Raw genomic sequence first — 72,089 nt, 5'->3', positions numbered from 1 at the left:
GGGTTAGTTTCAGTTTACAAAAGTATATAATAGCATACATTATGAAGTATAATCAAGTAGGAGTTTTTGTTTGTTGATGAACCTAATAAATTTTTGATGATGTATTTACTATGTAATTTACGCGTAGAGTTAGAGACTGTATAAGTTGTCGTATTACCAAATGTGTTTATGCACTCAAAGAAACTGGATCTATATATGTCACACATGACAAAATAGAGTATGGTTGCCTCAATGACAATTTAAAGAATTTTATAATTTTATTTGTTAGTTGTCTAGTATTTTATCTTTAAAATATAATTTTATACTGCTAGTTTTGCCACCCCTTGTATTGTTCAAAAGCCAACTATGGTACATGTAAGTTTTGGGTCATATTTGATAGATTTCTGAATTGTGTATGATCTTGTAATAAGCATATTAAAGTATTTAAAGTGCACAGATTTTTAATTGAATAACTGAATAAGGCAGAAAGATAATGCAAGAACAAGAATGTATTCTATTGTTGAACACAAAAAGGTGTTCAAAATTTATATCACCTTTTACTATAATTATTTTACGCATTGCGACACAAGTACGTTGTATTACAATGCAACTATACGTGGTAATATATCACACCAACAATAATGCCGTTAGTAGAGTATGAGGAGAGCGAGTGTATAAAAATACACATGTCAATATACATCCTATGAGAATATAAGTATATGATGCCTTAGGTGCCTTATACCATATTATGTGCCATTTACTTCTCTTTTGCTTATGGCCTCTCATTATTTAAAAGGTCATTTTGGATTTGGACTCTTAAATTTGACATTAGCATCATGATTACTATTTTATCTAAGCCTCTTATATACAGTTTTAAATTTATATTTACAAAATTCTAATAAGGTTACAGTGATGAGTTTCTTTCTCGATAGTGTTCCTGGGTGAGTGAAGTATCAAAAAGTCGTATGGACTAGAGGTGCACATATCGGGTATTATGAAAAACCGGGTTCGGGTATGAAACCGGGTTCAGGTATGTTCGGGTATTGAAAAATCGGGTTGGGTTCGGGTCGGGTATTGGCTTGAAAAACCATACCTTGTGTACCGGGTTCGGGTAGGGTATTGAACCGGGTCTTCAATACCCGGGTATTTGAAGACCCTATTTTCGGGTATTGAAAAAACCCGTTTTGTGGGTTTTGAATACCCTATTTTCCGGGTATTAAAAAAAACCCATTTTATGCAGTTTTTTTCTATTAACGGGTCTGCTTCATTTTTTAATCATAACTCCATTTTTTTGCATACAAACTTCAAAGTCCATTCAAACATACATAAACAACTAAACAATAATACAAAAAACATATATTTTATGTGTTGTCAGTTGTTGTTTGATATATCAAAAGATGTTGCTATAAACAAGTATTTATATCATATACGTGCTCCAAAAAAGATCCATTGGAGAACGACTATAGATCTCTGGGCAGCCACACAAAAACATGTGCACAAACATTAATATCCTAGCATGCAAAAAATTCGGTTTGGGTATGCAAAAAACCCGAGTTTCGGGCATAACTAGAACCGGGTTTCAGGTATATTTTAAACCGGGTTTCGGGTATACCTAGAACCAGGTTTCGGGTATTATCGGGTTTAGATCGGGTACGGGTTCGGGTTCGGGTTTCAACATTGAAAGTCATACCCTATCCGTACCCTACGGGGTAGGGTCGGGTTCGGGTATTAAAAACCCGGGGTTTTTTTTTCAGGTCCGGTTCCGGGTTCGGGTTTTTTGTGCACCTCTAATATGGACGGTTAACATGTGGTCACAAGAAGGTTTACTTGGGTATTGAGGGTACTTCAAAATGTTGTTCAAAAAAAGAGTTAACACATTAACGCCTTGAATGCAAAATCCGGTGGGGCTCATATGCACCAATCAAAGTTTTTTTTTACCCACAACGTGATAACTAAAGGGCCGGGTTATAGTTAAAACTTATTGTCTAAGTGACAACAACGTAAGTGACGAACAGTCAAGTACTTTTTAGTTAGCTCAAAACACATAAACTAACCAAACAACACGAGATGATAACGTCCCCAACTTATTAGAAAAAAAAACTAAACTATTGATGGATACTGAAACTATAAAAAGAAAAGGATCGATACCAACCTCATCCTATACACTTATTTTCGTTTAATTTTGTCGTTCAAATAAAAAGTTTTAGAGGTATGCAAGCACTAAACATTATTAAATGTGCATAATACAAATAACTATGATAGCTAAAATTAGGGTTGTTCACGAGCCGAGCAAGGGCTTGCTCGCTTCAAATCGAACCAAGCCGAGCGGCTCAATGTTTTTTTTAATCTCTAGTTAGCCCATAACGTAATAGTTAAAGGGCATGTCAGTTAAATCACATTGTCTAAGTGGCAATGATGTGGTGTGACGAGCCATTATGTACTTTTTAATTAGCTCACAACACATAGACTAATCGACAACACGAGATGATAACGTCCACATATAAAAATTAAAAACAAAACTTAAAAAAGTATAATTTTTTAGAAGTTGACTAAAAGATGCCTGACATCATATTAACAGTTATTTAATTCTTTAAAACCCTACCACCCTTTATAAAATGCTCATATTCTCATAACATTTTGTTTACATATTTACATTACACCGCCGTTTGATCCCTATGGAATCCAATAACCACCACCATCCACCACAAACCACCTCCACCACCACCTTATCCGTCACAAAGTTAAAAGACAATTTGGTTTTTCGGTCTAAATGGGCGGAACTTAACGGTGCAATGGGTGACTTAGGCACGTACATACCAATAGTCTTAGCATTGACACTTGCTAGTGACTTAAATTTAGGTACCACATTAATATTCACAGGAATATATAACTTTGTAACCGGTGCAATATATGGTGTCCCCATGCCGGTCCAACCAATGAAATCCATCGCTGCGGTGGCAATATCTGATAAAGATTTCGGGATCCCAGAGGCCATGGCGGCCGGTATATGCACCGGTGTGATATTATTTGTATTGGGTGTCACGGGACTTATGCGGTTGGCTTATCGAATAATCCCGCTACCGGTTGTTAGGGGAATTCAACTAGCTCAAGGTCTATCGTTTGCGATGACCGCGGTTAAGTATATACGAAAAGTTCAAGACTTTTCGAAGTCGAAGTCTAAGGGGAATCGAGATTGGTTAGGTCTTGACGGATTGGTTTTGGCGATTATTTGCATTTGTTTTATTACAATTGTGAACGGTGCGGGTGAAAAAGATGAAAATGAAGATGTCAATGATGTTGAAACCGCAGTCGTAAATACCCAGTTTTCTAGTAGTGAAAATAATAATAATAATAATAATAATAATAATAAAGGAAGAAAATGGAGAAGAATTATGACGGGTTTACCCTCGGCGTTTATGGTGTTTTTATTAGGGGTAATATTGGCAATTACAAGAGAGCCCAAAGTGATTAAAGGGTTTAAATTTGGGCCATCTTCTATACAAGTTATTAAAATTTCCAAAAGTGCTTGGAAAAAAGGTTTTGTTAAGGGGACAATTCCACAACTACCCTTGTCGATTCTCAACTCGGTTATCGCGGTGTGCAAGTTGTCAACGGATTTGTTTCCTGACAAGAACGTAACCGTGACGTCGGTTTCCATGACGGTTGGGTTGATGAACCTAATTGGGTGTTGGTTCGGTGCAATGCCATGCTGTCATGGGGCCGGTGGGTTGGCGGGTCAGTACAAGTTTGGAGGGAGGAGTGGTGGGTGTGTGGCTCTACTCGGTGTGACGAAATTGGTACTAGGGTTGGTACTAGGTGGGTCTATAGTTAAGATATTGAGTGCATTTCCGGTTGGGGTTTTAGGGGTTTTGTTGTTGTTTGCGGGTATTGAGCTAGCCATGTGTGCTAGGGACATGAAGTCGAAAGAAGAGTCGTTTGTTGTGCTTGTGTGCACCGCGGTCTCACTTGTGGGCTCGAGCGCAGCCCTAGGGTTTGTGACGGGTATGGTGGCGCACCTAATTCTTAGGGTTCGGAAACTTGGTGGCCCGAAAAAGGTTCAATCCATTTCGTCATTTTGGATGCACAACCCATAAAAATTGTCATGTATTTCTTTTGGGATTAAATCGTACTTTGTGGTGTACCTAGTAATAATCTTGATGGTGTAAAATAATAGGATTCAATGTAAAAGTTGAATATTGAAATAAGAAATGTGTTATTGTTACCGGATTATTTACTCACATTTTAATTTACTTTTGGCTCTTAAGACTTTTGAATTAGTCAAAATCTAATTCAATACTTTCACATTTCAAAATATTTATTTTAAAAAAGTTTCATACTTTCAAGCATGTGTCATCTAGAAATTATTTACTTTGTGGTAGCTAGCTTACAATAATTCAAATACATACGCGATATCTTAAATTTTCTTCACATAATCACGTGCAACAGTTTCAAAAATGACAACACAATATTTTTAAGTAAAAAACTACACGACCCTTAAATATCGTGCATACCAGAAGTTGTACATTATAACATGCATGCCACATCATTGTTTATCTGGTTTTCATCTAAAACGTTTTATCACTTTATGTTAATCAAATTTCAAACTAGGTTACAATTGTAGCATTTTTTGCATTGCATTTTTTTCCCATTTATTTAACTTCCTTTTATATACACCGTATTTACTTTCATACAATAATATGTTGCCATAAAAAAAATAACCATATATGATTATACTATTTCAATGGTGTAAAAAGTAAAAGCAATCCTCCTCATAATTAGGCTCAAAATCTCACCCATACCATACCACCTCCCTATTGCCACCAGCCAACACACACTTGCAAATCCCAAAATAAACAAACAATCAATCATCAAAATTAAGGCCTCTAAATTAAACCCCCCCAATCACACCTCCCAATTATGCATCTTTATCTTGTTTCCATTCATTTTTTACTTCTTTACCTTTTTTTAAAAAAAAAAAGAAAAGAACAAATAGAATCTAGACACACAAAAACCTACAACAGTTTTCCTTTTTTACAGAGATTAATTAATTAATTAATCATATCTTTTTGACTTATTACCTTTTCTTGATTTTGTTCATCTGTATAATGAGTCCACCTTCACCTTCAATATCCATTATTATTATTATTATTATTATTAAGAAAAAATGCAATACAATAATCTTTAACGTACAAAAATACCTATATTTATGAATTGATCTGTAAAATCATATCTCAACATCTCGGAATCATCAATACATACCCAGTTAATCATCGATTCACAAAAAAAAAACAGATTTGAGTGGTTTATCGATCAATTTTTTACTTTTTTTTTCACGAAACCTGTTTTTTAGCGTTTTAGGTTTTCAGTTGAGCGTTTTGAGAGTTTTAGTATTTTTGTCGTTGAGCGTCTCGCGTACCTATCGTACGTTAAGACATTATTTTACAGTATCTCGACCCTGTTATTATTATTATTATTATTATTATTATTATTATTATAAAAACCTTCAAATCCATTCTTCTTCCCATCTTCATCTAGTACACCTCTTTTTCTCTCTCTCTCTAATCACACATTTATTTCTTTCTGCAATCAAGAAAACCCACAATTTCAAGAAACCCAAGATTCCATCTTTATCCCACAAAATTAAACAATACCAACAATACCCTTTTCAACCCTTTTGTTCTTCTTCATCATTCATCATTTTCTTCATAACATTTGGCCATTTGGGTCTTCCTTCAAACCCTAAAAATCTCATCTTTTTGTTCGTATTCATCAATCATCAACAATTTGGGCATTTGGGTTGTTCTTCAAACCCTAAAAAATCCAATCTTTTTTCATTTTCTTGAATTTTTTCTTGAATATTTTATTGAATACTTTATTAAAAATATGAAGTTATCTCATCTGGATAAACCCAATTACAATCACAGAATCAGATGGCATTATTCATACCTCGCAAAGCTCACATTTTGGAGCTTCGTTTTCCTTATATTAATCTTCATCTTCTTCTTCAAATCCTCACCGTCCATTAACCCATCATCAGATCTCTCTCGCAGATCCTTAAAAACCAGATCTTGGGGCGGACCCGACTGGGAAAAACGGGTCAAATCATCCTCCAAGATCCGATCAAAATCCGGGTTTTCCGTCTTAGTCACCGGCGCCGCCGGCTTCGTCGGAACCCACGTCAGCGCCGCCTTCAAACGCCGTGGCGACGGCGTTCTAGGGTTGGATAATTTTAACGATTATTACGATATTACCCTTAAACGTGCTAGGCAAAGTTTATTAGAACGTAGTGGTGTTTTTATTGTGGAAGGTGATCTAAACGACGCCGTTTTGTTAAAGAAATTATTTGAGGTTGTACACTTTACTCATGTTATGCATTTAGCAGCTCAAGCTGGTGTTAGATATGCAATGCAAAACCCTAGCTCTTATGTTCATAGTAATATTGCTGGCTTTGTTAATCTTTTAGAAGTTTGTAAGAATGCGAACCCGCAGCCCGCGATCGTTTGGGCGTCGTCTAGTTCGGTTTATGGGTTGAATACGAAAGTACCCTTTTCGGAAAAAGACCGAACGGACCAACCCGCGAGCTTATACGCCTCGACGAAGAAAGCGGGCGAGGAGATCGCGCATACATATAATCATATTTACGGGTTGTCGTTGACGGGTTTGAGGTTTTTTACGGTTTATGGCCCATGGGGGAGGCCGGACATGGCGTATTTTTTCTTTACAAAGGATATTTTGAAAGGGAAGGAGATTAGTATTTTCGAGTCGGCGAATCATGGGACGGTGGCGCGTGATTTTACGTATATTGATGATGTTGTGAAGGGTTGTTTGGGTGCTTTGGATACGGCGGAGAAGAGTACGGGGAGTGGCGGGAAGAAAAAGGGTGCGGCGCAGTTGAGGGTTTTTAATTTGGGGAATACTTCGCCGGTTGCGGTTTCGGATCTTGTTAGTATATTGGAGAAGTTGTTGAAGGTGAAGGCGAAGCGGCGTGTGATGAAGTTGCCGAGGAATGGGGATGTGCCGTTTACGCATGCGAATATAAGTTTTGCGCAACGGGAGTTTGGGTATAAGCCGACGACGGATTTGCATACGGGGTTGAAGAAGTTTGTGAGATGGTATGTTAGTTATTACGGTTCGGGGAAGAAGAGTGATCATTGATGGTAAAAACTTCTTGTTGAATTGTTATTTGTTTTGATATATGAACATGATTGTTTCCGGTTATGTTATCTTGTTTTCGAGTATATTGGTATAAAGGAAGGCAGAAGCGAGGGATGGTAACACGATGAACGAGTTTTTGTTTCGGTTTTTTTGTGTTTTTTGTGGTTCAAGAGGTTGTTAATGTGGTTATGGATGAACTCATGGGGATGTAATTTGTTGTAGCATTATTATTATTATTATTATGACTGGTAGAGCAAATTTGCTTTCAATAGTGAAGTTGTATGATCATTTGATGGAATTCAAATAAATAGTACACATTAGTTTGAATGTTATTATGTTTCTTGATTTGAGTTTGGCTTTCTATGTATATGAGTTTGATTTTTGAGATTTGTTTTGTTCTATTACCTTATTAGTATCAAAAATGTATGTTTTGTTCTAATACTTGACTGTAAAATCATGTCTCATAATATTGAGTGACTATTACTTATTATCGTCGGGTTCGCAAGGTTTCAAGTTTCTGCGCTAATAATTTCAAGTTTCGAACTTCAAAAATAGTGTTTGCTACGTTTTTAGAACTATACGATATATTAAATATATTTGGTTTGGACGCATGTAAAAATATGTGATTCGTTTCAAGTAATCAGACGCATATAATCTAATATCATATTAATGCTTTTGGTTTCAAGTTTTCCCATCAAGTTCGGATTTTCTATCGTCCCTGGCATCATAGTGAAGCCAATGCCAACAAAGATTTGAAAAGATGCATGTTTCCATATAGTTTAACAAATAGTTTGCTAAATTAAACACTAAAACAACTACACAGAAATGGATTTATTTGGGTAAAATGAAAGTTGGTTATGGTTTGATGACTTGATTCGGGTCTACTCTAACGATACCAAGGGCCAATTCGGGTTTAATTAATATTTTGCAACAGGTTAAAACGGGCCAATCTTATAAAACTTGTTACCTTTAAATGAGTACAAATGGTTGACCACCATTCCCGCCCCCAGGGCAGATGCCGCCGCTGCCTTTCTGCTGACATTGTCGTTTAAAGAATCTTTGACAGCCAATTTTAATATAGCATGATATTGCAGTATATATTTTAGACTCCAACTGGTTAAACATGCGATTATCTCAGTTAATAGTTTTGATCAAACTAAAAAGGTATTTAATACTAAATAATAATATGTTATATTGGTAACTGCAGCTAATAGGCATGGTATAACTTTGAAATTTACACAGAAGAAAACTATTACCAAAACAGGCCCGATGCTACTGACTGTCGCCACCACTAGCCGTTGTAAAAGCAAATAAAGCAGGTAAACTTTGGCCCGTTTTGACCCCCCACCCGTTTTACTTGTTACCTAACCCGAACCACCTGTTTTGACAGGATTAAAAACAACACAACTTCGAGCATACACATGCTTGAATAACTAAAGAGAATTCATGAGATTTCTACATAACTAAAGACTATAATTTCATGATTAATAGATTTATGCATAACCGAAAACTACAAGAATTGAACCACTAGATTTAAAGCTTTTGCAGCATTGATATAGAAAATAATAAAAACCAGTAAAATTCAAAATTTCAGTCAAAACCGCACCACATTAAAACTTTCGATACAGAGCACATCGCAGTAGCTACATTTACAAAAGCTTTTGCTGCAGTACCTTAAACCACTGGTGGGAAAATACGCGAACATGGAGAAACAACCGACTCTTGTATATACTTCCCCGAGTTATTCGGATCCGGGACCCACGAAATCTCACTCATATTTGGTGATTCCACAAAATTCATCGTAAACTCTCCTACCTTCTCTACCTTGCCTCTTTTCCCGGCCCTCAAAACCAAATGATTACTGCGGTTATAAGAAAATATTCCATTGCCAAACTTACAATATCTCCGGGCAGAAACGCGTCACACTCTTCATTCCAGAACTGAAAGTGAACCGACGCTGACTCGTCTGCAACGAGCCCCAAACATGTCTTGTTTTGACCTCTTTCTAATGTTACCCTCCCTTTTTCCAAAACTATGAACTGCGTGTTTATGTTGTTTCGTGCTGCGGGCATGATGTCTTTTAAAGATTGCATCTTTATTGCTACTTTGATCCTGTCATAAGTCAAGGTTATATTTTTGTAACACCATAAATATTTTGTTACTAAATTATATTAAATAAAAACTAAAGCAGTTATAAACTTATAACTTGTTTAGTTATTGAGCCCGAGCCCGAGTGTATTTTTAAGTTTGACCTGTTTTGGACGTCTATGTATTAATTTTACACTACACAGGTGAGTTTGAGCCGAGCTTTGGCTAGTGTAAGGTACTACCCGAGCTCGAGCAGAGCTGAAGCTCATTTAAGGGTTTTAATAAAATACATAAAAATAACTAAAAACTTATATAAACTAATGATTTATGCAACATAGAAATTTGCATAAAGTGGCTTTAAAAAATAACCTACTTGGAGCCTCATAAAAATTACCCAATTAGACCCATGCTAGAAAATAGGCCGCTTTGACCCGCTTTACTACGTTAGAGAAAAACTAGTCTTTGTCTGCATAATTTTACCCGTTTAGACCCATTCCTTATTGAAAAATAAACCACCCGCTTTTGGTCCATTTTAAAAAATAACCTGCATGAAGAAGCATACCAAAATGTTACCCGTTTAGACCCATGTTAGAAGACCCGTTTTTACCTGCGTTAGAAAAATAGCCCGGATTCAGGGAAATGTTATAAGGGGTCATGTTGATATGTTATTTAATTCAAAAATTAAAAATGATTAATATGCAAAAGATAATAACATAAAACTATGTAATCAGTTCAATCTACAAAAGTATAAGATGTGGAATAACCTAATCGACCCACCCGCGCAGAGGACTACCTAGTTTATAATTATTATCGGCTAAAGGGACCATTTTGGCTATTTAAAGGAGAATAAAATACGAAAAATATTCTTTTTAATCATACACATTAACTGTAATCGCTTAAAATCTTTAGCGGATACTACGGGCTGCAATTAAACCTACAAAAAGCAACACAATCATCAATCATGTTAAGATTAAAGTAATAAAGATTATTATAATTTTAGCTTTAAACCATAAATAATAATAATAAATCCATGTATAATTATTATTCAGGTAAGATGAAACTGTTTAATTAACATGTAGATGAAGATAAAACATCTGATAATTTCCAGATTCAACTCGAACAGAGGTAATTCAACGTACCTAAAATCAATGAAAACTGGAACTAACGAAGCTCGCAAGAGGAATTTCGATAATAATAAAATCACTCTAGGAGAGCCCGGAAGACAGAAGGATTCATCACTAGTCATTAACAAAACTAGTATTTGTGCCCGGTAATACCGGAATCGGTTTCTGAAGACCCGAAATTTTGTTTTTTAAATACCTGACTGAAATTACCCCCAAAAATATATGAAAATAACTAAAAAATACCTGACCCTTTAAATAGTTCAATCTATACCCAAATAATACTCGAAAATAGGGTATTCAAATACCCAGTTTTAAAATACCCGACCCGAACCTGGTACATAGGGTGTGGTTTTTAGAAACAATACTTGGACCAGACCCAAACCCGACCCGGATATTACCAATCTTGATTTTTCAGTACCCGGTCTTACACGAACCCGATTCCATACCTGAAACCGTTTATTTTAAAAACCGTATTTGTGCATCTCTAGTAAGAAGGATGAGGTTGTTGAGCAGGCCGTAGGACAGAAAGCCCGGTGGATCTCACTAATGGTGGTGGGCTTGGAGATAAGGTCCTAAAATATCATATCTATCTTTTCTAATAAAAGCCTACCATTTTTTCCATTTGTCAATTCTATAGCCCTTCTTACATTTTTTTCAACCAATTTTCATACATAGTCCTTATATCTTTTAAGTCATTTCAATATATGACATTAAAATTATATTTTTATTCCAACTAATTCATTACTACATATAATAAGTATTCTCAATATGGATTGACAAGAGACCATTATTGAATTTTGAAGTGTTAATTAAAGTGTTTATTTTGGTTTATATTTAAAATAATAAATAATAAACATTCGATTCATAATATGTGGAATGAGAAAAATCGACTTGGACTAAATCCGGATAACGTCAACGGCTAAGGCTTAGCCTTTAATACCTAAAAATACATATGATTTTAAAACTAAAAGTTTTAGGGTTGACCCGAAACCTAGAATTCGGACCCAAGAACCAACCCAAATTACTTCGGTTCAGGTTTGGGTTAGTATTTTCTTGGGTTCGAGTTTCTCGGGTTAGGTTAGTTTGGGTTCTGGTACGAGTTTTCTTGGGTGGGTTACATGTTACATGTAAAAGTGACAGCCCTACTTTCAACGATTATAAATAAGAATCACTACATTCACTTTATGCAACTTTAAATCTTCTAATATTCTTCTAACTCAGAATATTCACTATTATTTGAACATAGTTTTACCTTTTAATGTTAGTATGTATTTTTCATTTTCCTGACAATTACATTCATATGAAATAAACAAATCATTTTGTTATATTTAAATTTTCGGTTTTTATGTTGCTTGATTATACATTTATACAATTTTAAGTTGTAACATATAAAGTCAATTAAAATTTTGTCATACACGGAATATTAATGACAAAAATTATCATGATCAATCAAGTTCAAATTGTAAAGATTTATATCATCAAATTTCAGGCATATGGTTTTTGGGATAATCATGTTTTTTTTATAAACATGAGCAGATGTTCTCAAATGATATTATATTAATTGATTAAAAGCTATGATATTTTATGTGTGTGAATATTTATTTTATTAGTATCATAGATATATATTATCATTTATCTAGAGTTGGTATGTACTTGGAGAACCTTTTTTGTCACACGAACAACTATATGTGGCTATATAAAGAGTTATAAGCATGCCTATATGTTACTTTATTAAGAGTTACAAGCAGACATGGACTAAAGATTTTGAACTTTGATCAACAATGTATACCTACTACAATCACAAATGTAGTGTAAAATGAAGTTTTTATCTATTTGCAACATATTTGTGTAATCTTAGTTATGTAATTTTTGCAATTTTAATTTAATTGTAATTGTATTAACAATATATGATCAATTTGTTGATTGTATTTCACTTAATGGTCAAAGTTTAAAATTTTCAACAATTACTCGTATGATACACGGGCCTCAAACTAGTAAGTTAATATAACAGACATTTTGAAAGTTGATTCATAACATGCAACTAATTAATAATAAATGTTATTAGTTATTAATAGATGATATTAATTAGTAATAAGCGTTATTAATAGTTTATTTTAACTCTTAAAAACTTACTAACGAAAGATCAAATTGTCTTTTTCATTAATAAATATTTATTGTTTGTTGTTAGTTAATTACAATTTTGATATTGTTATTTTAGTCCATTGATTACATCACGAAAACTTAACTTAAAGAATTTTTTTTTCTTTCATCTCTACATATGTTGTTACCTTTTTACTAATATTTAGAATAAAAAATGTTGATCGCCACATTACATATTTTACATATATGCAACAGTCTTACTGTACATAAGTTTACAACAATATTACATATATATGTAATATTGTTGTAGTACATATATGTACCAATATCATGCCTCTATAATATCAATTTGACTCAATATTGACATAACAACATCTTTGTCGGTACTCGTATTAACTTTTTATGGTTTTCGGTTTTGTTAAATATATTAAAAATGTATATCAATACCGGTATATATACGAGTTTATAAAACGTATAATTAATCTCTAAAATAATATGGATATACATACGTATGACAAGTTTTGATTTGATTTTTCAAGGGGGGAGACGAGAGTTAACAAGCAGGCATGTTTATCCTTACCCTTACATACATATAAATGAGTATATGCACTTAGCCGATTTATAAGGTAACAAATGTTATTATACTTAATTTTTATCAAAGAACTACAACAACTGTTGTCAAATTAACATTTGTCTGCAAACGCGCAACAAATGCAGAGGGTGCCTCGGCAAACGCTTTCTATCATTGAGGATTTGATTGGTGTGATATTTCCACACGTCTCAACACAAAGGCTAGATGTGCATGCGGGTGACAAATCAAAAGAATAAGAACATACGCCATCACCTGCAAGACAACCAAAATAATAATAATAATTAATATTATGGCAAGTAAAGAAATACATTGATTTGTTTGCTTTTAGAAATTTATGGATTTATAGACAAGAAAAAATATGAAATATATGAAAATTATGATTGGGTAAGATGGGATTAAATGAAGTATTACCATATATTTTGCATTCTTCTGCAGGTGTAGCGATTCCATTATGAAGAATTGAAACTAAAATGTAAAAGCAGAGAAAATAGATGATATTTTTCTTCATTACAAAATCAATCTTTTTAAAGTATGAATAGTATTCGGAGCTATACCGGTACCTTAGAGCTTGACATAGTATTTATAGAGCTTGGTTAACACAATATTATTATATCACGGTACAATAATTTATAAAACTTCCATTTCAAACGTATATTTTTACAATCTTTTCAAACTTGGAATAAAATACACAAGAATAAAGGTCAAAGTAATATTTTGTTATTAAATGTTAGAGCATTCTCATCGCATCCATCATCTTCTCCCGCATCTTTAAATTAAAAAAAAAATATTCCAAAAACTAACTCCATCTCATCCACTATCTGTTTACCCCAATCCTAAATTATAAAAATAAGTAGCTATACCAACTTTTTATTTATAAAAATATACTATTCATTATTCTTTAAATTATTGTAAGTGTATAAAAATAAAAAAAATATAATAAAATTACTATTTGTGATTAAGATAAATATAAAATTGATGGACAAGTGTGGGAGATTTTTAAATATGAGTATTAAGTTTTGCAAAGTTTAAGTTTTAGTTAAATTACAGCGTAAAAAATGTTGGATGGAATGGGAATGCTCTTAAACATACCAATAAAAGTCACAAAAATTAGGGTATGTTTGGTTGTAAATAATGGAATAAAAGAGGAATAGAATGAGAGAATGAATGAAATGAACAAGTGAATGAAATGTATCATCACCATTCATTTGTATTGTTTGGTTAACCTATATGAATGAGAATGAAATAAATAATTACTTTATGTTGTTTGATATCCAAAAAAATTGTGTGAATGAAATGTAAATAATAAACCATTTCTATCTTAAAATATATTTTTTACAAATATATATAAATAAATAAAATCTGAAATGGCGACGGTGGTGGTAGCCCCGGCAACGAAAAAGGTGGCTTTTCTAATAAAAGCTTATCATTTTTGCCACTTGTCAATTCTATAGCCATCCTCACCTTTTTTTCAACCAATTTTCATATATAGTCCTTATATCTTTTAAGTCATTTCAATATATGACATTAAAATTATATGTTTATTCCAACTAATCCATTACTACATATAATAAGTATTCTCGATATGGATTGACAAGAGACCATTATTGAATTTTGAAGTGTTAATTAAAGTGTTTATTTTGGTTTATATTTAAAATAATAAATAATAAACATTCGATTCATAATATGTGGAATGAGAAAAATCGACTTGGACTAAATCCGGATAACGTCAACGGCTAAGGCTTAGCCTTTAATACCTAAAAATACATATGATTTTAAAACTAAAAGTTTTAGGGTTGACCCGAAACCTAGAATTCTGAACCAAGAACCAACCCAAATTACTTCGGTTCAGGTTTGGGTTAGTATTTTCTTGGGTTCGAGTTTCTCGGGTTAGGTTAGTTTGGGTTCTGGTACGAGTTTTCTTGGGTTGGGTTTCATGTTACATGTAAAAGTGACAACCCTACTTTCAACGATTATAAATAAGAATCACTACATTCACTTTATGCAACTTTAAATCTTCTAATATTCTTCTAACTCAGAATATTCACTATTATTTGAACATAGTATTAACTTTTAATGTTAGTATGTATTTTTTATTTTCCTGACAATTACATTCGTATGAAATAAACAAATCATTTTGTTATATTTAAATTTTCGGTTTTTATGTTGCTTGATTATACATTTATACAATTTTAAGTTGTAACATATAAAGTCAATTAAAATTTTGTCATACACGGAATATTTGACAAAAATTTATCATGATCAATCAAGTTCAAATTGTAAAGATTTATATAATCAAAGTTCAGGGATATGGTTTTTGGGATAATCATGTTTTTTTTATAAACATGAGCAGATGTTCTCAAATGACATTATATTAATTGATTAAAAGCTATGATATTTTATGTGTGTGAATATTTATTTTATTAGTATCATGGATATATATTATCATTTATATAGAGTTGGTATGTACTTGGAGAACTTTTTTTGTCACACGAACAACTATATGTGGCTATATAAAGAGTTATAAGCATGCCTATATGTTACTTTATTAAGAGTTACAAGCAGACATGGACTAAAGATTTTGAATTTTGATCAACAATTTATACCTACTAATACAATCACAAATGTAGTGTAAAATGAAGTTTTTATCTATTTGTAACATATTTGTGTAATCTTAGTTATGTAATTTCTGTAATTTTAATTTAATTGTAATTGTATTAACAATATATGATCAATTTGTTGATTGTATTTCACTTAATGGTCAAAGTTTAAAATTTTCAACAATTACCCGTGTAATACACGGGCCTCAAACTAGTTTTTACATGTTTAAATACTTCTGTATCTAAGTCCGTTAATAACTTATGTAACACGTCCCTTCCGGATCCTGAGAATTTGGCTCTGCCGATATCAAGGGTTCCAACTTCCCATGATGGTCGTTCAGGTGTGGGCGATGTCAATCCTGATGGCCGGGTGGGGCAATCCTAGGGGTCAACTTGAAAAATCGTAGAGAACCGGTGAATCTGGGTGTTGTCGGTGAGGGTGGTCATGTTAGTTCCCTAGTTATGTATGGTGGGGTTGTCTTGGGTTGTTCGGTGTAGTGTTTAGGGTGTAACTAGGTGGGCGGTTTTGTTTAGTAACTACGGTCTTGGATGTATCTTAGTGGTTAACTGTGCGTCTATTTATTGGTGGTTGTATTAATGTTTCTAGCTTATTGTTAGAGTGTTTTAATGAAATTTTGTTGGTCATTTAAAAGAAAAAAAAATTGATATTGGTATGTATTGAAGGAGTAATATGATATCAGTTAGACAATTATGATACTTTGTATAATTTTCTTTACTTCTCTTGTAATAATTTTAGGCTTTAGGAAACTTACATTGAGTGAATTATATATGTTTATTTAATTTAATTGCAATTTTATCATGACTGTTAAAAAGTACTGCATATTTTTTTCAAAAAAATACACGACTAAAAATATATATATTTGTATTTAACCAAACAACCTAGTGCTTTCTTATTCACACAACAGGTAACTGTTTGAATTTTTCAGAAACTTTACATGGTGCTTTTCAAGCTGTAAATACTAGAGCACAGTATTCCATTTTTAAAAGAGGTTTGAAACACAAAAGACAAAACAAAAAACCAAAAGAAATTCACTTGTATAGTTGTATGTATAAAGTAAAAACTTGATAAACTTAAAATAATATAAGCATGAAAGCATTGTATTTCACATTTGTCACACATTTAAAGTTAATATAATAAAAAGTTGATTTTACAAATCCAAATATGACCTATTGGTCGACAATGATCCATATTATCACTGTGACCACTCGCAGTCTTAGTTTTCACTTACTTCCGTTGCCATTAGCAATCCCAATAGTATAATCTTCATTTACTTACATTTATTTTAACTCGATTTCACTCACAATGATGATTATGCACTAAACGAGCAACGTGCAAGCGATAAATAGGGTGGGAATCAAATCTGATTTGATTGTAAATTTATGCCTATTATGCTACTATGATTGTACTTATTAGCAACAAAAGTGAAAGTTAGGACCATCAGTGATCACATTGATATTTTTAAATATTATCAACCAATAATCCATAGTTTAGATTATATACATCCAATTTTCCAAAAATTAAAAACAATACCATCAATATTCTAAACTTTTTAAGACCAACATTGGTAGACACAATATATCCGTGCTCCAAAAGGAAAACATAAGAGTAAAGAACAAACAATACATGTTGGCAGAAAAGTTTAAATAAACACTTGATTTTTCCACTAAAACATATGATTGTGACATTGGTGAATTCATTTGTCATTTGCTACCCCAATTCACATGTTGAATAATAGGTAATGGGTTGAAAGCAAAGCTGCCATCATCATGCTCAAAAAGTATTTAACATGTCTCTATCCACCGTTGTAAAGTGTTTTTCCCTGCATCTTAACAATTACTATGTCCAACAAATGATTAAAAACAAAAACTATAAATATATAATTTTTATGTTTACAAATTTGGTATATGTGAAGCCGTGAACAAATTTCATTCATATCATACATGCTCATACAAAATTTTCTAAATATCATATGACCCGTATAACATGTTAACGATGTGCGGAGTGTCAACGGAGTTCATAGGTGTAATCTTTTTAATACAATAATTAAAAAGATAGGAGACATAATTTATAACCTAAAAATCAATATATATATTCATACTAAAATTTGACATTATATTAGCATTTTATCTTTTCTCACATTTATCTTTAATTATAATATTTGTTTAAATCTCATCATAGATAGTTTTTTGTTCGATAGTTAAGTTTATAAAAGCTAAAATGTTGATAAAACGTTTAGATTTCTATTAAATCATAGCGTGTTTACTTGCTTATTTAAATTTCTGAATTTTGAAGTATTATATTCATACCAATCCGTGTGCATGCATATAATTTTGAAAAACTACATATTAAATTTCATCAAGTTAATTTTTAGTCCTATCTTATCGTCTCACTAGCGCCTAACTCTATTATATAATTATAAATTATATAGGATGCATATTTAACAAAACCATATTTAAATGCAGTTTAGAAGTAAATAAATAATTGGTTTTTATTTATTTATATACTAGGTTACTAACCCGTGTAGTACACGGGTGGAAAATAGGAAATTCGTCACGTAAAAAAATTTGATTATATATTTGAATATTATATTATTCGTCTAATTATAAAAACAAATAATTTTAACCAACAATATCGCCCGTTCTTGAAAGTAAGTTCATTGAACTTGTCTAAAATCGAAGGATACACAAAGTCTATTAAATCATATAATGAATATAATGAATTGTTAATTAGAAGATAATCGAAAATTTGTACATTCATTTGTCGTCATTTGGACCCCCACCCCCAACATTCCCTTCACCTATATCCAATAATCAATTCACAAATTATTTTATCTCTTCAACATGTAAGGATTGGCATCCAACTATGAGCCTCGTGTTTTTTTTTTGATAATTTAAGTACCTTTCACTTTGACAAGATATAGGAAGAACTTATTGAAGTATAATTTAAAATAAACATGAACAAAAATCTATACAATCTAACTATTTATTTAACAAAAGTATCATAAATTTAATATTTACAACTCCCTAAATACTTCCTTGTATACGAGTTTTATACTTTAATTTGTAGCATTTCATTGTTGTCAATGATTAATATAAAAAGGAACAAATTGATTTTTTTAATAGCTAATAGCTAAACACTTGGAAACATCAATCGGCTTATATGACTTGTTTAACGATTCATATAGCCATAACTTGTATACACTCTAATATTGACTTGAACTTGTTATGGCTTCAACTCAAGATGCTAATAACCCATCTGGTATTATAGTATTTTCCATAATACCTTACTGGAAAACCATAATAGTTCAACATCTCCATTGAATTTTTTATTTTGATATGGAACCTAAAGAGATTATAAAAAAATTATATAATAATTAAATTCATTATAAACAAAAAGGGAAAAGAAAAAAAATTGCTAATGAAATAATGAATAATATGAGAATCGACTATTAGAGTATCAAATTAAACCTTACCGGAAAATAATTAATCCCCCTTACCGGAATTGGCGATGATAGAGATAGTAATCCGAAACACACACACACACACACACACAGAGAGAGAGAGAGAGATTATAATTGTTAAGGTTTTCAATCTTAAGATTTATATAATGTAAATGAGATGATTTAATATGTTTTTGAATTTTAATAATAATTAGAATAATTAATATCATAATTACATTAATAGGTTAATTATGGATTGTTTGACCAGATTATAAAAATATTTAAGTTATTGTGTCACACCCCGCCAAGGCGGAAGCACGGGAGTGTGACGTCATGTATACCGTAAGCATATGATTATCGCCAACATAAATGTATTAGGATACCAATAGTTTAAAAGTGTTTAAAACCTATATTTTTTTTAACAAAAGAAGTTAAACATCAAATTGGTATCCTTATTATACAATGAGGTCCCGTCTTCATGATTCCTTATGTGCGTTGTTAATTCCCTGAAAAACATAGGTTTAAAAAGTCAACACAATGGTTGGTGAGTTCACAGGTTTTAACACTTGTATGAAAATATGTCATTCATAAATCATTGAATCAGTTCGTAAACAAGTATACGATAATCTGTTGAAACAAATACGATGATCCTCCATAGACTAGCTAATTCTACGAATTAATATGACGAACCCTGAGCCTATAACCAAACCACGACTTATAACCGTTTGCCCTGTTCAAATCTCACAGATGGAATATACGCACCCTGTTTCGATGCAATATCAGAGGTTAGCGCGACTAACCTAACAGTAGGGGGAAATGTCAACGTCAATAGTACTATTCGTATATTCATGTGGCTAACTCCGTTAGCTAATGGTTATAGTATGTAAGCAAGGGACTTATAGCACTACATAGTTCAACTCATGTTCGCATAAGGATTGTGTGTTTTGTTTCTAATTATCATATATAAAAGCAGTTGTGTATGTTTTCCACCCCCGAATAAATAAAGCATTAAAACAGTAAAAAGGGGGTAGTGAAACTCACCTCTTTAGTTTAGTGGTTGTTTGCTAGCAGTTGTAATTTAGACCCGGTTCCGTTGCCTTCACACGTCCTAAACGCGTAAGGACAGTTAGTTCATTATCGACTCGCAAGTCGGTTTATGCTAGTCGCTTTCACCCAACTAGTAGTTCAGTTAAATTGTTTGTGTCGGTCGCTTTCACCAACCGAACGTTTCGTTTGTTTGCGTCGGTTGCTTTCTCCAACCGAACGTTTCGTTTCTTTGTGTCAGTTGCTTTCACCAACCGAACGTTTCACTTATTTCGTAAGTAACTTTTCATACGATAGTTTTATACAAATCGTTGGTGATAAGCTTTTGTATTCTTTTTGAAAAATGAGTATCTTTATATCTATAAAAAAATATTAAGAATCTAATTTACTATATTCGTTTGTCATTCATTCGTATCGGTCGTTTAATATAATTGTCATTCTGTCTAACGATCCCACTCGGTCGAGTATTGAATAAATATATATAGTTATATAATTATTTCAAGAAAATAATACTTTTAAGTTACGACAGATGCTTTGATAAAATATTGTTTTATTGTATTTTTGTTTATATTTTTCCCAACCAACTTTACGTATCGTTTGAACCATTTAACTTGTAAAATTTATTACTTTTACATTCAATGCATATATGTTTTATGACATATATATTTATGTTGTTAGTATTACTTGGTCTCTAAATGTTATATTTATTTTCCTTCCTGAGTCATATCCACAAGTTTACTTCAGTTTCATTGCTAGTTTGAGAATAAGTATATATTATTAGAAATTTGTTTTTTTTAACACACAAACTATATTTTACCTAAAATTTGTATTTAAGCAATTATAAACGTATGTTTAGAACAATAACTCACAAAACCGATCACTGTCTTTAGAATGAATATATATTTACTTCTAAAACATTTATATACCACATTATTATTTTTCTTTTGTACCCATAATTTATATAGCTCTTCAAACGTCCATTTTCACTATAACAAGTAACCGAGTTACTAGAGTAGAATTGCGTTTTACTCGTTTGTTACCAAATCCTCCACCCACATTCATTTTTATATAGATATCACCTTATATATCTATGTTCCAATCTAAGAAAAATCTATCTTTTAACAAATCCCGTATCTAAACATTATAAGCATTTTAAAACCCAAATTCTATTCATAAAAAGTTACAAATTTCTAAATTTTATTTCTAGACATATTAAATATTTTCAAACCAACTTGTAACCATAAAACCAACTTTACAAAAATGTTATTTATTTTAAATTTTCTTGACGTGTAACTAAGCACACTTATTATTATCCTTTTGCTTGTTTGAACTTGCAAGATCTTTAGTATGAAAGTGTGTGTATGTTTCTTCCCCGTGAAAAGAGAGGGTGGAGAGATTATAGAGAGAGAAGATGACGGTTGATGATGCCGGTTCCAGGTTGGTGTTGGAGTTGGACCAGGGGCGTTTCGGGTAGCGGTGTGTGACGTGATGGTTCAATAGTGGGTGGAGGTGAACGATGATTGTTGGTGGTGACAGGTTGGCGGTCGTGTGTTGCGGTGACCACGAGGCTGTAGAATTGGCGGTTAGGCTGGAAACATCAACGGGGAAGAAGAGGGTGGTGGTTGATGGTGTTAATTTTGTGGTGAAGGAGCTGCAATCGTGAAGGTTGGGTGGGGTTTATGGGAAGAGGTTAAAGTTGGTTGTTGAATTGGTGTGTTATAACTTGTTTCTTACGTTTGTCTATATGGTGTAATAACATGCATGGCCTAAATCTTCAACAGTGATAAAATGATGGAGGTTGGTGATTGAGTGAAATGTTTGGGTTTGAAAATAATCAACAATGGAATGGAATGGAATGGAATGGAATGGATTAGATTGCTTGTGTCTGCTACCATAATAACAAGTAAAGAGGTGGCAATTGACTTTTGATATCTTATGATATATTTGTGAATATTTTGTTTCACCACCATGAATTATTTTAGATATTTGGGTGTTTAGATTAACTAGGTTAGTTTAGGACTAGTTGGATGCATTATAGATGAACTAGGTGGTTAAGTAATATTGTATGGAGATTAGACATTAACCATAACCTTAAACATTAATCGAACGTTCACGTTCGAGTAGTGTAATGCAACGTAGGATTATAAAAGAAACGCTCGTAAATATTTCCGTATTCATTGTTGATATTTATATAAAAAGTTATAAAAATAATTAGGTAACATAGAATCAAACCTCCCGGGTTGTTCAAATATATATCCAAGTAGTTTAAAGGTTTTCTATCACCAACGTTCGTTATCGACGAATAAATGAAGTTCGAGTAATTTAAAAAAAAATAAATTACTTATATGCAATATATCGTGCGTATGGATCCTATGCTAGACTCGTGTGATTAAACTTAACAAGTTTTAATGTAGAGGGAATTAACTTCTTGAAATCGTGTTTAGTGATTGTACGGAAAATGACTTATTTTATGGGGTGTCACATATTGTAAATTTTAAATTTTAAAATTGGATATCATTTTAGTAATAGTGCATTTCTAATTATGGTACATTTAGGCATTATGAGATGTTTGACCAATAAAATTCAAAAGTTTAAAATTTAAAATTTAAAATTTAAAATCCTTTTAAAAATAATAAGTTTCAATCGTATTAATGTTACATTATGAAATGTTTGACCATTGATTTACAAAATATACATTTGAGTTACACTTTAAAGTTTTAAAGTTTATAAAATATTAAAATGGCATAAAACTTTGAGAACTATGGTTATAAAATGGTGACACAAAATAAACATAACTAAATGTAATTATGATAATAAAACACACACACACACACACACACACACATATACTTATGAATGATAAAAATAGCACTAATGAAAACAATATGAACCTTATTTCAATATACATCGTTGGATAAATTAATCCTACAATATTCCAAGGCATGCCAAAATGTAATTCGAGTTAGATTTAGATTTAGTGACGATATAAATCATTAAATTCATAACAATATGTAAGGGAAATTTAATATCACAAAACATACTTGTATACATTTAATTAAATGGTGACCAAATTTTGATTTTTTTTGGTTGAAATGTTGACGAAATTTGAATACCTGTATTATAAAAAATTAACCTCTCCGGGCAATATGCAGTCATTTCGATGGTATAAATCCCTAAAAATTATACACTGACTTATATTATTGTTTGGGCTAATTATACACATAAATATCTCCGGGCTAATTTTTTAGGAATTTATATACATGTATTGATTATTGTCTGGGCTAACTACCATTTCATCTTGAACAATCATTTCGATGGACCAATCTTCTCCGTGCTTTGAATTTTCCTTCAGACGTCAAAGTTTGAGAATACGCACCTTGAGGATACAGTCACTGTTAAGGACATCCAATTGTTTCAACATAGTGACGTTTGTTGGCTCCATCTTCCTGGTGGTGGAAAAAAACATTAACTTATGAAAAATAACACTTTTAACCAAAAGACGAAAAATAATTGAATGATATAAACAACAAAAATATAAAACTTAGAAATCAAGAAAATCGTTTTAGCTCAATTTGGTGTGATAGTGTAAGAATTCTTGTGTGAAAGTGAAGTATTTATATATAGTTCATAGTAAAGGATTGAATTTTGGGATGAATGAATAAAGAAGGAATGTATATACAGAATTAATTAAAAATATAAAATTAGGGAACTTCAATTACATTAAATCATAGACGAAAATTAGGGAATGAGGACTAAGGGATTTTCAAAATTTGAATTACTAAAATGTAATGTTGTTAAATACAAAATAATTTAATTCAAATCTTTAATTATAGACTATATTTAAATTTACAGAATTAACTTTTAATATGAAAAATAAGTTACTACTTTTTTTATTTACATGAATATAATTAATCATCAATTCAATCAATTAAATAATTACCGTATATCTTGAATGATTATCAATTACCGTATACCTAATATCTAAAATTATAATCAATTATGATATATTTAAATTGTGAATCATATGGTTGAAATTTATAAAAATAGTCAACATAATATAATTAATAAGCATTTGAATAATTAAGTAACTGATATAAGCTGTGTAAAAATAACTAAGTAATTTTTTTTATGTATTAGCAATAACACAATTTTATTATAATAAACATCAATTTAAAAATTGAGTCATTGATATAACATATGGTAAGTAGTAATAATAATTATAAATTAACATATATTTCAAATTAGAATCAGCCTCATATATTAAAATCTTTGATTGACTAATTTTGAATTAGTCCATCGGTCAAAATCCGTATTTATAGTAACCCTTAAGAACGCTTAATCAAAACCTTAATCAAATGATCAAATGATATATCATAATTTATTAAAATATAGAAATTTCGTAATTAAAGAATTCCTTAATCAAATGAAAATTTTATCCCTAATTTACAGAAATTGATATTTCATAAATATTAAATTACACACAATTATAGTATAGTTAAATCCGTAATCTCTGTATATTAGGTTGTTTTATACTGAATCCAATGGATGAAATATCAATTAATTATCTCAAATAAGTTAAACTTCGAAGGAAGTCTGATGATTAAACTGACTTGAGGTAATGTTGATGGTGAGCACCTTCATCGATGGTGGACCGTGAATTTGACAGATAAATGAATTGAAAAAAGTGATAGGTGGAACATGATAGAACCATCAATGAGAATGGAGGCGTGAAAGAGGAAAATTGATTTGAGTTTCTAGGTTAATTAAGTTATATTAGTTAGATACATAATAATAAAAATAGCATAAATAATAAAAATAATAATTAATTAATTAATAATTTGGTTAATATTATTAAATTAAAGTTAAAGAGAATCATTAAAGAGGATTGATTGTATTTTATTTTAATTTAATTTTGATTTATTTTATTCAAATGAAAATTAGAGAGGTGGTAGATATATATGAAAAGTTTAGGAAACAACCAATAGGAAGAAGGGAAGTTGAGTTAAAGCCTATTGCTTTAATATATATATATAGATTTGTTTTAAACAAGCTGTGTGTTTTTCTTTTAATTTAAAAAATGTTTCACGTACTTAGACCATTCGTAGTGGCTTACCGTTGGGGCGTTGTGGTTCTAAAAAGCCGAGGGGTACACCGCCCCCTGGCTTTTTCCTTCGACGTTTTCAAAGCTGCATTTTGTACACAACGCTAGGTTGGCTCGAGTTTTAATAAAATTGTGTGTGAGGAGGGGAGAGAGGGGAATATATGTAATTATTGCAGAACAGTTGTGACATTTTGCTACGACACCACTTTTTGCAAAACTCTTCATTGGTGACAAGATGCCACATGGCACAAAATGTCCAAAGGTGGGGCATTTTGACTGCACATGGTCTTAGACGGTGTTTTTGGTTGGGGACACCATACCACAACACCTCCCCGATACTGTACTGATTTGATACCGGATCAGTACCAAGTTTTGAGTTTTTGGTACCGGTACCAGTACGATTCAGTATATTACCGTTATTTCCCGAATTTTACATGAAAAACCGGTACCGATACCAAATATTTTAAATATCGGATTTTAAAATGCCGGTACCGATCCCGAGCTCATCCCTATAATACATGTACTAGTTATCTTTGTTGGTTGTATTCGTTTTGCTTCCACTCTTTATATGTTTGGACGTCTTTCTTCTTGTAAGTCGTCATTTTCGGTTTTTCATATAAGTTGGCCTTTAAAAAAAATAATAACACAAGGACTAGTATTGCCACATTTGAAAATATACAAGCACCTAAATGCAACTAATTTGAACTCCCAACAACAAAACCATCCCAACAATGACAACATTACCATCACTACACTACATCATCACACACACTCTGCATCTTTCACATGTGACTTTTGTCACTTTCTACCATTTCAAATCCTCTCAAAACCCCAAATCCAAACACCCCAAAACACCACATTTCACTCCCAAAACAACCACCATGAACACCACTCTCTCCACCATTCTTATTCTTCTTCTTCTTTCCCAAACAACAACCCTAGCAACAGTTCAAGAAACACACCCAGAGCTTCAAACCCTCATAAAAATCAAATCTTTTTTAGACCCAGATGGCCAAACACTCAAATCTTGGTCTGCAAATGCCACCACTTGCTGTGATGGCTCTTTTGAAGGTGTGGCTTGTGATGATATGGGTCATGTTATGAACATATCTCTTCAGGGTAAAGGGCTTTCTGGTCAAATACCTCCTGAGATTGGTCAACTCAAAAGCTTGTCTGGGTTGTACCTGCATTTTAATAAGCTGCATGGTGAAATACCTAAAGAGGTTGCTGAGTTGACTCACCTTACTGATCTGTATTTGAATGTTAATAATCTTTCTGGGCAGATTCCACCTGAGCTTGAAAAAATGGCCAGTCTTCAAGGTTAGATTTTTATTTTATTATTTATTATTTTTTTTATTTTTTTTGTTTATAAAGTTTTGAACTTGATTAATGTAGGTATTGTTATTAAATGTAGTTATTTTTTTAGATTTTTATTTTATTATTTTTATTTTTATTTTTTTATTTTTTATATATATTTTTTGTGGGTTTGATGTTATACAGTTTTGGACTTGATTATTATAGATTTATAGTGTATTAATACATAAGAATCACAATGTAGGTATTTGTTATTAAATGTAGTTATAGACAATTAATTGCATTTAAAGGAGGCTAAATATTTTGTGTTGATAGACATAAATGTAGTGTGCATCTCTTAATGCCTAATGTACAAGTCATCACAGCAACATCACTATGGGTTTGAAAAATTTTTATTTTTATTTTTTTAATTTATATATATATTTTTTGTTGGTTTGGTATAAAGTTTTGTGCTTGATTATTATTATAATGCGTTAATACATATAAGACTAACAATGTAGGTACTTGTTATTAAATGTAGTTATAGACAATTAATTGCAATTAATGGAGGCTAAATATTTTGTGTTGATAGACATAAATGTAGTGTACATCTCTTAAAGCCTAATGCACAAGTCATCACAGCAACATCACTATGGGTTTGAAAAATTTTTATTTTTATTTTTTTTAAAATTTTTATATATATATTTTTTTTGGTTTGATGGTATAAAGTTTTGGGCTTGATTATAATGTATTAATACATATATATGATATAAGACTCACAATGTAATTTTTGTTATTAAATGTAAGTATTTGTTATTAAATGTAGTTATAGTCTTATAGACAGTTGTTATTAAAGGAGGCTTAATATTTTTGGTGTTGATAGATATAAATGCAGTGTACATTTATTAATGCCTAATGTACAAGTCATCACAGCAGCATTACTATAGGTTTGAAAGATTTGATATTGAAAAAGATTTTTATGTGGTTTATTGAGATTCCATCAGTTCTGTCATGTTACAAGATTCTTGATTTTTTTGTTTTTTTTTATTAAATTTAAAAAATGTTGTCAAGTAAAAATGGTGTGAAAGAAGTCAAAGAACTAAACTTTAATCTTATCAAATACTATGATGTTTTTGTTATTTAATGTTTTTTCTTGTTATTTTTGTAGTTTTGCAACTATGTTACAATCAGTTAACTGGAAGCTTGCCTACACAACTTGGTTCATTGAAGAAGCTTAATGTGCTTGCTCTTCAATACAACCAACTCACCGGTGCAATCCCGGCTTCACTCGGGAATGTTGAGACTTTACAGAGGTTGGATTTGAGTTATAATAATCTTTTTGGGTCCATCCCGACGAAATTAGCAGACGCCTCGATATTGCAGGTGTTAGATGTTCGAAACAATACCCTTTCGGGCAATGTCCCTTTAGGTAATTTCACATAATATTCGTAACTTTACCGGCTCGTTTTTATAGATTTTGAAACATTTTAATTTATGACTTTTTAAAAAAAGAAATTTTGGAAGTTTTGAAGAAACTTGATGAGGGATTTCAATATGCAAACAACAGTGACTTATGCGGGTCCGGTTTTGCTGATCTGAAAGCATGCAACTCGTCTTTCAATCCCGAAAACCCGAAAAAACCCGAGCCGTTTGGACCAGGGTCAAAAGGGGTCACACCCAAGGCCATTCCACAGTCAGCATACGTGACCGGTGATCAGTCAAGGTCAAAGTCAAAGTCAACAAATGCCGGACTTGCTGCTATACTTGGAACCATTTTGACGGTTATGTTACTAACCGCGGGAATCTTTAGTTTCATTTGGTATCGGCGGAGAAAACAGAGAATCGGGACCGCGTTTGAATCATCCGATAGTCGGATTAGTACCGATCAGTTTCAAGTCAAAGAAATGGTCAACCGAAGAAGCGCCTCCCCTCTCATAAGCCTCGAGTACTCAAACGGGTGGGACCCAATGTCGAAAAGTCATACAGGAAGCGGGTTGTTGCAAGAGATTCTTGAGAGTTATGTGTTCAATGTGGATGATGTTGAGTCAGCGACTCGGTTCTTTTCTGACTCGAATCTATTAGGGAAAAGTAGTTTTTCAGCTACTTATAGAGGGGCTTTACGTGACGGGTCGGTTGTTGCTATTAAACGGATAGCGAAAACGAGCTGCGTATCGGATGAAACCGACTTTTTGAAGGGGCTAAGGATATTAATCTCGTTGAAACACGAAAATATTTTAAGGTTACGAGGTTTTTGCTGTTCCAAAGGTCGGGGCGAGTGTTTTTTGATCTATGATTTTGTTGCTAAGGGAAACCTGTTGCGGTATCTTGATGTCAAGGGCAAAACCGGAAACGGGAATGTTCTTGATTGGTCAACTCGGGTCTCGATTATCAAAGGCATTGTTAAAGGTTAGTCATTTATAAACATGCGTCCAAATATTTAAAAAAATGTTATTTTTTCGATGGTTGATTATCGTCTTTGTATTTGTTTTTGTAGGTATCGAGTACCTACACGAGGCTAAAGGAAAGCGACCGGCTCTCGTTCATCAAAACATATCGGCCGAAAAGGTGCTCATCGACCAACACTATAAACCATTGCTATCGGGCTCGGGCCTCCACAAGCTACTAGCCGATGATATCATATTTTCAACCCTCAAAGCCAGTGCTGCAATGGGATACCTCGCTCCTGAGTACACCACAACGGGCCGGTTTACTGACAAGAGCGACATTTATGCATTCGGGATGCTCGTTTTCCAAATTGTCTCTGGGAAAACGAGAGTCGGTTCCTCTATTCGTCAAGGTGCTGAATTATGCAAGTTTGAGGACTTTGTGGATGCTAATCTTGATGGGAAGTTCACGGAGTCAGAGGCGGCTTTGGTTGGGAAAGTTGCGTTGGTCTGCACTCACGAGTGTCCAAGCTCGAGGCCCAAGATTGCATATGTGGTTCAAGAACTAAGTAATGTTGGTCTCGCCCCGTGACTTGGTAATCGGTAGTTATATGGCTTGAGTTTCTCACTCGAAGTAGTTTAGTTCTTGTTCTACTTCACCCTTGGATCGTGCGATCTGGGCTTGTCTAGGATTTGTACTTTGGTTTAGTTTCGAGTTTAACCGTAGTTGGATTATTTTGGACTGTAAAATTCTTATCTCAGAAGTAGATTTCTTGAATCCTAAGTACACAAGTTTTATTGCATGGTATTTGTCTATAGTTTGTGAATGTTGGCTCTATAATGTTATTGCTTATGTTGTGAGTAATGGTGTGTAAGCGACATGAGACCGAGCTTGCTCAAGTTTGAGTTAAGAAAGCTCGAGTTTTGCTCGAATGCTCAAGCGCAAATCATGACTAATTTTTCTTACTGTAGCTTGATTTGGGCTCGACTCGTTTGTTACGTGTTAATTATTTTATAATAAATATACATTTAGTATATGCTATCTAGTTATTTACACAATTTGTTATATGCTATCTAGCAATTCAGAAAGGGGTGGCAGCGCAGCTTCTTGTCCGCCTACCTGTTATATTGATGTAATATCTATGTTTCTATATATTATAAAATAGTTATATTTTATATAAAAAAAATATTTAATAAAAAAAATGTATATTTTTTATATAAAATTGATTTATTTTTTGTATTGTTGTTGTTAATGTACCAACTACCATGTGTAGTAGACTAGTAGCTTTATTGAGAGATGTAAAAGAGCCCTCTATTCAAAATATCTTGTCCTAATCTAAACTACCAAATTTGATATAATCAAACAAATTTTATTTTTATTCTTTGCCATTAACAAAAAGACAAATTACCTAAAAGGTACCCTTTTGGCCTTTAGACAATAGTGTTAAATGACAAATGGCATATGGACTATGGTGAATAGTAATTGTGAACCCTTGGTGTCCTTTTCAATAAACAAAAGAAGGAGATAAAATGACATTAATATAAAGTTGATGGGTGCTTTTTGTAACTTTTTCTACATAATATTATATTTGCATACAAGGGCAATAAGTTTATAAAACTATACTAAAGCAGTAAAGCCACCATATAATTAGCTATACATGTTTGCTTGAAGATATTAGATGATTCCATATGTAACATTTTAACTTAATTATGTAACAATTTCTTTTCATACATTACAAATATACAAAAAAAAAAATGAAAAACTAGCTACGAACCAACGATAAAACAGCCTCGGGTTTAGATTGAAATTTCAAAGATTGAACCCGAGAATCAAGAGGAAACCAGTTGTCCAAAACCGAATAAATCTCTGCAACTTGAGGGTGATTATCATCTCCTACAAAAAACTCATGAAAAGTTCCATCGAGCTCGATCCAACTAACACCGGGAACTTTCTTAATATTTTGTTCTTTCATCATTCCTCTCACTCGTCTAACACGGTCCCACATGCCAAACCGAGCATATATATTAGACAACAACACATAAGTACTCGAATCACAACTATCCATTGTGATTGCATGTTTCACCATGGTGTTTGTTTCTATGTTAACTTCAATATTATTACACGCGTTAAGCAAAGTACGCCACAACACATTGTTTGGCTCGACGGGCATTTGTTCTATGATGGCTGTGGCTTGTTTTATCTGCCCTGCACGAGCAAACATGTCGATCAGGCAACCGAAATGTTGGACTTCCGGCTCGACTTCATGAAGCCTTCTCATGATTTCAAAGCATATTATACCTTCCTTTACCATACCCGAATGTGCACACGCATTTAACACATTGATGAATGTGATCGCGTCTGGTTTTAAGTTAAGTCTTTGCATCTCAATGAACATATCAAAAGCTTGTTTTCCGAACCCGTGTATAGCTAAACCACCGATTATAGCATTCCAGTGATGAACAGTTTTTTCTGCTATCGTTTTGAATACACGTATAGCGGTTTCTATGCTGCCTGATTTAGCATACATGTCTATAAGTGAAACACCAAGTTTTCCGTCTAATTTAAGTCTGTTATCGGTTATGTATGCATGCACCGCAACACCTTCATCGTGTAATCCTAACTGCGCAATTGCAGAAAGTGCCATCGATAAAGTGGTATCATCGGGAACAATATCGCCATCACTCATCATGTTACGAAACACTTCTAATGCTTCCAAACAAACCCCATTTTGCATATATCCAGCCATCATCACATTACACGAAACCACATCTCGTTCAGTCATTTCATCGAACAATTGTCGCGCAACCTCAATGCTGCCCAATTTCGCATACCCGTCAATCAGTTTCGCCCACGTGATAACATCTCGTTTCGGCATCTTATCAAAAAGTTTTCGAGCCATGTCAATCTTCCCGCTCTTCACACAACACCGAATCATCAAATTCCACGAAACCAAGTCTCGTTCAGGCATTTCATCGAACAACTCCCACGCCATCCGAAACCCGTCTTCCATCCCACCGTACCCGCTAATCATACAATTCCAAGACCTCAAATTCTTCAATTCCATCATTTCCAACGAATCAAACAACTCACGCGCCAACACTACATTCCCGCTCTTCACATACCCGTCAATCATCGTATTAAAACTAACCGAATCCCGTTCAGGCATTTTATCAAACACTTGGCGCGCAAGCTCAGCGCGCCCGCATTTCACATACAAACAAATCAAACAATTTTGCAAATACACATCACTCCCAAGTCCAGTCTTTTTCAACAACCCATGAACCTGCATCCCTTCTTTAACTAACCCCAACCGCGAACACGCTTTCAACACCAACGAAAACGTAAACATATCGACTAAACACCGGTTTTCGAGCATCAATCCCAAAACAAAAACAGCTTGTTTCGGGCCATTCGGGTTATTCGGGTCATTCCCATGTGAAAAACTCTTGATTACTGCATTCCACACAAATGGGTCCTTTGTGTATACCTTTCTTGGGACCAAATGTGCGAAGAATAGGTATCGGGCGAATTCGATTAACGGGTTGTGTGGAGAATTGGCGAAATTGAGGATCAATTTGGTGGTTAAAGATGGGTTTTTGATGAAGCCAGTGGTGAGTAATCGAGTGTGGATTTGGTTGATATCGAATTGGGTTTTGCAATTTGGGATGTGGATTAGGGTTTGGTGTGTTGAGTTCCATGGTTGATGCTGGTTTGAATTGATGCAGCAGCTGGTTAGCATTTGAGGGTTTGGTTCACTGGAGAGTGTTGGAATGGATAATAATAATAATAATAATATTTATTATTATTGTTATATGGTAGTTGAAGTTAAGAGGTAGTTATTTGTTTGTGAGGTGTACTATTGTTAAAGCATGGGGTACATATCATCAACGTTGCAAAAATCCCGACTAAAAGCTGATTAATCCCTGATTAATTGTTAGTCTTTAGATCATTAATTAGTTTTTTAGGCTAATCGGCCAATTAATCTGTCAATGGTAAAATTCGGCCAAAATCATGATTAATTGGTTTTTCCTGATAAGGTTTTGGCCAAAATCGGCGGTGTTCGTTGACATACTGGCTAAAATCGATGGTTTTTGTCAAAACGCATAAGCGGGTGTCAAAACGCATAAACAGATGCCAAAACACATAAATGGACGTCAAAACGCATGCTAAGGTAGTTATTGTTTTTTTTTTTTTTTGGGGGGGGGGGGGGTGGTGGTGGGTGGGGTGTTGTTAAAACATGGAGTACATATCATATTATGTATGACATTGTTATGTGGTTATTTATTAGTTAGTTATTGATGGTCACTAGTTCGTTAAAGATGAAATAGTAGATAGTAGGTGGCTAATATGGTTAAGGTGACGTGGCATGTGGTCCATCAATTTGACCGACAACTGTTATGTGGTTATTCATAATTAGTTACTTTATTATTGGTGGTCCCTAAACCACTCCCCTGGCCTCTTGGTCTCGACTATTCAAAGTTCTGTCCATTTCACCGATACGCAGGCCGTACCATCGAAGAGTGTCATACTTTGCGTCCGTACCATCGAAGAGTGTCATACTTTGCGTGATGTCATCTAGATGTTAAGACACAATAATAGAGGTTAATGTATATACTGTAGAGGTGACGCAAATGGTTAGGGTGACGTGACATGTGGTCGATCTGAAGTGAATATTGTTATGTGGTTATTCATAGTTAGTCAGTTATTGGTGGCCACTAGTTTGTTAAAGACGCAAGAGTGATCGAGTAGAGGTGAATGTGACAAAAAACATAAGAATTACAAACAGAATCTTTGGCAACAGTCCAACATAAAACACCGAACCGTCACAAGAAAACTAATTCACGTTTACATACGATCAAGTAGCGATAACGTTATTAATATATATTTCATTTCGTGTGAACCCACATACTCATAGCTAGTTTAACCCCAACTAATCAAAATTACCGAATTCCACATCATCCGCTCCCATAAACACCTTCATATCGTCTCCAGAACTGCCACTGCTACCGCTACTGCTTATAACACCAATGACTCAAAATCAACTGTAACATGTTTGAGGCAGCATTCGTGTTATAAATAGAGAAAATTGTTAATTGCCGTGTTTATTGTTTAGGATTCTTCGGTCTCCAAATCTGGCTTTGAGGGATACTCGAGACCTTGAAGCGCTGGCATTCGACGAAGGTCTTCTTCACTGTAAGCTGGAATAAACCAGTATTTTTCTACGGTCCCGAATACCTGAAATTATTCACCAAATATATAAGCCTAAAGGACATAAAAAAATAAAACGAACATGCACATAAAAAGGCAACAAAAATGTCATTAGCTTAAACGAGCCTATTATTTATGTACTTTTTATTTGATACATTAAATACATAATTACATAATAAAAAATATTATATATAAAAATATGATTAAAAGATTGAAAAATAATTAAATTTAAGAGTATAAATTGACTACAAATAATTATATATGTATACAAACAAAAATTATTAAATACTTAATTAATAACAACCGAGCCAAGCCCTAGCTTGAAATACTACTCAGAAGCCGAGCTCAAGCTTTAAAAATAGGGCTCTAAACTGTATTATCTAAAAAAGATTTAGCTACAAACGCCTCGAAATATTATGTTTTATAATCAACAATCAAGGATGTAGGCAACTTGTTGGAAAAAGTTAAGACACGATGAAGATGACAACACGATACCTGTTCAAAGTTCCTCTTTCGACCAAGATCATACCGCCATTTTGGACTCGTTTTCTTCTCATATGCCTGAGTAAAAAAAGACAGCAATTTGGATCTAAAAACCAACTAAAAGTCTAAAACTAAATGCAGGTTTAAACTTTATAGAAACAAGAAAACGATACCTCAATTGTTGTAGTATTGCCTGACACTAGCGATGCGTGCATAATCAAAAACCCAAAAACACTTAACGCGAAAGCCAAATTCAAAACTACAAGAAAAGAACAAAAAAGTTAACATTTTTAAAATTTTTTTAACAAAATATGAACTGAAATATATTAAGTTGTAAATACGATGGTTCAAAATCTCGTACCAAAGGCTAGAAAAGTGGTTGCTAGAGTACTGGGGGACCCAGCAATCTCTCCGTCACTAAAGAATACTATGAAATACGGTAACAATGATAAAGTTACAAGACTTGTCTCCAGAAGTGTATAGAACTGCATCAAACAACAATGTCAAAAGTTATTATACGACCCGTACGTAATTAAATAGTCAGAAACAGAATATGTGAGAACATACCAGAAAAAGAAGGAAGTACTTATAATTAAGCGCACCGACACAATTAACAACCCACACACAATGATGGTCCATTTTTAGCACACACCTTCCACCTAAAAATTCACAAAAAAAAAAAAAAAAACATAAAAATATTACTAGTCTAGAATGAATAAATAATATTAAGAAAAACAAAGAATGAAGAACTGGACTTACAAACAGAGCAGTGGTGACACCGAGGAGGTTTTATATGGTTACACTTTCGACAATAACGGACTCGTGGTTCAGGTGTGGTCAACTGGCTGAATTCAGATCCGTTCAACCGGTCAACATCCCCTCTTTCCTCATCTACTATTGGTCTATAGTTAGGCGGCACACCACCCGGGTCCGTGAGAACCACAGAGAAATAACTCCATAACAACATCACCAACTGCATTTAACATAATTACCCAAAAATTAATAGGGATGTTAGCAGTACTGATCTTTTGGATATATCAAGTCTATCGAGTCATATTTTACTAAAACTAGACTCAAGAATACAAAAGCAACCCAAAGTTTGTATTTTTATGATTCGGGTAGCTAATATATTTCTAGTGTTTATTGATCTTTTGAACATATCCAGTCATATTTTACTAAAACTAGAATCAAGAATACAAAAAACAACCCTAAGTTTGTATTTTTATGATCCAGGTAGCTGAAATTTTTACTTCCTAATTGATCTTTTGCCCGTATCGAGTCATATTTTACTAAAACTAGAATCAAGAATACAAAAGCATGCCAAAGTTTGTATTTTTATGATCTGGATAGCTGATTTTTTTTATTGATCTTTTTGAACATATCGTCATATTTTACTAAAACTAAAATCAAGAATACAAAAAAAAAACCCAAAGTTTGTATTTTTATGATCCAGGTAGCTGAAATTTTTAACTTCCTAATTGATATTTTAACGCATCGAGTCATATTTAACTAAAACTAGAATCAAGAGTACAAAAAACAACCCAAAGTTTGTATTTTTATGACTCGGGTAGCTGAAATGCTTTATATTTTTTTTCACAAACAGGCGCATCCGTTGATATCGCTTTGAAACCACACACATTACACCTACAAACCAAAGCCCCAAATCATTAACTTAACATCCGTTGACATAAAATATATTTTGAGGGTCCTGATGCACGTTTTCAAAGCGATTATCATTGCAACATGAAGAATCATAATCGATTCCTCTACGGGCTCGGTCTCAATTCCACTTAAACCAAGTCTGCAACTCTATCTTTATTCACTAAAACTTTTATAAATCCTAATTCTTGGTATCAAATCAAATTTCACTAAAACTAAAATAAAAAGCACATCTTTATGATTTAAAAAAAAAAATTCTTGCAGAAGGGGTCAACCTGAATTTGATACACTAAGCTCTAAATTAACAAACTTTAATTAAAAAAATAATAAAATTTTTAATAATATTACCAGGGCATGGAACATGATCAAGACAGCAAGAGCAATGAAAGAATCAAGACCACCATAGGTAAAAGCAGGTCCATAAATGGACAAGACAACGGCATAATAAGAGACACCAACAACACCAAGAACCAACAAGATCATGATCGAACCTAACCCTCTTAAAGCCGTACAGAATCTGAACACATTCCAAGCCATCACAGCTCCAGATCTATACATATTATTATTATTACTCTTCAAGATAATCAAAACCCACAAAAAAGATTTGATTTTTATCTTGTTTTTGGGTAAAGATTGGTGAATCTTGAGATGGGTATGTATCAAGGGTTTATGATTTTGAGGTAACAAAGATACAAACAAACCGATGGCTAATTTTCTTGAACAAAGGTGATATAATAAATTATTTAAGGTAAAAAAAAATATATGTATGAAAAAAAGAAAAAAATATTATTTTTTAATTGATTAATAAAGGGTCAATTTCTTTGTTTCTAGATGGGTGAACAAGAATGATGAATTGATGACAAAAGCTAAGTAAACGAATTTTATTTTTATATTTTTATAATTAGATATTTATATAGGATAGGATTTTACGTCCTGTTTGCAGCGTGCATATATAATGTATGTATATGTGTGGGCTTTCGGGGGGGGGGGGGGTAAATATGAAATTGCACAAATTTTGACATTATTTTACTAATTTCGTGAAAATAACGTTAAAAGTGGCGAAAGGTTGATCAATCATCATGTGGTGGCGTTGAGCCGTTGATGGCCGAAAGACAGCGGTTCATGCACTATTTGGCTAATGGTTGAGTGTTATGTGTCTTATGTCCAAGGCTTGATGCAAAACTACTATCGAACTGGGGGCTCACCGGAAGCAGCATTTCTATTCATACGGGATAAAGGTAATGTTGTCTACATCTTACCCTCCTAAGACCCTATCATAGCTTTGATATTGGTAAGATTTACTAAGTACGATGATGATGATGAGGAGGAGGAGATAGGATAAGTTTTTTGTTGTATACATGTTTATAGTTTTGTAAATATGTTAGTTTATATACTAGTAGCCATTAGCCAAATTATATAAAATTTTAATTTTCATACTAAGTTAAATTGTCATAAACGAATCTTACTTTTCTAGGTTAAGAAAGGTTGCGCGCAGTGTTAACTATGCGCATAGGAGCGTTTTCTGACATGTGACGTTCCAATAAACAATGGTTAGTTTTCTGAAAAGCGACGTAGTGGTATAATGTCTTAAAATTCCCTTGCAATCATTACGTTTTCCTCATTCTCTCTCACAAATGCTCATTGTGTGCACATCTTAGCACACCAAAAGGAGGCTCACAACCGAAGGAGGGGGGGTGGGGGGGGTGTCGAGCTCGTTATTTTTACCTGTTATTTTTCAGACAATTTCATATTAGAGGTTAGTCGCAAGGAAAAATTTCTATCATCTAAAGATCTTTTTCTACAACAAGCATCTGTTTTTATAAGTGTTTGAATTTAATACCGATGGATCATTAGCTTGAAACGTGTATGTACCGGGCTCTTGCTTCAACACATATCAAACATATTACACAACTACGTAATATCAAATTGTATTAGATGTATCTTATCTTTTTGGATACATTCCTTAGTTATTTTATTAAAAAAAGGATTGCTTAATACAATAATACCCAAGGAATATTCATTTTCTCCTCTGTGTATCCAGATTTGAAAAAAGTATAATTTATAAAATTAAAGAAAAAAAAAAGTGATTATTGACTTTGTGGGAAACACGATTGCTATGCTATGTCATGTACTTGCTTCATGCATGGATTGTGGGCATCATTAATACCTAATACCTACCCATCCTCACATTTTTATTTTATATTTAAATTAAAATATCTTCATAAGACAACTTTTTATATTTTTATATTATTTTTTTAATAACCATATTGAGGAGCTAGACCAACATATTTTATAATTATTATGTCGATTCAAAATAACATAAAGGGTTAAAGTTAAAAAAGGATAGTTGATGAGAATGACCCCTAGATTTCAAAGACCGAAATAAATAATAATAATAATAATAATAATAATAATAATAATATAAAATTATTAAATACACACCGAGGCACGAACAAACAACCTCGTAGTTGGAGTGAACTACAAAGAAAGTTCTAGGACCGTAATTTTATCATGAATGGTTTCATCCCTTGAGAATCATCTTTTACATTTTTGGTTTTTTCATTCTAGGTTTTGTCTAAAACAACCTTTTTAAGCTTCAGATGTGTCACGTAAAACATAATATTAGAGCATCTACAACAACAAACCTTTACAAACTGCCACATCAGCGCCACATCAGATTCCAAACTTTTTAAAAAAACATTTATTTTCTTTCACAACAACAAACTGCCACATCATCACCTACCTATACAATTTATATTTAATTGAATTACTTTGGATTGATGGATATGGTTATTGATTTGTTTATTATTTACTTGCTTTTTTGTTTGATTGTATTCAGCTGGAGTCTGCAGGTTGTTTGATTCCAAGGACTCATCCATCAAAAACTTTTATCCACAACAAAGGAGATTGCTTTACCTCGAGTCTGTTGCAGCCATGTGTATCCAAACCTAGGGGGTTGGTCCCTGATGTAGATGCTCTTAGACTACTAGATTAACATCTACTTGGTTTAGTAAGGCATGTGTTTATAGACTTAAGGATTAAGGATGTAACAACATCGTTTTTTATGAAATCACATAGACGTAGGTGAAACGTGGATATATAGTGTGATCATCGTGTCTATGTTGTTATTACAAGGAAATGTTCATAGGGAATACCCACTTGCGTAAGACAAGAGTGCAGGCGTATCTAATAATACTTATGCTATCATGTGTGGAAACATCTCAAACACACATATATGCTTTGTCGGGGTTTGTACACTTGTTTTCAATGTTGCTCCATTGTTGGGATTAAGAACCTTTGGATTGAATTGCGCTTGTGGAGAGGGTTTCATATTTAGGGATGACAAAGGGTCAGGTACGAGTCACATTTTGATAATCTTGGCTCATACCCACTAGGTAGACACTCTTTCGTTGTTACATGTCAGTTTGTTATGTTCTTGTGTGGTTAAAAATTAATTTTGTGATTCTCATTACTTGAATCACTGATCACATAAATAAGTTTAAGATCAAATTTTTAGTCACCCTCCTGACAATATGTATTTTCAAATGCTATTTATTATATGTTATTATCATAAAATATTTTAACATTTAATTATGATGCTTGTTACCCGGTATGAGATCATGATCGAGAAATCGAACATTTATCACATAATATCATACTCGTCCCAAGCCTACTAAAAATTATATCCTAAATCCCATACACAAGTGCTTATTTTATTACACATCCCAAATATTGAGTTTCTATTGTTTAACTTCTTTTTTTTTTGTCAAATTCATTTTTCATGACTATTCATGTGGATTTTATGCATATAGAGGTTGTTTGGTAGCCTTTTAGTGATTCAATTAAAAGATCAAATTTGAATCGGCCAGATATAGAGTGTGTTTGGTTCACTAAATATACATATTTTAATAATGATTCAGAGGCAATCTATTAATCAATCAGACCTGCTAATGATTTAACATAAGATTGTCAAACAGCGCCCCTAGACTTTTATGTTATCAATCTAATAACTTTTCTGCGTATTTTAATATAAAATTGAAAAGTAGTGATTGCATCAAAACAAAAGGCGAGAGGACAACAAGCTGCGTCGATACCCCCTTTTAAATTGCAAAACCCAATCTTTTAAAACTATATTGACTAATCTTGAAGTCATAACATTACTATGCATGATCCGTTTAACTCGGCTAAGTAACTTCACAGCTTCAGGCGCGAGAAAACCAAAAAGTGTCAAAAGTTAAAAAGAAATAATTACACGTTGGTTGTCAAGACGTACCTTCTCATGTTTAGTCACCTTGCATGGAACAACTTGACCGACCGTGAAACCACTACCTCCTAAGCCACCAAAGAGTAAACGTTTGTTAGATCCACACACATGTTTTCCTCCTATCAACCCAAATAAAAACTAAACATTTAACATGAGAAAACTTGCAAAGTATGAGTTAGTTGAGGGGTGTGTTTGTAAGTACATAATATATATTATTATTATGATAATAATAATTTCGTGGGAAACAAAGAACGCTTAATGTCACCCTTAAATTATGACAATCAATCTTCATTCATTCATTCTCTCTCTTTATTATTATTATTATTATTATTATTATTATTATTATTATTATTATTATTATTATTATTATTATTATACATTCCCTCTATGATTCATTTCATTTTCTGTTCTTGAAGATCAACCACGGTTTCATTTCTCATATCATATTATATATCGTATCATATCATATATCAGAAGCTATAATAATAATAATAATAATAATAATAATAATAATAATAATAATAATAATAATAATAATAATAATAATCATACAATGTCATGCACCGATTCGGATTCGTCGTCTCACGGTGGAGATTACAAAAATTTCCGTCAAACCACCCGTGATAGTAAGTTTTCTTAGGTTAAATTCTTAGGTTAAATATATAAAAATTATAATGTATGATAACATAACTTTAATATTCATATAGAATGTGTATGAAATGTAACAATATTATTTATGTAACATGCTAAGAATTGATTTTGAAGCGGTTAGGTTTGTTGTTCCATCCAAAGCTTAGAAATTGTTTGGCCTCAAATTATAGCTGGCACGATTACCTGTAGTTCTAAACACGAACACGGCACAATAACTAATCTTGTCGTTTTTTTTCCAACACAAACCTGTTTAGAAAAGGTTACACGACACAACATGTTTAGGAATGTTCATGATAGTCTAAAATCAAACCATAACCTTTTTTTTTCGTTCATAGGAATGCTTATTGGTAGCATAGTTAACTTTTGTGATATTTCTTAATGGCTTCATCGATGTCAAAAAAACTTGTCGTTTTTACATTCTAGGGGACTTAACGAGTTCACTTATTCAGCTACTATGTATAATCTTTTACTAATTTGGATGAAAAATGTATTATTATTATTATTATTATTATTATTATCTTACAGGATTGCTGCATGAAATGCTGAAATCATCCTCATCAGGGGATCCTAGATCAAGTTGGAAGGCATGTACCGAAATATTACCTATATTTATTACATCTATATAGTTAGATTTTACTATTACCATATCATATATTTTTAAGATCAATGTTTTATCCATTTGTTTAAACTAAGCTAAGAATTTACTGGCCCTTTTTCAGGTGCTTATTATGGATAAAGTTACCGTGAAAGTTATGTCTGCTTCGTGCAAGATGACTGATATCACTGATCAAGGAGTTTCTTGTAAGCATATAGAATGTCATATCCTTGTGTTAAGCAAAATGACATATATCGACTGTTTATTCCAGGCGGTTCGACTGTTTATTTTGAAAAAAAAAAATCTTGACGACTCGACTAGATACTGACATGGTTGGTTGAAAAACTAGTCGGGTTAGATTATTATCTAGGCGGGTCAAGTGGATTTGGGGAGACCGGATTTCAATGGATAAAACGGTAACTTTGACCAGTCAAATGGGCATTTTGGTCATTTTCCCAAAAAGAAATGATAAGATATAGAAAAACAGAAATTTGTTCTCAATGGCATTTGTTTGCTGAAAATTTATTTTGTATGCATGTTCGATATTAAGTGGCAGTTTTTCTTGATCTGCAGTGGTGGAAGATCTTTTCAGGAGAAGGCAACCTATGCCTACAATGGATGTTATATATTTCATTCAACCGATTAAAGAGAAGTATGCATTCTATGATTCTACCTGTTTTGTGGCTTGTAACACTAACTATGCTCTTTGTTTGGTTTGCAGCCTTATCATGTTTATATCCGACATGTCGGGAAGAGAACCGTTATATAAGAAGTATGCAAAAATTGTCAACTCCTTCCATTTGTTAACTTATATCTTAAGTTTTGTTTGTTTTTTTTTTTGGATTGTTTCTTCGGTTGCAGAGCTTTTGTTTTCTTTAGTTCTCCTACACCGAAGGATTTGTCGATAAAATAAAAAGTGACATGAGTGTTTTACCACGCATCGGTGCTCTACGAGAGGTCGTTTCTCCAACGGTTGATATTCGCTGCAGATGAATCTTGAATACTTTCCTTTAGAAAGTCAGGTACGTGTTACATATTATTTTTACATACAAAAGATATAATTTATTTAACTTATATTTAACTGTGTTTCTTATGGAGGCATTTACAACTGATCATGACAGAGCTCTAGAAGATATGTACAGTCAACTTGCTGAAAACTCGCGCCAATTCGAAGCTACCTTGAACACGATGTCAACTCGGATTGCTACTGTTTTTGCTTCAATGAAGGTAATCAATAGTAAATAATAATTATGATTTTTTTTAAACAATAAATATTTCATATAGAACATGTTTGCATATTTAGGAGTTTCCATATGTATGGTACCGTGCAAAGGGAATGGACGGATCAACTGCAGCAACGTTTCGTGATTTGGTGCCTGTGAAACTTGCTTCTGCTGTTTGGAACTCGATTACAATGTATAAAACCTCAATTCCTAATTTCCCACAAACCGAAACATGTGACCTTATCATTGTGGATAGATCTCTTGATCTGGTAATGTAAAATATTATAATAATATTGTTTTTAATATTTTGTTTATTTGTTTTCGTTCTTTAGTTTTGTGACATGTTACTTTGCATATGACTTCAGATTGCACCTATTATACACGAATGGACTTATGATGCAATGTGTCATGATCTGCTAGACTTAGACGGGAATAAATACGTACAAGAGGTATAATTTGTGGGGAAATTGGTTTTCTCAGTTGAGTTAAATAACATGAGGTGAATAAATAAAGCATGTTGTATGTAGGTCCCGGATAAATCGGGAAACGGTACTCAGAAAAAAGAGTTCCTTTTGGAAGATCATGATCCAGTTTGGCTTGAAATGCGCCATTTGCACATAGCCGAAGTACGTTATTATTATTTTTTTCTGTTAACATGTAAACATTATAAGTTTTAATGTTTTTTTTATCGGGCTGCCATATCAGGCTAGTGAAAAATTGAGCGACAAGATGCAAAATTTCTTGTCAAAAAACAAAGCTGCACAATTACAACAAAGGTTGGTTCTAATAAGCAACTGCACCTTTGCGAGATCATATTATACATTTTATATTTGAAAATTGAAATATTTATACATTCGCATTATGCTTTACGAGACAGTCGAGACTCTTAACCTGTGACTTGAACTAATGCAGAGATGGCAGTGAATTATCTACAAGAGAGATACAGAAGATGGTTCAAGCGTTGCCTGCATATAATGAACAAATGGAGAAACTGTCACTTCATGTGGAGGTCTGCAGTTATTATGATTTGGCCCGTTTAGGATAAAACAAGCACAAATCGGGCCCGTTTATATGCAAATGTGTCAAAATTACCGCCTATATCGATGCTTAACTCCATGTTTAAACAGATAGCTGGAAAAATCAACAATGTTATCAGAGATGAAGATCTCAGAGATCTTGGTCAAGTTGAGCAGGATCTTGTGTTCGGTGACGCTGGGACGAAGGAAGTTATTAATTTTTTAAGGACACATCAGGTGACTTAATAGAATATAAATATAAATATAAATATAAACAAAATTTATAAAGCTTTTCTATAATGTTAATAATAATATGTAGCATATTATATATCTCTCGGAATGATATTATCTTACAGGACGCAAGAACCGAATACAAGTTGAGGTTACTAATGATTTTTGCTATGGTTTATCCCGAAAAGTTTGAGGGTGACAAAGCAACAAAGCTTATGCAGGTAATAAATACTCTAGCCTTCAAGTAAAAAAGATGTAAATATATTAAACTGCTTATGTTGTTTCTGTTTTATCTGTTACTAGTTGGCAAAATTGCCTCCCGAGAATATGAAGACGATACAAAATATTAAATTGCTAGAAGGATCAAGCAAAAAAAAGAAACAACATGGAGCCTTTTCCCTTAAGTTTGATGCTCAAAAGGTAATTATATTATTATATATATACATTTTTTTTCACATGGTTATATATGAGATTCTGATTATTGTTGTATTTTTGTTATGTATTATTATTAGAGGAATAATGCATTAAGAAAGGATAAAACAGGAGAAGAGGAAACATGGCAACTGTCAAGATTTTATCCCGTGTTGGAGGTAATATAATCATAGCCTTTTCAACCGGCATAATTATCTATAACTAATTGTAGCGTAAAAAAATAACTCATTGTATTATGCATATTTTGTTTATGTGATATTGTCTCAAGATTTGCTCGAAAAAGTAGGCAAGCATGAATTGGAAAAAGACGAGTACCAATGCATGAACAGTTCAAGTAATCAAGGTTCTTCTAGTAGCAGCACGAATGACACATCAGCAAGGAGCGGGCCGTCTAGTCATCCAAATTCAAGGAGATCAAGAAGGAGTACAGCCACATGGGCAAAGCCTCGTCCGGCTGGTGATGGTCCTTCAAGGTAATCTTTATATATTTTTCATCACATATCATGCGACTGCTACTAAGTACTAACTTACCTCTGTGAAACTGTTTTGGTAGCGATACAGCAGGTACGAACAGATCTACGGGTAAGAAACACATGGGCCGGCGTATATTTGTTTTTATCATCGGTGGGGCCACCAGATCCGAGGTTGGTTAACATTCGGAATTTTCGACAGGTGAAAATGCGTTGCCTATAAATATAACATGATTACTGATCCTTAACGTGTTGTTTGCAGTTGCGTGTGTGTCACAAACTTACTGATAAACTAAAGAGGGAGGTCATACTAGGTTCAACCAGTATGGATGATCCACCACAATACCTATCAGTAATATCTCTTTTTAATCATAATAATATTATTATTATTCTGTTTGGATGCATAATTTTCATATCATTTTTGTTGCAGAAACTTAAGGCGCTTTAACCTTGGAGTTGGAGACTGCGTATGGTTAAGTCAGCCCCTACGACACGCTTGCATAAATCTTGTTATACAGTGCGAGAATATGCTTTATCCGTGTAGGAAACTCGAATTTGAGATGTATTACTTCGTTAGTATGAAGGATTTTACGTTCACAGTATATCTATTCATTGACACTATTAAATCAAATTATGTATTGGGTAAAAAACCAATGAAAATTTTGAACAAATGATTTGAATGCATATTCTGTATCTCAGGCTCTAAATAGTCTTCTTAGCAAGATTAATTATATCAAAAACCCGAACTATAACGAATTAAAGGCGTTTAAATTACTACAATGGCTTGTTTTCTTGCACAACATATATAGTTCAAACAAACTAGTTTTCTTATAAAAAGAACATTTAAACAAGTCACTCAATGGAAATAAACTCATAAACATAAATACTTCAAATATCTTGAACAGTTAAAAAGAGTGCAACCGTCTTTATCTAAACAAGTTTTGATTCATGAAAACTGAAAACGGACTGACTGAGACAATCTTCAGTTTGGTGACTAATCTTTGCGCAGTTGTTCGGTTTCACGGAGAACGCCATTTGCATTTAGGATGATAATTTCGACACTATCTCCCTGCAGAATTAATTAACGTCAACATAACTTTCACTAGTTTGTTAATAGCTTCTTTTAGACCTTGTTAGTACGAACTTACAGTGTATATATCTCTTTCTGTTGCTGATGAAAAACAAGTCTTCACCAAGTCAACAGCTTCAGCTTCTGATAGTGGCGTAACAGCATCCTAAGCGCCAATAAAAAAAGTAAAATTAGTGTTTTCACCAATGTAGACTTTTAATGATTGTTGCTGATAAACTTTAGAAATTTAGTCATTGGGAACCAGTTCCCTTAAGAACTGTATTTAACAAATGATTACATAATTACCCACTTTGGCCCGTCCAGTTTTCCACCTCAAGTGTGTGCAACGTGTGTAACATGTGCTATCGTGTGTGGCTACTGGTTACGTGTGTATGCATATATGTCAGCCAAGTTTAATGTATGCGTGTGTCGAATATACAAATATAATATATATGTTGAGTGTTAATTAATTCTTTTAAATGATTAATTGGCATTGTGGACAATTAAAGTTTATAGATAATTCAAATTCGAATATTTGAATGAGATTAGTGTAACTTTCCCACTCTCAAAGTCTCAATGATCTTTATCCGATCATCCAAGTATTCAAATGTCAGTAATCTCTAATCCTTGATATCCACTACACTGATTAAGCACTTATTAGTAACAACTAACACACAATACATGTGTGTTAGTTGTTACTAATCATCATCATCATCGTACTTAGTATATCCCACCAATAGCAAAGCTATGGTAGGGTCTGAGGAGGGTAAGATGTAGACAGCCTTACCTCTACCCCATGGGGATAGAGAGGCTGCTTCCGGTGAGACCCCCGGCTCTATACTAGTTTTGCATCAAGCCTTGGACATAAGGCGCATAGCACTCAATCATCGGGACGCTGGCTGATTGGTGCATGTACCCTTGTCTTTCGGCTATCAACGCCACCACATGATGCATGATTAACCTTCTATCACTTTTAACGTTATTTTCACGAGATTAGTAAAATAACGTCAAAATTAGTGCAATTTTACTTTTGCTCACCCGAGGGTTCACACATATATACATTATATGCGCGCACCGCAAGCAGGGCACTAGTTGTTACTAATAATACATATATATAATATATGTATGATCAACACACACGTATGTTATGATCGACCCAAATATATGCACACATACATGTTGCCACACACAAGATAACATGTTATGTCAAAATTAACCACCCCTAAAACCATGTGTTACTCTGTGTGTGCGTGTGTGTCTGAGAGAGAGAGAGATTAAAAAATTTAAACCAGACCCTTGCAGGTAACAGAAGAGGGCTCGGAGACTTTAGCTGGTTGTCCAAGAATGGAGTGATGAGTGTGGCACCGGAACCTTGAGCACTATATCCAACTCTCTCATAGGAGCCAACAGCATCATATGTGAAGACACATCCCTTACCTTAAAGTTCACAAAATGAGTTTATGTCACTACATGTTTTGAGCATATTACATCACAACTAAAACCATAAATCCACATATACCTTGACTATCAAGGCCACCTAAAACATTAAAGGCGTAATAAGGAAAGAAACGCTTGTAGTAAAGAGTGTTAGATAGAAGCTGAGCCATAGCAGGGCAGCTCATTTGTTTGTTATGCTGGTGTTGATAAATCTGTAATGAATATACAAAACATCAACATTCTTATAGATATCATAATATATATACATGCATGAATGAAAACTAAGAATATGTTTTGAGAATCTTACCAGGTGTCTAGAAGACAGAACCTTCTGAAGTGCTTTCACGTCCGCCTGGAATCCTGAAGAAGCCATGAAGCTTTTGTCCGCTCTGAAAATAAAAAATTTAACAGCTTTAATATCAAAGAAAGGTTCAACTTGTACTTTTCAACCAAACCAAATGATAATTAAGCTAAAGCACAAGTCTTTCTAATGAACAAAGTTATAGCATATCATGAAAACAAGACTTCAATGCAACATATAGTCAGTCATACACTATATAGGTTGTGTGTTGGGAAAAAATCTATCAAAAAAAGTTGGTGCAGAATTGCAGATAATATATAACTAATCAAGTCTTAAACTTCAGCTATCCACAAAAAAATAGCACCAGAACCATAAAGCTGAAAGCATCTAAATAGTGTTATCAAACACGATAATAAAAGAAACCACCATCTCTAATTCGCTATGAACAAATTATGTATACAACTCTAAACATCTACAAACCCAAAGCATAAACCAAATTACCATCTAATGGCTCGTAATTTGAAGGTTGAGCTCGTCTAGGGCTCATTATACATTTTAGATAATGATATATTTTGAGAAAAAAAAAACGTTAAGCACGCCTTAACTCAGCTAGAGCTCATGTGCAGTACCTTAAACGAGCCAAAGCTCAACTATGCAGTGTGAAACTAATACATAAATGTCCAAAATAGTTCAAACTTAAAATCACACCAGGCTCGTTAAAGATCAACAAGCCTAAACGATCTTCCCAGATAAGACCCGAGCTTGAGCTAGCGCTCAATATCTAAACGAGCTTTATTTGAAGCTCAGGCTCAATAAGGTTTAGCTCGTTTCAAGTTTCTTTTTTTTATTAAGCAGATCCATCAGCAAGCCCTATAATGAAGACGGCAATACAACTACAAACTCTATAATGAAGCTAACAAATACACATAAAATTAAACCTAAAGCAAAATTAATGAATGAATATCATACAATTTAGAGATTTTGGAGTATTCTCTGGTGAGAATACTGTAACCGGTGGACATTCGAGTATCCGCTGCAATCACACAGTAATCTGCACCAGCAATCGCCACACAAGTTCTGTATACATACATAAACAAACATTATTATTATTCAATCAAACATTGTAATAATAATAATAATAGACGGTAGTTACCCTCCATTGTTATCATATGGAGACCAGTTTGCGTGTTCTTTCGTCATTAGATGATGAATTTAGATCACAATTTGATTTGGCTTCAGTGTCTTTGAAGATGAATGAATAATAGCTCTCTTTTGTTGTTCGATTTCTTTTTTATCAAGACAACATGTTAATGTGAACAAGGAGAAACTAGTTTGCAATTTGGTCCCTCAAATTTAAGCCGGTTGTCGTTAGAGCTCGAGCTCATTATATTATACTAATTAATAATTATTAAATATATATTTTTAAAAAATTATATGAATGACAGGCTCGAGTTTTGGGTCGCGAGCAGTTTCGAGCTTGATGAGTGAAGTTCGGGTTCGTTTATTAAACGAGCTTACTATTAGTCTTAAGCTCAGGCTCGGGCTCGATTTGAGCTTTTTAACGAGTTGATCTCGAGTAACTCGGCTCGTTTGCACCCCTGCTTTCTATAGTAATCGAATGAAAAAATCAGCATTGAAATAGATTATAACTCGGAAATCTGGGAAGTCAAACCAAGCGAAACTTAGATAAACGTATTCGAATTTATGTTTTGAATTTTTGAAATTAGTACTCAACCAAACTTACAAATTTGTTTTGTTGGATGCAAATCTGAGAGCTTTGAACCAAACATTTTGGTAAAATTCGGTCAAAGATACTGCCATACAATATTTTATGACCCTAAGAAAGAATCGGATCAATAATTATGCCCTGGCGTCACCACGTGGCCCGTTCGAAACATTGCCAGTATTGCCAAAGGGGGTAGTACACGAGCCGGAGGAAAAACTGAGTATGGGTCGAAACACTGAATCGGATCATAAATTCGGTCATGGAGACTGCCATTCAATATTTTATAACCCCCAGAAAGAATCAGATCAATAATTATGCTCTGACGCCGCCCCGTGGCCCGTTCGAAATTTTGCCAGTATTGCCAAAGGGGTAGTAAACAAGCTGGAGGAAAAAACTGAGTTTGTGTTGAACCACTAAATCGGATCATAAATTCGGTCATGGAGACTGCCATACAATATTTTATGACCCTAATAAAGAATCGGATCAAGAATTATGCCCTGACGCCACCCCGTGGCCCGTTCGAAATTTTGCCAGTATTGCCAAAGGGGGTAGTACACGAGCCGGAGGAAAAACTGTTTATGGGTCGAACCACTAAATCAGATTATAAATTCGGTCATGGAGACTACCATACAATATTTTATGACCCTAAGAAAGAATCGGATCAATAATTATGCCCGGACGCCACCCCGTGGACCGTTCGAAATTTTGCCAGTATTGCCAAAGGGGGTAGTACACGAGCCGAAGGAAGAACTGTTAATGGGTCGAACCACTGAATCGGATTATAAATTCGGTCATGGAGACTGCCATACAATATTTTATGACCCTAAGAAAGAATCGGATCAATAATTATGCCCTGACGCCACTCCGTGGCCCGTTCGAAATTTTGCCAGTATTACCAAAGGGGGTAGTACACGAGCCGGAGGAAAAACTGTTTATGGGTTGAACCACTGAATCGGATTATAAATTCGGTCATGGAGACTGCCATACAATATTTTATGACCCTAAGAAAGAATCGGATCAATAATTATGCCTTGACGCCACCCCGTGGCCCGTTCGAAATTTTGCCAGTATTGCCAAAGGGGGTAGTACACGAGACGGAGGAAAAACTGTGTATGAGTCGAACCACTGAATCGGATTATAAATTCGGTCATGGAGACTGCCATACAATATTTTATGACCCTAAGAAAGAATCGGATCAATAATTATGCCCTGACACCACTCCGTGGCCCGTTCGAAATTTTGCCAGTATTGCCAAAGACGGTAGTACATGAGCCGGAGGAAAAACTGTGTATGGGTCGAACCACTGAATCGGATTATAAATGTCACACCCCAACCTACGGCGGAAATGTCGGGGCGTGAGCTGATTGCCACAGCTCACAAGGTACTATCATGCAATTGTAAAGCGACAATATCTAATTAATTTATTAATTATCAACGAACATTTAAGTACAACAAAAATATAGAAAATTACAATACAAAACCAATTATTCTTGTTTATGTTTAACATCCTAAGGTCATCTCTACGTGAGCTTCAGTTCGATAAGCAATCCAATCTATAACCTGCAAATGCGTACAAAATGTATATATTTGTCAACAACACATGTTGAGTGAGTAGATTCACTAGTTTTGACACAAAAAAAAATGATAATATATAATGATATAAATAATAGGGTAAAAATAAGCAAAACTGTTATATGTGAGTATAAACAATGAAAGTGTTAATCAAGTAATGAGTGTCGGTGAAACCATTGCCAATGCGATCGGGCTCCGGCCACTACGACGGTCGTATGATCATACTATAATGAGATTATGCTGGACCTCTCCGAATGCGATTCAAGTAAGCAAATAACAAGCAACAAACAGCCATTCAATTGATACACAACACAAAGATCACAGTTTGCGTTTGAGAAATAGTAAGATAAATAGTGTGATAAATGGTACGCAAGTGTCCCCAAAACATTTGAAAACAAGTAAAATAGGGGAGTGATTACTCGCCTGATCAAATGAACGAAGTAAAGTGAGGATGTGAGGATGAGAGCAGTTAAACCCCTTCGGGATTCACCGACAATGATTCCTAGTTAAACAATATAAATTAATTATAAATTATATAACTCGATTTAATGAATTAAGATTCGGATGTGATTTGAATTATGTTTGGAATTATAATATTATGGATTGATCGATTGTTTACTATTGCTATTGCGAAATCATTAGTCTAAATAAATAAATATGAGTTGAATAACTATATGCTTATTCAAATAATATTTAACTAAATATAACGCAATTATAAATGTGTACTCATACAAACATAACTTGTAATATATTAAATAATTTAAGACAAACGTTCAAATATATATTTATCCTACAATACATTTTGGACCATTGAACGAAAATCTAGTTTTATAAATATAAATATAAATATAAATCAATACATTTAAAATGCAATTTGTATAATTTTTAAAGGATGATACATATATATGTATTGTATTTAAAACAAATATAAATAATTTTATAAGGACGTTCCATGACGAGAAAACACCAATATGAGTGTTAGTTTTAAATAAAGTAATGTCAATTTAATATTATTAAAAAAAATAAATAAAATACATATACATACATATATATATATATATATATATATATATATATATATATATATATATATGTAAACGAAAGTTTTTACGAGTTTTGACAAGAAACACAAACTCCAAGATGTCGTTTAATAAACTAATATTTATTAAATCATTTTTATTAATTATAATTAATCAATTAATCCTTTAAACAATAAAAAAATTAAAATCAAAATAAAAACTGCCTCTGCCCAGATTCGAACCTGGGCAGACGGCCGATTCAGGCGAACAACATAAATACACCAGACCAATTGCTCTGGTATGAAAGTTGGAGATTAGATAGATACGATTTGTTATATACAGAAACCCCAGAAACCCCCAAATTCATTATAAACCCTAAACTTTCAATTCGTTAATCTATTGTATGTTTGATCCAGTTTTGTTAGTTTTGTTAGGGTTATGAATCTATGAGTAAATACGAACAGAAAGCATAAATTAACTACTTACAAGGATGATTAATACATGGTTAATCGATACATCATACGAACGGCATACCAAGCTCCAGATTTGCAATCACGAGTCCACGGAAATCTAATTAGCCAAGGGGTATTGTAGGCGCTGCTATGTAGATCGCACATGGAGAATTAATTGCATTACAATGGTCATTTGGTATGTTTTATTATTTACGAGTTACCCGGTTCATGTTATTAGCAATTCGTATCCTAATGATTGTTGTTTCCTAATTATCTACGTCGGTTAAGCCGATTTTATGTAAATAATAGGAATCACAGATCAATTCCAATAATAGATGAAGATTAGGGCTCAAGACACATGATTCGGGTCATGGGTTTGGTTACGGATCGGGTCTGGTTATGGATATGCTTTTGGGTTTAGATAATAATAATATTATTTGCATTATAGTCCATATGGTTTCAATGTGGATACAAAATGAGTTTAAAGTGTAGTGCAGGGTGTAAATTGCATATAAATGAAAGTTATTTATATATAATAAATATTTATAGTACACAATAAATAAATAAATAATTATTAATTCGATAAATGCGAAGTTTTGTTGATTAAAATACCCGAAAACGAAAACGGGTCGGGTATTGGATATAAAATATATTAGTTAGGAAACTCGAGTTGTTACAGTCTCCCTACTTTAGAGAATTCGTCCCGAAATTAAAGGATACTATGACAAATTATTAAATGTTGTGGAAAGTAAAAATTTTAGAAAAAAAAAATTATCATAACACGAAACTTTGAATAGTCAAAACAACGCTCCAAATGAAATTTTGAGAGTATTGCCAAAAGGGGTAGTACACGAGCTGGAGGAAAAACTGTTTATGGGTCGAACCACTGAATCGGATTATAAATTCGGTCATGGAGAGTGCTATACAATATTTTATGACCCTAAGAAAGAATCGGATCAATAATTATGCCCTGACGCCACCCCGTGGTCCGTTCGAAATTTTTCCAGTATTGCCAAAGGGGGTAGTACACGAGACGGAGGAAAAACAGTTTATGGGTCGAACCACTGAATATGATCATAAATTCGGTATTGAGACTGCCATTCAATATTTTATGACTCTAAGACAGAATCAGATCAATAATTATGCCCTAACGCCGCCCCGTGGACCGTTAGAAATTTTGCCAGTATTGCCAAAGGGGGTAGTACACGAGCCGGAGGAAAAACTGAGTATGGGTCGAAACACTGAATCGGATCATAAATTCGGTCATGGAGACTGTCATTCAATATTTTATGACCCTAAGAAAGAATCATATCAATAATTATTCTCTTACGCCGCCCCGTGGCCCGTTCGAAATTTTGCCAGTATTACCAGAGGGGTAGTACACGAGCCGGAGGAAAAACTGAGTATGTGTTGAACCACTAAATCGGATCATAAATTCGGTCATGAAGACTGCCATACAATATTTTATGACCCTAATAAAGAATCGGATCAAGAATTATGCCTTGACGCCACCCTGTGGCCCGTTCAAAATTTCGCCAGTATTGCCAAAGAGGGTAGTACACGAGCCGGAGGAAAAACTGTTTATGGGTCGAACCACTAAATCGGATTATAAATTCGGTCATGGAGACAGTCATACAATATTTTATTACCATAAGAAAGAATCGGATCAATAATTATGCCCTGACGCCACCGCGTGGCCCGTTCGAAATTTTGCCAGTATTGCCAAAGGGGGTAGTACACGAGCCGAAAGAAAAACTGTAAATGGGTCGAACCACTAAATCGGATTATAAATTCGGTCATGGAGACTGCCATACAATACTTTATGACCCTAAGAAAGAATCGGATCAATAATTATGCACTGAAGCCACCCCGTTGCCTGTTCAAAATTTTGCAAGTATTGCCAAAGGGGTTATTACACGAGCCGGAGGAAAAACTGTTTATGGGTCAAACCACTGAATGGGATTATAAATTCGGTCATGGAGACTTCCATACAATACTTTATGACCCCATGAAAGAATCGGATCAATAATTATGCCCTGACGCCACCCCGTGGCCCGTTCGAAATTTTGCCAGTATTGCCAAAGGGGTAGTACACGAGACGGATGAAAAACTGTTTATGGGTCGAACCACTAAATTAGATTATAAATTCGGTCATGGAGACTGCCATACAATATTTTATGACCCTAAGAAAGAATCGGATCAATAATTATGCCCTGACACCACCTCGTTGCCAGTTCGAAATTTGGTCAGTATTGCCAAAGGGGGTAGTACACGAGTTGGAGGAAAAACTGTGTATGGGTCGAACCATTGAATCGGATTATAAATTCGGTCATTTAGACTGCCATACAATATTTTATGACCCTAAGAAAGAATCGGATCAATAATTATGCCCTGACACCACCCCGTGGCCCGTTCGAAATTTTGCTAGTATTGCCAAAGGGAGTAGTACACGAGCCGGAGGAAAAACTGTGTATGGGTCGAACCACTGAATCAGATTATAAATTCGGTCATGGAGACTGCCATACAATATTTTATGGCCCTAATAAAGATTCGGATCAATAGTTATACCCCTGACGCCACCCCGTGGCCCGTTCAAAATTTTGAGAGTATTGCCAAAGGTGGTAGTACACGAGCCGGAGGAAAAACTGTTTATGTGTCGAACCACTGAATCAGATTTTAAATTCGGTCATGGAGACTGCTATACAATATTCTATGACCCTAAGAAAGAATCGGATCAAAATTATGCCCTGATCCACCCCGTGGTCCGTTCGAAATTTTTCTAGTATTGCCAAAAGTGGTAGTACACGAGCCGGCGGTAAAACTGTTTATGGGTCGAACCACTGAATCGGATCTTAAATTCGGTATAGATACTGCCATTCAATATTTTATGACCCTAAGACAGAATCAGATTAATAATTATGCCCTAACGCCGCCCTGTGGCCCGTTTGAAATTTTGCAAGTATTGCTAAAGGGGGGGTAGTACACGATCCGGAGGAAAGACTGTGTATGGGTCGAACCACTGAATCAGATTATAAATTCGGTCATGGAGACTGCCATAAAATATTTTATGGCCCTAATATAAAATCAGATCAATAATTATGCCCTGACGCCACCCCGTGGCCTGTTCGAAATTTTAAGAGTATTGCCAAACGGGGTAGTACACGAGCCGGAGGAAAAACTGTTTATGGGTCGAACCACTGCATCGGATTATAAATTCGGACATGGAGACTTCTATACAATATTTTATGACCCTAAGAAAGAATCGGATCAATAATTATGCCCTGACGCCATCCCGTGGTCCGTTCGAAATTTTTCTAGTATTGCAAAAAGGGGTAGTACACGAGCCGGCGGAAAAACTGTTTATGGGTCGAACCACTGAATCGGATCATAAATTCGGTATGGAGACTGCTATTCAATATTTTATGACCCTAAGACAGAATCAGATCAATAATTATGCCCTAACGCCGCCCCGTGTCCTGTTCAAAATTTTTCCAGTATTGCCAAAGAGGGTAGTACACGAGCCGGAGGAAAACTGAGTATGGGTCGAAACACTGAATCGGATCATAAATTCTGTCATGGAGACTGCCATTCAATATTTTATGACCCTAAGAAAGAATCAGATCAATAATTATGCTCTAACGCCGCCCCGTGGCCCGTTCGAAATTTTGCCAGTATTGCCAAAGGGGTAGTACACGAGCCGGAGGAAAAACTGTGTATGGGTCGAACCACTGAACCGGATTATTAATTCGGTCATGGAGACTGCCATACAATATTTTATGATCCTAAGAAAGAATTAGATCAATAGATATGCCCTGACGCATCCAGTGGCACATTCGAAATTTTTCCAGTATTGCCAAAAGGGGAAGTACACGAGCCGGATGAAAAACTATGTATGGATCGAACCACTGAATCGGATCAAAAATTCGGTCATGGAGACTGCCATACAATATTTTATGACCCTAATAAAGAATCGGATCAAGAATTATGCCCTGACGCCACCCTGTGGCCCGTTCAAAATTTTGCCAGTATTGCCAAATGGGGTAGTACACGAGCCGAAGGAAGAACTGTTAATGGGTCGAACCACTGAATCGGATTATAAATTCGGTCATGGAGACTGCCATACAATATTTTATGGCCCTAATAAATAATCGGATCAATAATTATGCCCTGACGCCACCCCGTGGCCCGTTCGAAATTTTGAGAGTATTGCAAAATGGGGTAGTACACGATCTGGAGGAAAAACTGAGTATGGGTCGAAAAACTGAATCGGATCATAAATTCGGTCATGGAGACTGCCATACAATATTTTATGACCCTAAGAAAGAATCGGATCAATAATTATGCCTTGACGCCACCGCGTGGCCCGTTCGAAATTTTGCCAGTATTGCCAAAGGGGGTAGTACACGAGCCGAAAGAAAAACTGTAAATGGGTCGAACCACTGAATCGGATTATAAATTCGGTCATGGAGACTGCCATACAATACTTTATGACCCTAAGAAAGAATCGGATCAATAATTATGCACTGAAGCCACCCCGTTGCCTGTTCGAAATTTTGCAAGTATTGCCAAAGGGGTTATTACACGAGCCGGAGGAAAAACTGTTTATGGGTTAAACCACTGAATGGGTTTATAAATTCGGTCATGGAGACTTCCATACAATACTTTATGACCCCAAGAAAGAATCGGATCAATAATTATGCCCTGACGCCACCCCGTGGCCCGTTCGAAATTTTGCCAGTATTGCCAAAGGGGTAGTACACGGGACGGATGAAAAACTGTTTATGGGTCGAACCACTAAATTAGATTATAAATTCGGTCATGGAGACTGCCATACAATATTTTATGACCCTAAGAAAGAATCGGATCAATAATTTTGCCCTGACGCCACCTCGTTGCCAGTTCGAAATTTTGTCAGTATTGCCAAAGGGGGTAGTACACGAGTTGGAGGAAAAACTGTGTATGGGTCGAACCATTGAATCGGATTATAAATTCGGTCATTTAGACTGCCATACAATATTTTATGACCCTAAGAAAGAATCTGATCAATAATTATGCCCTGACACCACCCCGTGGCCCGTTCGAAATTTTGCTAGTATTGCCAAAGGGAGTAGTACACGAGCCGGAGGAAAAACTGTGTATGGGTCGAACCACTGAATCAGATTATAAATTCGGTCATGGAGACTGCCATACAATATTTTATGGCCCTAATAAAGATTCGGATCAATTGTTATGCCCCTGACGCCACCCCGTGGCCCGTTCGAAATTTTGAGAGTATTGCCAAAAGGGGTAGTACACGAGCCGGAGAAAAAACTGTTTATGGGTCGAACCACTGAATCAGATTTTAAATTCGGTCATGGAGACTGCTATACAATATTCTATGACCCTAAGAAATAATCGGATCAAAATTATGCCCTGATCCACCCCGTGGTCCGTTCGAAATTTTTCTATTATTGCCAAAAGTGGTAGTACACGAGCCGGCGGTAAAACTGTTTATTGGTCGAACCACTGAATCGGATCTTAAATTCGGTATAGAGACTGCCATTCAATATTTTATGACCCTAAGACAGAATCAGATTAATAAATATGCCCTAACGCCGCCCTGTGGCCCGTTTGAAATTTTTCCAGTATTGCTATAGGGGGAAGTACACAAGCCGGAGGAAAAACTGAGTATGGGTCGAAACACTGAATCGGATCGTAAATTCGATCAAGGAGACTGCCATTCAATATTTTATGACCCTAAGAAAGAATCAGATCAATAATCATGCTCTAACGCCGCCCCGTGGCCCGTTCGAAGTTTTGCCAGTGTTGCCCAAGGGGTAGTACACGAGCCGGAGGAAAAACTGAGTATGTGTTGAACCACTGAATCGGATCATAAATTCGGCCATGGAGACTGCCATACAATATTTTATGACCCTAAAAAACAATCGGATCAATAATTATGCCCTGACGCCACCCCGTGGCCCGTTCGAAATTTTGCCAGTATTGCCAAAGGGGGTAGTACACGAGCCGGAGGAAAAACTGAGTATGGGTGGAATCACTGAATCGGATCATAAATTCGGTCATAGAGATTGCCATGCAATATTTTATGACCCTAAGAAAGAATCGGATCAATAATTATGCCCTGTAGCCACCCCGTTGCTTGTTCGAAATTTTGCCAGTATTGCCAAAGGGGTTATTACACGAGCCGGAGGAAAAACTGTTTATGGGTCGAACCACTGAATCAGATTATAAATTCGGTCATGGAGACTTCCATAGAATACTTTATTACCCCAAGAAAGAATCAGATCAATAATTATGCCCTGAAGCCACCCCGTGGCCCGTTCGAAATTTTGCCAGTATTGCCAAAGGGGTAGTACACGAGCCGGATGAAAAACAGTGTATGGGTCGAACCACTGAATCAGATTATAAATTCGGTCATGGAGACTGCCATACAATATTTTATGACCCTAAGAAAGAATCTGATCAATAATAATAATGCCCTGACACCACCCCGTGGCCCGTACGAAATTTTACTAGTATTGCCAAAGGGGGTAGTACACGAGCCGGAGGAAAAACTGTGTATGGGTCGAACCACTGAATCGGATTATTAATTCGGTCATGGAGACTGCCACACAATATTTTATGACCCTAAGAAAGAATCAGATCAATAATTATGCCCTGACGCTACCCCGTGGCCCGTTCGAAATTTACCAATAATGCTAAAGGGGGTAGTACACGAGCTGGAGGAAAAACTGTTTATGGGTCGAACCACTGAATCGGATTATAAATTCAGTCTTGGAGACTGCCATACAATACTTTATGACCCTAAGAAATAATCGGATCAATAATTATGCCCTAAAACTATCCCGTGGCAAGTTCGAAATTTTGCCAGTATTGCCAAAGGGGGTAGTACACGAGCCGGAGGAAAAACTGTGTATGGGTCGAACCACTGAATCGGATTATAAGTTCGGTCATTGAGAATGCCATACAATATTTTATGACCCTACGAAAGAATCGGATCAATAATTATGCCCTGACACCACCCCGTGGCCCGTTCGAAATTTTGCTAGTATTGCCAGAGGGGGTAGTACACGAGCCGGAGGAAAAACTGTGTATGGGTCGAACCACTGAATCAAATTATAAATTCGGTCATGGAGACTGCCATACAATATTTTATGGCCCTAATAAAGAATCGGATCAATAATTATGCCCTGATGCCACCCCGTGGCCCGTTCGAAATTTTGAGAGTATTGCTAAAGGGTATAGTACACGAGCCGGAGGAAAAACTGTTTATGGGTCGAACCACTGAATCAGATTATAAATTCGGTTATGGAGACTGCTATACAATATTTTATGACCCTAAGAAAGAATCGGATCAAAATTATGCCCTGACGCCACCCTGTGGTCCGTTCGAAATTTTTCCAGTATTGCCAAAAGTGGTAGTACACGAGCCGGCGGTAAAACTGTTTATGGGTCGAACCACTGAATCGGATCATATATTCGGTATAGAGACTGCCATACAATATTTTATGACCTAAGACAGAATCAGACCAATAATTAGGCCCTGACTCCACCCCGTGGCCTGTTCGAAATTTTGCCAGTATTGCCAAATGGGGTAGTACACGAGCCAAAAGAAAAACTGTAAATGGGTCGAACCACTGAATCGGATTATAAATTCGGTCATGGAGACTGCCATACGATATTTTATGACCCTAAGAAAGAATCGGATCAATAATTATGCCCTGACGCCACCCCGTGGCCCGTTCGAAATTTTACCAGTATTGCCAAAAGGGGAAGTACACGAGCCGGAGGAAAAACTGTGTACGGGTCGAACCACTGAATCGGATCATAAATTCGGTCATGGAGACTGCCATACAATATTTTATGACCGTAAAAAGAATCGGATCAATAATTATGCCCTGAGGCCACCCCGTTGCCCGTTCGAAATTTTGCCAGTATTGCCAAATGGGGTAGTACATGAGCCGGAGGAAAAACTGAGTATGGGTTGAACCACTGAATCGGATCATAAATTAGGTCATGGAGACTGCCACACAATATTTTATGACCCTAATAAAGAATCAGATCAATAATTATGTCCTGACGCCACCCTGTGGCCCGTTCAAAATTTTGCCAGTATTGCCAAAAGGGTAGTACACGAGCCGGAGGAAAAACTGTTTATGGGTCGAACCACTGAATCGGATCATAAATTCGGTATGGAGACTGCCACACAATATTTTATAACCTTAAGACAGAATTAGATCAATAATTATGCCCTGATGCCGCCCCGTGGCCCGTTGTAAATTTTGCCAGTATTGCTAAAGGGGGTAATACACGAGCCGGAGGAAAAATTAAGTATGGGTTGAACCACTGAATCGGATCATAAATTAGGTAATGAAGATTGCGATACAATATTTTATGACCTTAATAAAGAATCAGATCAATATTTATGCCCTGACGCCACCCCGTGGTCCGTTCGAAATTTTGCCAGTATTGCCAAAGGGGGTAGTACACGTGCCGGAGGAAAAACTGTTTATGGGTCGAACCACTGAATCGGATTATAAATTCGGTCATGGAGACTGCCATACAATATTTTATTACCCTAAGAAATAATCGGATCAATAATTATGCCCTGAAACCACCCCGTGGCCCGTTCAAAATTTTGCCAGCATTGCCAACGGGGGTAGAGCCGGAGGAAAACTGTGTATGGGTCGAATCACCGAATCGGATTATAAATTCGGTCATTGAGACTGCAATACAATATTTTATGACCCTAATAAAGAACCGGATCAATAATTATGCCCTGACGCCACCACGTGGTCCGTTCGAAATTTTGCCGGTATTGTCAAAAGGGGTAGTACACGAGCCGGAGGAAAAACTGTTTATGGGTCGAACAACTGAATCGGATTATAAATTCGGTATGGAGACTGCCACTCAATATTTTATGATCCTAAGAAAGAATCGGATCAATAATTATGACATGACGCCACCCTGGCCCATTCAAAATTTTGCTAGTATTTCCAAAGGGAGTAGTACACGAGCCGGAGGAAAAACCGTGTATGGGTTGAACCACTGAATCGGATTATAAATTCGGTCATGGAGACTGCCATACAATATTTTATGACCCTAAGAAAGAATCAGATCAATAATAATGCTCTAACGCCGCCCCGTGGCCCGTTCGAAATTTTGCCAGTATTGCCAAAGGGGTTGTACATGAGCCGGAGGAAAAACAGAGTATGTGTTGAACCACTAAATCGGATCATAATTTCAGTCATGGAGATGGCCATACAATATTTTATGACCCTAATAAAGAATCGGATCAATAATTATGACTTGACGCCACCCCGTGGCCCGTTCGAAATTTTGAGAGTATTGCCAAATGAGGTAGTACACGAGCCGGAGGAAAAATTGTTTATGGGTCGAACAACTGAATCGAATTATAAATTCGGTTATGGAGACTGCTATACAATATTTTATGACCCTAAGAAAGAATCGGATCAATAATTATGCCCTGACGCCACCCCGTGGTCCGTTCGAAATTTTTACAGTATTGTCAAAAGGGGTAGTACACGAGCCGGAGGAAAAACTGTTTATAGGTCGAACCACTAAATCGGATCATAAATTCGGTATGGAGACTGCCATTCAATATTTTATGACCCTAAGACAGAATCAGATCAATAAATATGCCCGAACGCCGAACCGTGGCTCGTTCGAAATTTTGCCAGTATTGCAAAAGGTGGTAGTAAACGAGCCGGAGTAAAAACTGAGTATGGGTCGAACCACTGAATCGGATCATAAATTCGGTCATGGAGACTGCCATTCAATATTTTATGACCCTAAGAAAGAAAATCAGATCAATAATAATGCTCTAACGACGCCCCGTGGCACGTTCGAAATTTTGCCAGTATTGCCTAAGGGGTTGTACACGAGCCGGAGGAAAAACAGAGTATGTGTTGAACCACTAAATCGGATCATATATTCGGTCATGGAGACTGCCATACAATATTTTATGACCTTAATAAAAATCGGATCAAAAATTATGCCCTGACGCCACCCCGTTGCCCATTCGAAATTTTGCAAGTATTGCTAAAGGGGTAGTACACGAGCCGGAGGAAAAACTGAGTTTGGGTTGAACCACTGAATCGGATTATAAATTCGGTCATGGAGACTGCCATACAATATTTTATGACCCTAAGAAAGAATCGGATCAAAAATTATGCCCTAGCGCCACCCCGTTGCCCATTTGAAATTTTGCAAGTATTGCTAAAGGGGTAGTACAAGAGCCGCAGGAAAAACTGTGTATTGGACTTACCACTGAATCGGATCATAAATTTGGTCATGGAGACTTCCATACAATATTTAATGACCCAAAGAATGAATCGGATCAATAATAATGCCCTGACGCCACCCCGTTGCTCATTCGAAATATTGTAAGTATTGTTAAAGGGGTAGTACATGAGACGGAGAAAAAACTGAGTTTGGGTCGAACCACTGAATCAGATCATAAATTCGGTCATGGAGACTGCCATACATTATTTTATAACCCAAAAAAAGAATCAGATCAATAATAATGCCCTGACGCCACCCCGTTGCCCATTCGAAATTTTGAAAGTATTGCTAAAGGGGTAGTACACGAGCGGTAGTAAAAACTGGGTTTGGGTCGAACCACTGAATCGGATCATAAATTCGGTCATGGAGACTGCCATATAATATTTTATGACCCTAAGAAAGAATTGGATCAATAATTATGCCTTGACGCCACCGCGTGGCCCGTTCGAAAGTTTGCCAGTATTGCCAAAGGAAGTAGTACACGAGACGAAATAAAAACTATAAATGATCGGATTATAAATTCGGTCATGGAGACTGCCATACAATAATTTATGACCCTAAGAAAGAATCGGATAAATAATTATGCCCTGACGCCACCCCGTGGCCCGTTCGAAATTTTGCTAGTATTGCCAAAGGGGGTAGTACACAAGCCGAAAGAAAAACTGTAAATGGGTCAAACCATTGAATCGTATTATAAACTCGGTCATGAAAACCACCATACAATATTTTATGACCCTAAGAAAGAATCAGATCAATAATTATGCCCTGACGCCACCCCGTTGCCCGTTTGAAAGTTTGCCCGTATAGCCAAAGGGGGTAGTACACGAGCCGGAGGAAAAACTGTATATCGGTCGAACCACTGAATCAGATTATAAATTCGGTCATGGAGACTTCTTTACAATATTTTATGACCCTAAGAAAGAATCAGATCAATAATTATGCCCTGACGCCACCCCGTTGCCCGTTCGAAATTTTGCCCGTATTGCCAAAGGGGGTAGTACACGAGCCGGAGGAAAAACTGTATATGGGTTGAACAACTGAATCAGATTATAAATTCGGTCATGGAGACTGCCATACAATATTTTATGACCCTAAGAAAGAATCGGATCAATAATTATGTCCTGACGCCACCCCGTGGACCGTTCAAAATTTTGCCAGTATTGCCAAAAGGGTTAGTACACGAGTCGGAGTAAAAACTGAGTATGGGTCGAACCACTGAATCGGATTATAAATTCGGTTATGGAGACTACCATACAATATTTTATGACCCTTAGAAAGAATCGTATCAATAATTATGTCCTGACGCCACCCCGTGGCCCGTTCAAAATTTTCCCAATATTGCCAAAAGGTTAGTACACGAGCCGGATTAAAAACTGAGTATGGGTTGAACCACTGAATCGGATCATAAATTCGGTCAAGAAGACTGCCATACGATATTTTAAAACCCTAATAAATAATCGAATCAATAATTACGCCCTGACGCCACCCCTTGGCCCGTTCAAAATTTTGCCAGTATTGCCAAATGGGGTAGTACACGAGCCGGAGGAAAAACTGTTTATGGTCGAACCACTGAATCGGATCATAAATTCGGTATGGACACTGCCACTCAATATTTTATAACCCTAAGACAAAATTAGATCAATAATAATGCTCTAACGCCGCCCCGTGGCCCGTTTGAAATTTTGCCAGTATTGCCAAAGGGGTTGTACACGAGCCGGAGGAAAAACTGAGTTTGGGTAGAACCACTGAATTGGATCATAAATTCGGTCATGGAGACTGCCATACAATATTTTATAACCCTAAAAAAGAATCAGATCAATAATAATATTCAGACGCCACCCCATTGCCCATTCAAAATTTAGCAAGTATTGCTAAAGGGGTAGTACATGAGCGGTAGTAAAAACTGAGTTTGGGTCGAACCAGTAAATCGGATCATAAATTCGGTTATGGAGACTACCATACAATATTTTATGACCCTAAGAAAGAATCGGATCAATAATTATGCCCTTACGCCACCGCGTGGCCCGTTCGAAAATTTGTCAGTATTGCCAAAGGGGGTAGTACACGAGCCGAAAGAAAAACTGTAAATGGGTTGAACCGCTGAATCGGATTATAAATTCGGTCATGGAGACTGCCATACAATATTTTATGACCCTAAGAAATAATCAGATCAATAATTATGCCCTGACGCCACCCCGTGGCCCGTTAAAAATTTTGCCAGTATTGCCAAAGGGGGTAGTACACAAGCCAAAAAAAACTGTAAATAGGTCAAACCACTGAATCGGATTATAAACTCGGTCATGGAAACTTCCATACAATATTTTATGACCATAAGAAAGAATCGGATCAATAATTATGCCCTGACGTCACCCCGTTGCCCGTTCGAAATTTTGCCACTATTGCTAAAGGGGTAGTACACGAGCCGGAGGAAAAACTGTTTATGGGTCGAACCACTGAATCAGATTATAAATTCGGTCATGGAGACTGCCATACAATACTTTATGACCCTAAGTAAGAATCGGATCAATAATTATGTCCTGACGCCACCCCCGTGGACCGTTCAAAATTTTGCCAGTATTGCCAAAAGGGTTAGTACACGAGCCGGAGTAAAAACTGAGTATGGGTTGAACCACTGAATCGGATCATAAATTCGGTAATGGAGACTGCCATACGATATTTTATAAACCTAATAAATAATCGGAACAATAATTATGCCCTGACGCCACCCCTTGGCCCGTTCAAAATTTTTCCAGTATTGCCAAAGGGGGTAGTACATGAGTAGGAGGAAAAACTGTTTATGGGTCGAACCACTGAATCGGATTACAAAATCGGTCATGAATACTGCCATACAATATTTTAAGAAGCTGAAAAAGAATCGAATCAATAATTATGCCCTGAAGCCACCCCGTTGCCCGTTCGAAATTTTGCCAGTATTTCCAAAGTGGGTAGTACACGAGCCGGAGGAAAAACTGTGTATGGGTCGAACCACTGAATCGGATCATAAATTCGGTCATGGAGAGTGCCATACAATATTTAATGAACCTAAGAAAGAATCGGATCAATAATAATGCCCTGACGCCACCCCTTTGCCCATTCGAAATTTTGCAAGTATTGCTAAAGGGGTAGTACATGAGCCTGAGGAAAAACTGAGTTTGGGTCGAACCACTGAATCGGATCATAAATTCGGTCATGGAGACTGCCATATAATATTTTATAACCCTAAGAAAGAATCGGATAAATAATTATGCCCTGACGCCACCACGTGGCCCGTTCGAAATTTTGCCAGTATTGTCAAAGGGGGTAGTACACGAGCCGAAAGAAAAAATGTAAATGGGTCGAACCACTGAATCGGAATATAAATTCGGTCATGGAGACTGCCATACATTATTTTATGACCCTAAGAAAGAATCGGATCAATAATTATGCCCTGACGCCACCCCGTGACCCGTTCGAAATTTTGCCAGTATTGCTAGAGGGGTTAATACACAAGCCGAATGAAAAACTGTAAATGGGTCGAACCACTGAATCGGATTATAAACTCGGTCATGAAGACTTCTATACAATATTTTATGACCCTAAGAAAGAATCAGATCAATAATTATGCCCTGACGCCACCCCGTTGCCCGTTCGAAATTTTGCCCGTATTGCCAAAGGGGGTAGTACACGAGCCGGAGGAAAAACTGTATATGGGTTGAACAACTGAATCAGATTATAAATTCGGTCATGGAGACTGCCATACAATATTTTATGACCCTAAGAAAGAATCGGATCAATAATTATGTCCTGACGCCACCCCGTGGACCGTTCAAAATTTTGCCAGTATTGCCAAAAGGGTTAGTACACGAGTCGGAGTAAAAACTGAGTATGGGTCGAACCACTGAATCGGATTATAAATTCGGTTATGGAGACTACCATACAATATTTTATGACCCTTAGAAAGAATCGTATCAATAATTATGTCCTGACGCCACCCCGTGGCCCGTTCAAAATTTTCCCAATATTGCCAAAAGGTTAGTACACGAGCCGGATTAAAAACTGAGTATGGGTTGAACCACTGAATCGGATCATAAATTCGGTCAAGAAGACTGCCATACGATATTTTAAAACCCTAATAAATAATCGAATCAATAATTACGCCCTGACGCCACCCCTTGGCCCGTTCAAAATTTTGCCAGTATTGCCAAATGGGGTAGTACACGAGCCGGAGGAAAAACTGTTTATGGTCGAACCACTGAATCGGATCATAAATTCGGTATGGACACTGCCACTCAATATTTTATAACCCTAAGACAAAATTAGATCAATAATAATGCTCTAACGCCGCCCCGTGGCCCGTTTGAAATTTTGCCAGTATTGCCAAAGGGGTTGTACACGAGCCGGAGGAAAAACTGAGTTTGGGTAGAACCACTGAATTGGATCATAAATTCGGTCATGGAGACTGCCATACAATATTTTATAACCCTAAAAAAGAATCAGATCAATAATAATATTCAGACGCCACCCCATTGCCCATTCAAAATTTAGCAAGTATTGCTAAAGGGGTAGTACATGAGCGGTAGTAAAAACTGAGTTTGGGTCGAACCAGTAAATCGGATCATAAATTCGGTTATGGAGACTACCATACAATATTTTATGACCCTAAGAAAGAATCGGATCAATAATTATGCCCTTACGCCACCGCGTGGCCCGTTCGAAAATTTGTCAGTATTGCCAAAGGGGGTAGTACACGAGCCGAAAGAAAAACTGTAAATGGGTTGAACCGCTGAATCGGATTATAAATTCGGTCATGGAGACTGCCATACAATATTTTATGACCCTAAGAAATAATCAGATCAATAATTATGCCCTGACGCCACCCCGTGGCCCGTTAAAAATTTTGCCAGTATTGCCAAAGGGGGTAGTACACAAGCCAAAAAAAACTGTAAATAGGTCAAACCACTGAATCGGATTATAAACTCGGTCATGGAAACTTCCATACAATATTTTATGACCATAAGAAAGAATCGGATCAATAATTATGCCCTGACGTCACCCCGTTGCCCGTTCGAAATTTTGCCACTATTGCTAAAGGGGTAGTACACGAGCCGGAGGAAAAACTGTTTATGGGTCGAACCACTGAATCAGATTATAAATTCGGTCATGGAGACTGCCATACAATACTTTATGACCCTAAGTAAGAATCGGATCAATAATTATGTCCTGACGCCACCCCGTGGACCGTTCAAAATTTTGCCAGTATTGCCAAAAGGGTTAGTACACGAGCTGGAGTAAAAACTGAGTATGGGTTGAACCACTGAATCGGATCATAAATTCGGTAATGGAGACTGCCATACGATATTTTATAAACCTAATAAATAATCGGAACAATAATTATGCCCTGACGCCACCCCTTGGCCCGTTCAAAATTTTTCCAGTATTGCCAAAGGGGGTAGTACATGAGTAGGAGGAAAAACTGTTTATGGGTCGAACCACTGAATCGGATTATAAAATCGGTCATGAATACTGCCATACAATATTTTAAGAAGCTGAAAAAGAATCGAATCAATAATTATGCCCTGAAGCCACCCCGTTGCCCGTTCGAAATTTTGCCAGTATTTCCAAAGTGGGTAGTACACGAGCCGGAGGAAAAACTGTGTATGGGTCGAACCACTGAATCGGATCATAAATTCGGTCATGGAGAGTGCCATACAATATTTAATGAACCTAAGAAAGAATCGGATCAATAATAATGCCCTGACGCCACCCCTTTGCCCATTCGAAATTTTGCAAGTATTGCTAAAGGGGTAGTACATGAGCCTGAGGAAAAACTGAGTTTGGGTCGAACCACTGAATCGGATCATAAATTCGGTCATGGAGACTGCCATATAATATTTTATAACCCTAAGAAAGAATCGGATCAATAATTATGCCCTGACGCCACCACGTGGCCCGTTCGAAATTTTGCCAGTATTGTCAAAGGGGGTAGTACACGAGCCGAAAGAAAAAATGTAAATGGGTCGAACCACTGAATCGGAATATAAATTCGGTCATGGAGACTGCCATACATTATTTTATGACCCTAAGAAAGAATCGGATCAATAATTATGCCCTGACGCCACCCCGTGACCCGTTCGAAATTTTGCCAGTATTGCTAGAGGGGTTAATACACAAGCCGAATGAAAAACTGTAAATGGGTCGAACCACTGAATCGGATTATAAACTCGGTCATGAAGACTTCTATACAATATTTTATGACCCTAAGAAAGAATCAGATCAATAATTATGCCCTGACGCCACCCCGTTGCCCGTTCGAAATTTTGCCCGTATTGCCAAAGGGGGTAGTACACGAGCCGGAGGAAAAACTGTATATGGGTTGAACAACTGAATCAGATTATAAATTCGGTCATGGAGACTGCCATACAATATTTTATGACCCTAAGAAAGAATCGGATCAATAATTATGTCCTGACGCCACCCCGTGGACCGTTCAAAATTTTGCCAGTATTGCCAAAAGGGTTAGTACACGAGTCGGAGTAAAAACTGAGTATGGGTCGAACCACTGAATCGGATTATAAATTCGGTTATGGAGACTACCATACAATATTTTATGACCCTTAGAAAAAATCGTATCAATAATTATGTCCTGACGCCACCCCGTGGCCCGTTCAAAATTTTCCCAATATTGCCAAAAGGTTAGTACACGAGCCGGATTAAAAACTGAGTATGGGTTGAACAACTGAATCGGATCATAAATTCGGTCAAGAAGACTGCCATACGATATTTTAAAACCCTAATAAATAATCGAATCAATAATTACGCCCTGACGCCACCCCTTGGCCCCTTCAAAATTTTGCCAGTATTGCCAAATGGGGTAGTACACGAGCCGGAGGAAAAACTGTTTATGGTCGAACCACTGAATCGGATCATAAATTCGGTATGGACACTGCCACTCAATATTTTATAACCCTAAGACAAAATTAGATCAATAATAATGCTCTAACGCCGCCCCGTGGCCCGTTTGAAATTTTGCCAGTATTGCCAAAGGGGTTGTACACGAGCCGGAGGAAAAACTGAGTTTGGGTAGAACCACTGAATCGGATCATAAATTCGGTTATGGAGACTGCCATACAATATTTTATAACCCTAAAAAAGAATCAGATCAATAATAATATTCAGACGCCACCCCATTGCCTATTCAAAATTTAGCAAGTATTGCTAAAGGGGTAGTACATGAGCGGTAGTAAAAACTGAGTTTGGGTCGAACCTGTAAATCGGATCATAAATTCGGTTATGGAGACTACCATACAATATTTTATGACCCTAAGAAAGAATCGGATCAATAATTATGCCCTTACGCCACCGCGTGGCCCGTTCGAAAATTTGTCAGTATTGCCAAAGGGGGTAGTACACGAGCCGAAAGAAAAACTGTAAATGGGTTGAACCGCTGAATCGGATTATAAATTCGGTCATGGAGACTGCCATACAATATTTTATGACCCTAAGAAATAATCAGATCAATAATTATGCCCTGACGCCACCCCGTGGCCCGTTAAAAATTTTGCCAGTATTGCCAAAGGGGGTAGTGCACAAGCCAAAAAAAACTGTAAATAGGTCAAACCACTGAATCGGATTATAAACTCGGTCATGGAAACTTCCATACAATATTTTATGACCCTAAGAAAGAATCGGATCAATAATTATGCCCTGACGTCACCCCCGTTGCCCGTTCGAAATTTTGCCACTATTGCTAAAGGGGTAGTACACGAGCCGGAGGAAAAACTGTTTATGGGTCGAACCACTGAATCAGATTATAAATTCGGTCATGGAGACTGCCATACAATACTTTATGACCCTAAGTAAGAATCGGATCAATAATTATGTCCTGACGCCACCCCGTGGACCGTTCAAAATTTTGCCAGTATTGCCAAAAGGGTTAGTACACGAGCCGGAGTAAAAACTGAGTATGGGTTGAACCACTGAATCGGATCATAAATTCGGTAATGGAGACTGCCATACGATATTTTATAAACCTAATAAATAATCGGAACAATAATTATGCCCTGACGCCACCCCTTGGCCCGTTCAAAATTTTTCCAGTATTGCCAAAGGGGGTAGTACATGAGTAGGAGGAAAAACTGTTTATGGGTCGAACCACTGAATCGGATTATAAAATCGGTCATGAATACTGCCATACAATATTTTAAGAAGCTGAAAAAGAATCGAATCAATAATTATGCCCTGAAGCCACCCCGTTGCCCGTTCGAAATTTTGCCAGTATTTCCAAAGTGGGTAGTACACGAGCCGGAGGAAAAACTGTGTATGGGTCGAACCACTGAATCGGATCATAAATTCGGTCATGGAGAGTGCCATACAATATTTAATGAACCTAAGAAAGAATCGGATCAATAATAATGCCCTGACGCCACCCCTTTGCCCATTCGAAATTTTGCAAGTATTGCTAAAGGGGTAGTACATGAGCCTGAGGAAAAACTGAGTTTGGGTCGAACCACTGAATCGGATCATAAATTCGGTCATGGAGACTGCCATATAATATTTTATAACCCTAAGAAAGAATCGGATAAATAATTATGCCCTGACGCCACCACGTGGCCCGTTCGAAATTTTGCCAGTATTGTCAAAGGGGGTAGTACACGAGCCGAAAGAAAAAATGTAAATGGGTCGAACCACTGAATCGGAATATAAATTCGGTCATGGAGACTGCCATACATTATTTTATGACCCTAAGAAAGAATCGGATCAATAATTATGCCCTGACGCCACCCCGTGACCCGTTCGAAATTTTGCCAGTATTGCTAGAGGGGTTAATACACAAGCCGAATGAAAAACTGTAAATGGGTCGAACCACTGAATCGGATTATAAACTCGGTCATGAAGACTTCTATACAATATTTTATGACCCTAAGAAAGAATCAGATCAATAATTATGCCCTGACGCCACCCCCGTTGCCCGTTCGAAATTTTGCCCGTATTGCCAAAGGGGGTAGTACACGAGCCGGAGGAAAAACTGTATATGGGTTGAACAACTGAATCAGATTATAAATTCGGTCATGGAGACTG

At 35.5% G+C, this 72,089-nt stretch overlaps 4 protein-coding genes and 5 pseudogenes across 7 annotated transcripts in view; 5 read left to right on the top strand and 4 right to left on the bottom strand.

Annotated features, from left to right (window-relative positions):
* LOC143580619 (uncharacterized) overlaps nt 1–221 on the top strand; it is a 1,830-nt gene extending 1,609 nt beyond the window's left edge. For both annotated transcript variants that reach the window (XM_077063591.1, XM_077063592.1), the window contains one exon: nt 1–221. This exon is cut by the window's left edge and continues 140 nt beyond it. The gene's annotated coding sequence lies outside the window, so the exon portion shown is untranslated.
* A 2,433-nt stretch (nt 222–2,654) lies between these two features.
* On the top strand, nt 2,655–4,266 carry LOC143580632 (molybdate transporter 1 pseudogene; annotated as a pseudogene).
* A 1,523-nt stretch (nt 4,267–5,789) lies between these two features.
* Nucleotides 5,790–7,461, top strand: LOC143580617 (UDP-glucuronate 4-epimerase 3 pseudogene; annotated as a pseudogene).
* A 1,154-nt stretch (nt 7,462–8,615) lies between these two features.
* Nucleotides 8,616–9,431, bottom strand: LOC143580631 (uncharacterized; annotated as a pseudogene). The gene is made up of 2 exons (XR_013143691.1): nt 9,387–9,431; nt 8,616–9,246 (listed from the first exon to the last, which is right to left on the bottom strand). The product of XR_013143691.1 is annotated as an uncharacterized LOC143580631 (transcript).
* A 16,541-nt stretch (nt 9,432–25,972) lies between these two features.
* On the top strand, nt 25,973–29,721 carry LOC143580616 (protein NSP-INTERACTING KINASE 2-like). Its single transcript, XM_077063590.1, has 4 exons — nt 25,973–26,561; nt 27,703–27,963; nt 28,059–28,940; nt 29,029–29,721. The coding sequence occupies exons 1-4, from the start codon at nt 25,973–25,975 to the stop codon at nt 29,508–29,510; spliced, it is 2,214 nt and encodes a 737-aa protein (XP_076919705.1). The 3' UTR covers nt 29,511–29,721.
* A 960-nt stretch (nt 29,722–30,681) lies between these two features.
* On the bottom strand, nt 30,682–32,701 carry LOC143580621 (pentatricopeptide repeat-containing protein At2g45350, chloroplastic pseudogene; annotated as a pseudogene).
* Nucleotides 32,702–33,718: 1,017 nt separating this feature from the next.
* LOC143580630 (putative protein S-acyltransferase 14) lies at nt 33,719–37,003 on the bottom strand. Its single transcript, XM_077063601.1, has 7 exons — nt 36,618–37,003; nt 35,370–35,583; nt 35,178–35,269; nt 34,972–35,095; nt 34,784–34,869; nt 34,623–34,688; nt 33,719–34,154 (listed from the first exon to the last, which is right to left on the bottom strand). The coding sequence occupies exons 1-7, from the start codon at nt 36,825–36,827 to the stop codon at nt 34,029–34,031; spliced, it is 918 nt and encodes a 305-aa protein (XP_076919716.1). The 5' UTR covers nt 36,828–37,003; the 3' UTR covers nt 33,719–34,028.
* A 4,083-nt stretch (nt 37,004–41,086) lies between these two features.
* LOC143580615 (protein transport Sec1a-like) lies at nt 41,087–45,652 on the top strand (annotated as a pseudogene). The gene is made up of 20 exons (XR_013143689.1): nt 41,087–41,159; nt 41,710–41,768; nt 41,904–41,985; nt 42,353–42,551; nt 42,641–42,736; nt 42,769–42,801; nt 42,878–43,006; nt 43,083–43,271; nt 43,368–43,451; nt 43,530–43,628; nt 43,708–43,778; nt 43,915–44,011; nt 44,130–44,255; nt 44,375–44,470; nt 44,553–44,669; nt 44,762–44,837; nt 44,947–45,154; nt 45,235–45,325; nt 45,414–45,503; nt 45,582–45,652. The product of XR_013143689.1 is annotated as a protein transport Sec1a-like (transcript).
* Nucleotides 45,653–45,959: 307 nt separating this feature from the next.
* LOC143580614 (proteasome subunit beta type-1-like) lies at nt 45,960–49,222 on the bottom strand. Its single transcript, XM_077063589.1, has 7 exons — nt 49,112–49,222; nt 48,928–49,035; nt 47,965–48,046; nt 47,740–47,869; nt 47,515–47,657; nt 46,300–46,386; nt 45,960–46,220 (listed from the first exon to the last, which is right to left on the bottom strand). The coding sequence occupies exons 1-7, from the start codon at nt 49,156–49,158 to the stop codon at nt 46,146–46,148; spliced, it is 672 nt and encodes a 223-aa protein (XP_076919704.1). The 5' UTR covers nt 49,159–49,222; the 3' UTR covers nt 45,960–46,145.
* Between the last annotated feature and the right edge of the window lie 22,867 nt (nt 49,223–72,089).

This window comes from Bidens hawaiensis, unplaced genomic scaffold (assembly GCF_021521415.1).
Source record: "Bidens hawaiensis isolate Kalapana, Puna unplaced genomic scaffold, B.hawaiensis_p1.1 tig00030534_1, whole genome shotgun sequence".
NCBI classification, from domain to species: Eukaryota; Viridiplantae; Streptophyta; class Magnoliopsida; order Asterales; family Asteraceae; genus Bidens; species Bidens hawaiensis.
This window is presented reverse-complemented; position numbering and strand designations above follow the sequence as displayed.

Excerpts from the sequence above, each read along its gene's own strand:
- LOC143580616 (XM_077063590.1), top strand. The coding sequence starts at position 25,973 with ATGACAACATTACCATCACTACACTACATCATCACACACACTCTGCAT. Across the intron at positions 27,964-28,058 it reads TTCGGGCAATGTCCCTTTAG|TTTTGAAGAAACTTGATGAG; the intron begins GTAATTTCACAT and ends AAATTTTGGAAG. Across the intron at positions 28,941-29,028 it reads TATCAAAGGCATTGTTAAAG|GTATCGAGTACCTACACGAG; the intron begins GTTAGTCATTTA and ends TTGTTTTTGTAG.
- LOC143580630 (XM_077063601.1), bottom strand. The coding sequence starts at position 36,827 with ATGTATAGATCTGGAGCTGTGATGGCTTGGAATGTGTTCAGATTCTGT. Across the intron at positions 35,270-35,369 it reads GTGTCACCACTGCTCTGTTT|GTGGAAGGTGTGTGCTAAAA; the intron begins GTAAGTCCAGTT and ends GTGAATTTTTAG. Across the intron at positions 34,870-34,971 it reads AACCACTTTTCTAGCCTTTG|TTTTGAATTTGGCTTTCGCG; the intron begins GTACGAGATTTT and ends CTTTTCTTGTAG.
- LOC143580614 (XM_077063589.1), bottom strand. The coding sequence starts at position 49,158 with ATGACGAAAGAACACGCAAACTGGTCTCCATATGATAACAATGGAGG. Across the intron at positions 48,047-48,927 it reads TACTCCAAAATCTCTAAATT|AGCGGACAAAAGCTTCATGG; the intron begins GTATGATATTCA and ends TTTTATTTTCAG. Across the intron at positions 46,221-46,299 it reads CAGAAAGAGATATATACACT|GGAGATAGTGTCGAAATTAT; the intron begins GTAAGTTCGTAC and ends TTAATTCTGCAG.